Source organism: Hevea brasiliensis, chromosome 15 (genome assembly GCF_030052815.1).
Source record: "Hevea brasiliensis isolate MT/VB/25A 57/8 chromosome 15, ASM3005281v1, whole genome shotgun sequence".
Taxonomy (NCBI): domain Eukaryota; kingdom Viridiplantae; phylum Streptophyta; class Magnoliopsida; order Malpighiales; family Euphorbiaceae; genus Hevea; species Hevea brasiliensis.
The window spans coordinates 36,486,513-36,558,601 of NC_079507.1; the positions used below are offsets into that span (position 1 = coordinate 36,486,513).

The 72,089-nt window shown below is 34.6% G+C and overlaps 1 protein-coding gene across 3 annotated transcripts; it reads left to right on the forward strand.

Annotated features, from left to right (window-relative positions):
- The first annotated feature begins 16,822 nt into the window (after window positions 1–16,822).
- On the forward strand, window positions 16,823–48,764 carry LOC110639156 (WAT1-related protein At3g28050-like). 3 transcript variants are annotated; one of them, XM_058136429.1, is made up of 7 exons: window positions 16,823–17,131; window positions 17,240–17,305; window positions 17,396–17,509; window positions 23,159–23,393; window positions 23,482–23,640; window positions 23,746–23,897; window positions 48,527–48,764. In XM_058136429.1, the coding sequence occupies exons 1-7, from the start codon at window positions 16,941–16,943 to the stop codon at window positions 48,528–48,530; spliced, it is 921 nt and encodes a 306-aa protein (XP_057992412.1). In that variant the 5' UTR covers window positions 16,823–16,940; the 3' UTR covers window positions 48,531–48,764. The 3 variants fall into 3 exon arrangements, with proteins under 3 accessions (XP_057992412.1, XP_021645674.2, XP_021645675.2); XM_021789982.2 differs by lacking the exon at window positions 48,527–48,764 and adding an exon at window positions 26,826–27,230; XM_021789983.2 differs by lacking the exon at window positions 48,527–48,764 and adding an exon at window positions 27,013–27,230.
- The last annotated feature ends 23,325 nt before the right edge of the window (window positions 48,765–72,089 follow it).

A 72,089-nucleotide genomic window follows, 5' to 3' on the forward strand; every position in this document is an offset into this window, starting at 1 on the left:
TGTACAATACGGCATTGATCGTGAAATTTTGTGTCATGGTCTACACTGTGTGTTCTTGGCAACACCTTTTTCTTTGAGATTTGTGAAATATGATTGAAATGATGGTTCTTAATGATTTGATAATTTTGATATGTTTCATTATTATGAAAATTTTGATTGTTATGAATTGATTTATTTAATTTTATAATGATTTTTTTTATATTAGTTGTGTACCACTGGGTAAAATTACTCAGCGATGGCTTTTCTTGCTATCGTAGATAGGGAAAAGGATAAAGCAGCAGAGTGAGCTGCTTGAGGCTGAGATCGGAGTTATTTTGGACTTATTCTGGGTATCTAAGTTATACCCTTTATAAATATTATTTTGATGCAAATTTATCACTATGTACTCATATGTGAACAGTGAGCAGTTGTACAGAAAAAAAAAAATTTGTAATAATATTATTTTTTGTTTTCTTTTTCTTGAACTAAGACCTTGTATGTGAATGTTTTAAATTAAATGATATTGAGATTTGTTGAAATGGTGTTGGTTGTATTTGGATGAGCTTGGATTATGTTGTGAAAATTGGAGTTGTGGGTCTTATAAAAATTGGGAGTGTTTTTAACAGGTTTTGAAGAACTGTTTTTCCCCATTTCTAGCCGGCATTCTGCCGAAATTTCTGTAAAATTTTTGAAAATCCCAAATTAATCAAAATTTTAATTTATGATCTAAACTTCAATTAATGGTTTTTAATAAGTCTTCAATACTACCCACCACTTTAAAATGAATGGAAATTGATTTAAAATCCCTTGTAGTATATTTAATGAATTATCGGTAGGCGAAATTCAGTAATTCATTGGGTACACTACGGGATCATGTTATGCCTTATAGAGGGATAAGGTGTGATAGTCGGTGACCACCTCTTGAAGTTCATTTGGCTCCTAACCATGTCAGGGGTCTCGACTGTAGCTCGGTTCTGGTAGATGACATCGATGATGACACTGAGCTTCCCATGATCTTTACCATAGTTGACGAGAGCTACCCTCCCGATCTCCACATATCTTTTAAACGGCATCTTGGGATCGGGAGTGGTCCCAGTTATGGGAGTGGGATATGTAGAATGTAGTGTAGGGACATTTTTAATTGCTGATCTTGAAAGATCACCCAAATGATGTAATCTGATCTTTTAGAAATGAAATGAAGTCTTATTTATTCGAAATTGACTTAGTTTATTTTGCTTTTATTATTACATTGATTATTTTTTCGATCTCTGCTAACTATGTTCGATCTGATCCCTAATCGAATCCTCGTTCTACTGATCCTTTTGATTCAGAACCTTGGTCTGATCTATGGTTGATCACCAGTAGTCGATCTTACTTGTCCGATCTCTTTACCATGCTTCTGGAACTTTCTTTTTGACATGTCATTGGAAATCAGATTCCACTAACTGATGCACCACCTAGGGCCTTGTGAGCATTTAATGCTCAGATGAGTATAAATAGGAAGGTGGGTTAGCCATTTACACACTTATGCCATTTTCAGACTTTCGGAACAACTTCAACGCTTTCTCTCACTTCTCGAATTTTTCGATAATGATTTATGTAACACCCTCACTGTAGCAATTACGTACATTCTACTGTTCCGGTGACCGGTGTCGGTCCGGACAGCTAGAACGTTCGGAAAAATATTTAAACTAAAGTGAGGAACCATAAATAACTCAAATATTAATAAGAAAAATTTAGTAAAAATTTTTGAAATAAAATACAACCAAGTCAAATGAGCCGGTGCCCAAGCGATGGGTAACCAGGGGTAAGTTGCGGTTCTCGCAACGAGGAGCCCTAGACCCGGGGGAAAAATTATAAAATAATTTTTGGGACTCCAGAGAAGGGTTATTGAGGTTCCTATGGCATTAGAATGCCAAGAAAATATTTAGAAAAATTTTTCAATCGGTACAGACAATTTTGACCCGTTAAGCCAAACGGAGGGCATTTTGGTTATTTCGCCTTCAGAGACGATTTTTGGCCGACTTGTCCAGTTGAGTAAATAATTATTATGACATAAAATATGAATAAACATTACTAAAAATTAAATTGAAAATGAGTAGAGATGAAAAGAAAAGGAAATGAAAGAAAATACCTAATAATGACATCATATGATGTCATTAAAAACCTATCCACCAATCACAATTTGTTAAACTCATTAAAAGAGATAAAAGTGACCAAAAATTTGAAAAACCAATCTAAATCTTCAACCTTTGGGCAGCCTAAAAAACGTTGAGAGAGAGAGAGAGAAGAGGTTCCACCATTAAAGCTCCCTTAAGCTTCATTTCCTACTTCAAACCACCTCAAAACCTTGTCCCCCCTTCACTAAAAATTTCCCTTACCACTAGAGCAAGACTTGGGCAGCAATTAGAAGAAGAGAAAGTGGAAGAAAGTGAGGTGTGAACAAGCTTAGAAAATCATCAAAGAGGTTAGTGCCATAACCTTTGCTTTTACATCTTCCTAATCATGAATTTGAGCTAAGTTAAGTTAAAAATTTGACAAAAATTGAATTAATGCAGCATGGTTATATTCCATGAAGTTTTGGCAGCCTTGACATGAGTTAGGGTTAGGAGAAATCTTTGGTTTAAAGTGACATATTGTTGCCCCTCTTATAAATTATATGATTAGTATAGCAAATTAGGAGTGGGATGCATGAATTGGAGGCTTGGTCAATTAGGGTTAGGGTTTTGGAGAGAAACTTGGACCTTGCTTAGGTAATGGTGAATGAACATTTTAATGGTCAATTAGTGACCATTTGAGGCAAGTTAATCATAATTTGAAGTGAGCTAATGCATGGCAAAGTGAAATGTGCAGGCTGCCCAGAGACAGCAGTAATGAGGCTGTGATTCCAGCCCACTTAGACAGCCATATTTTTGGCTGTGTTGGTCCAATTGGTGTTTGGCCAATTAGACATGAAACTAGGCTTATAATGGCACATTTTTTCTGAAGAAACCATGCCCAAAAGACCAAAGCAAGTGGACCAAAAGTTGGCTCCAATCCGGATACCCTACAACCAGCACCTGCAGAAATGACCAAATGAACAGTAACTGTTCATTTGGCCATAACTCACTGTAGATATGGTCAATTGACCTGAAATTTTTACAGCAACAAGTTAAGACATAGAAAAACAACTTTCATGAAGAAACCTACCCCAAATTATGACCGGAACCTAACCCAAATGACAGTGGCAGTCACTGTTCATGTTACTGTAGATATGGTAATTTCTGCAGAATGGAAATCCGGCCAGCTGTGGTTTTTGGACCATATCTGGAGCTATAAAACTCCAAATGGAGTGATTCAAAAAAGGAAATTCAACTAGACAAAATAAAGAACAACTTTCATGTTTACCATTTCCTTAAATTCCCACTGCAACAGTGTCTAATGGAACAGTAAAGTTAGGCTTCACAAACTGAAAATTCTGCCCTTTTGGTTTTAAGCTTAGAAATGGTAATGGCAATCAATTCCAACAAGTTTTAAAATACAAAATGTGGTATGTTTGGGGTGTTAAAACCAATACACCTATTTTCTATCCAAAAATCAACATTTTTGTTGACCAATGAGGTAAATTGTAAACAAAATGACACATAATACATAAGTAATACAACTTGAAATATAAAATGTAATTAACACAAATGGATTGTTTAGAGTATAAATGAGATAAAGTTATCATTAGGATTTACGTCTTTATTTCAAATAGGATTATAATACCTTGTACAAAAATTGGTACATGAGGGGTAATAATGTGAACACTAATTCATATAAATATTGTAACGATTAGATGAATCACATGGATGTGTAAATGGGTTAATTGCTCTCATCATGAGAGAAATGAAAATATTTCGATGTACAAATGGTACATGAAAATCGATTGATGTAAATTGCAATTAACGTGAATGGTATGATGAATGCATAAATTATATAAAAATGAGATTTGGAGATTTATGCTTCTACTATAAATAAAATTAAAATATTATGAACGATAATTGGAACATATAATGAAATAATAAAACTTATGAACATTTAATGGTACTAAAGTGCCCTTGTATTGCCTAGACATGTGTGTCAGATTGGATAGTTTGGCATGCCAATAGGGTATTATTTTAGCAGTACTGCGAAAGGCTTTATGCCTATATTCATGGCTTTATGCCCGCATTCATGGCTTTTATGCCCGTATTCATGGCTTTTATGCCCGATTATGTGAGGTCATGGCTTTTTAGCCATACTGACTGCATACGTGGTTGACGTTCTGCGTCCCATTGTATGACGGCCCGAGGCACCGCGGTGTCCAGAGCCAACGACCCGTTATCCAGTTTAGTCAGCCTGTCGTAGGTTACTTGGGCAGTGTAATTTATTAAAATAAATTAAGACTATTAGTAATTAAAAATATTAGAAATCAAATAAATGAGTTAATAAGACTTCAAAAGAATTAGTTACAATTATGAAACGATCCAAACCACAAAAAAAATTGTTACGTAAAATGATAAAAGAGTTGCAAAAATAGGTATAACTTAACTAAATATTTTAAATGTACCTTTTATTGCCATATAAATATAAACTGAGTATTTTTATTAATTCTGTATGTTGTACATTATCCCTGTGAATTTCGGAATTAAGCGCTTTCAAAGCGAAACAAATGAGAACAAAAGATAATTAATATTAGACACATTGTATTAAATTAAATTGATTCTTAAATATTCAAATTATGCTTCGTTCTTTCTTTATTTGTATATTTTATTTTCTAGTTCTATTATTGCACCACTAAGCAGTAATGCTTAGAGTGATGGATTTGTTTCCTCGCGCAGGTACTTTGACTAAGATTTTTGGAGTCCAGATCTGCAGAAGTGGCTGGAGTATTCAAGGTTGTCACCTCCTCAGCAATGCATGTAGATAGGGCCCATATAGATCATATTTTGTATTTAGTATAAAATGCTAGATATTGTATTATAATATAGATTATGAGCAGATAATTAATAGAAATGTAATGTAATTTAATAAATTAGCTTTTTCATATGTAATTAATTTATATATCATGTAAATTATGAAATTATGTAAATTAAAGAAATTTGAAAATTTTACTTATGTGATTTGAGCATGAATGAGATTGTATGGATTCGAAGACAGATTTGAAATATATAGATAATGCATGGAAATGAATATGAAATTGAGATATATGAATGAGATGTGAATTATGAGATGGTTATGAAATAATTGATGAGATTTTATTTGTAAAATATTATTGAAACTTTCAAACAGGTAAATAGTAAAATACGTCAACTGGTAATAAAATAGGGGAAACTCCGCTGGTTTCTCCGTCGAAAAAAAAAATTAATATTAAAATATAACGAGATCAAATTATGAAAGGAATAAAGTAAGATAAGATAGGGTGCTCCGGCACCGAATGTAGCACACTTTGCTCACACTGCTGTAGTCCAGTGAGGGTGTTACATTTAGTGGTATCAGAGCGCGGTTTAGGCGTTCCTAGGCATAGATAGATAGAATAAGATTGTGTGCATAACATGCATTGCATTCATATGAGTTGAGGTGACACTAATGCAGATCTATTTTCTTGGTTATTTTAGGTTAAGGTATGGACTCAGAATCGCAGAGGGCAGTAGAAGAGGAAGTAGTAAGTCGTATCCCGACTGGGAGTGATATTGGAAATCGGGGAGATCCTGCTCCACCAGTGCAAGAGGTGCCTGTACAACCCCAATAGGCCTTGTTTGAGCAGATGACTGAATTCTTTCGATAGATGACTGGGGTTATTCCACCACTGCCTCAGCGAAAATCACCTCTAGGAAAAATTAGGAAGTATGGAGCTGTAGATTTGAATGGCAGAAAGGAAGATGATTCTTCAGCGGCTGAGGATTTGGTTAGAAAGGACTGAAAGAGTCCTGCAGCAGCTCCATTGCACACCAGAACAAAGTTTGGAGTGTGCTGCCTCATTGTTACAAGAAGCTGCATATCGGTGGTGGGATGTTGTAACCAAGGTAGTGCCACCAGCTGACGTAACTTGGGAATTCTTTCTGATAGAGTTCAGAAAGAAATATATTAGCTGTATTCATGAAGAGGAACAGAAGAGGAGTGGTGATCATCAAAAGAGGAAATTTGGACAATCTAGTAATAAGAGACCGAGAGAACAGTTGAGTCAGACATCTGATCAAAGTAGGAGATCTAGACCCAGGCCTATACACAGAAGAGATCAACCAGAAACACTAGTAGTGAGTGCGCCAGGACAAGCAAGAAAATATGCCCATTGTAACAAGTGGCATAAAGGTGAATGTAGGGGATTGACTGGAGCCTGTTATAGATGTGGAGCCATAGAACATCGTCTGAAAGATTATCCTAAGAGGAATTTACCACGGACCCAAACAGAGGTCGTGGAAGGACCAAGTACAACAGTAATGTCACCCAAGTCAGAGAGGAGCAAGAAGCCCCAAATGTAAATTTGAGGTAAAGTATCATTCCCTTATGATATGCCAAAGTGTATAATAATAGATTTAAAAAAAAAAAAAGTAAATAGTACCATATATACAAAAGAAGTAGACAGATGGAGTAATAGACAGGTAAAAGAATTATCTCAGAATCCAAAATACCCAGTAAATTTTGAGGACGAAATTTAAATTAGAGGGAAAGAATTGTAACACCCTCACTGTAGCAATTACGTACATTCTACTGTTCCGGTGACCGGTGTCGGTCCGGACAGCTAGAACGTTCGGAAAAATATTTAAACTAAAGTGAGGAACCATAAATAACTCAAATATTAATAAGAAAAATTTAGTAAAAATTTTTGAAATAAAATACAACCAAGTCAAATGAGCCAGTGCCCAAGCGATGGGTAACCAGGGGTAAGTTGCGGTTCTCGCAACGAGGAGCCCTAGATCCGGGGGAAAAATTATAAAATAATTTTTGGGACTCCAGAGAAGGGTTATTGAGGTTCCTATGGCATTAGAATGCCAAGAAAATATTTAGAAAAAATTTTCAATCGGTACAGACAATTTTGACCAGTTAAGCCAAACGGAGGGCATTTTGGTCATTTCGCCTTCAGAGATGATTTTTGGCCAACTTGTCCAGTTGAGTAAATAATTATTATGACATAAAATATGAATAAACATTACTAAAAATTAAATTGAAAATGAGTAGAGATGAAAAGAAAAGAAAATGAAAGAAAATACCTAATAATGACATCATATGATGTCATTAAAAACCTATCCACCAATCACAATTTGTTAAACTCATTAAAAGAGATAAAAGTGACCAAAAATTTGAAAAAACCAATCTGCATCTTCAACCTTTGGGCAGCCTAAAAAACGTTGAGAGAGAGAGAGAGAAGAGGTTCCACCATTAAAGCTCTCTTAAGCTTCATTTCCTACTTCAAACCACCTCAAAACCTTGTCCTCCCTTCACTAAAAATTTCCCTTACCACTAGAGCAAGACTTGGGCAGCAATTAGAAGAAGAGAAAGTGGAAGAAAGTGAGGTGTGAACAAGCTTAGAAAATCATCAAAGAGGTTAGTGCCATAACCTTTGCTTTTACATCTTCCTAATCATGAATTTGAGCTAAGTTAAGTTAAAAATTTGACAAAAATTGAATTAATGAAGCATGGTTATATTCCATGAAGTTTTGGCAGCCTTGACATGAGTTAGGGTTAGGAGAAATCTTTAGTTTAAAGTGACATATTGCTGCCCCTCTTATAAATTATATGATTAGTATAGCAAATTAGGAGTGGGATGCATGAATTGGAGGCTTGGTCAATTAGGGTTAGGGTTTTGGAGAGAAACTTGGACCTTGCTTAGGTAATGGTGAATGAAAATTTTAATGGTCAATTAGTGACCATTTGAGGCAAGTTAATCATAATTTGAAGTGAGCTAATGCATGGCAAAGTGAAATGTGCAGGCTGCCCAGAGACAGCAGTAATGAGGCTGTGATTCCAGCCCACTTAGACAGCCATATTTTTGGCTGTGTTGGTCCAATTGGTGTTTGGCCAATTAGATATGAAACTAGGCTTATAATGGCACATTTTTGCTGAAGAAACCATGCCCAAAAGACCAAAGCAAGTGGACCAAAAGTTGGCTCCAATCCGGATACCCTGCAACCAGCACCTGCAGAAATGACCAAATGAACAGTGTTCATTTGGCCATAACTCACTGTAGATATGGTCAATTGACCTGAAATTTTTACAGCAACAAGTTAAGACATAGAAAAACAACTTTCATGAAGAAACCTACCCCAAATTATGACCAGAACCTAACCCAAATGGCAGTGGCAGTCACTGTTCATGTTACTGTAGATATGGTAATTTCTGCAGAATGGAAATCCGGCCAGCTGTGGTTTTTTGACCATATCTAGAGCTACAAAACTCCAAATGGAGTGATTCAAAAACAAAAATTCAACTAGACAAAATAAGGAACAACTTTCATGTTTACCATTTCCTCAAATTCCCACTGAAACAGTGTCTAATGGAACAGTAAAGTTAGGCTTCACAAACTGAAAATTCTGCCCTTTTGGTTTTAAGCTTAGAAATGGTAATGGCAATCAATTCCAACAAGTTTTAAAATACAAAATGTGGTATGTTTGGGGTGTTAAAACCAATACACCTATTTTCTATCCAAAAATCAACATTTTTGTTGACCAATGAGGTGAATTGTAAACAAAATGACACATAATACATAAGTAATACAACTTGAAATATAAAATGTAATTAACACAAATGGATTGTTTAGAGTATAAATGAGATAAAGTTATCATTAGGATTTACGTCTTTATTTCAAATAGGATTATAATACCTTGTACAAAAATTGGTACATGAGGGGTAATAATGTGAACACTAATTCATATAAATATTGTAACGATTAGATGAATCACATGGATGTGTAAATGGGTTAATTGCTCTCATCATGAGAGAAATGAAAATATTTCGATGTACAAATGGTACATGAAAATCGATTGATGTAAATTGCAATTAACGTGAATGGTATGATGAATACATAAATTATATAAAAATGTGATTTGGAGATTTATGCTTCTACTATAAATAAAATTAAAATACTATGAACGATAATTGGAACATATAATGAAATAATAAAACTTATGAATATTTAATGGTACTAAAGTGCCCTTGTATTGCCTAGACATGTGTGTCAGATTGGATAGTTTGGCATGCCAATAGGGTATTGTTTTAGCAGTACTGCGAAAGGCTTTATGCCTGTATTCATGGCTTTATGCCCGCATTCATGGCTTTTATGCCCGTATTCATGGCTTTTATGCCCGATTATGTGAGGTCATGGCTTTTTAGCCATCTCGATGCATACGTGGTTGGCGTTCTGCGTCCCATGGTATGACGGCCCGAGGCACGGTGTCGAGCCAACGACGTTATCGGTTTAGTCAGCCTATCGTAGGTTACTTGGGCAGTGTAATTTATTAAAATAAATTAAGACTATTAGTAATTAAAAATATTAGAAATCAAATAAATGAGTTAATAAGACTTCAAAAGAATTAGTTACAATTATGAAACGATCCAAACCACAAAAAAAATTGTTAAGTAAAATGATAAAAGAGTTGCAAAAATAGGTATAACTTAAGTAAATATTTTAAATGTACCTTCTATTGCCATATAAATATAAACTGAGTATTTTTATTAATTCTGTATGTTGTACATTATCCCTGTGAATTTCGGAATTAAGCGCTTTCAAAGCGAAACAAATGAGAACAAAAGATAATTAATATTAGACACATTGTATTAAATTAAATTAATTCTTAAATATTCAAATTATGCTTCGTTCTTTCTTTATTTGTAAATTTTATATTCTAGTTCTATTATTGCACCACTAAGCAGCAATGCTTAGCGCGATGGATTTGTTTCCTCTCGCAGGTACTTTGACTAAGATTTTTGGAGTCCAGATCTGCAGAAGTGGCTGGAGTATTCAAGGTTGTCACCTCCTCAGCAATGCATGTAGATAGGGCCCATATAGATCATATTTTGTATTTAGTATAAAATGCTAGATATTGTATTATAATATAGATTATGAGCAGATAATTAATAGAAATGTAATGTAATTTAATAAATTAGCTTTTTCATATGTAATTAATTTATATATCATGTAAATTATGAAATTATGTAAATTAAAGAAATTTGAAAATTTTACTTATGTGATTTGAGCATGAATGAGATTGTATGGATTCGAAGACAGATTTGAAATATATAGATAATGCATGGAAATGAATATGAAAGTGAGATATATGAATGAGATGTGAATTATGAGATGGTTATGAAATAATTAATGAGATTTTATTTGTAAAATATTATTGAAACTTTCAAACAGGTAAATAGTAAAATACGTCAACTGGTAATAAAATAGGGGAAACTCCGCTGGTTTCTCCGTCGAAAAAAAAATTAATATTAAAATATAACGAGATCAAATTATGAAAGGAATAAAGTAAGATAAGATAGGGTGCTCCGGCACCGAATGTAGCACACTTTGCTCGGCTACACTGTAGTCTGGTGAGGGGTGTTACAATTTATACTTTGGTAAGGGCTTTGATCTTTTTCTGATCAGTTTTATCTTTATTTTTTTAAAAATGAGTAGCGCCAAAGGTTAGAGAGTTGCAAGCCCTCTTTTCGTCCACGTTTCATGGACGTCCAATGAAGACGATGCGGTCGGACCACGTGGGCGACCTGAACTCACCACAGCCATAGTCCTAGTGTCTGGTCAACCATCTAAATCAAGACAACCTCAGGCTTCTGCCACGAAGAAAGAACAATTACTTGTGGATGAACTGTCGTCAGTTTTAGAGGAAGCCGATCTCCAATTGATTAGTCAAGAATACAACCTCCGGATCGACTCTTTCAAGTTGATAAAATGCCATGCAGGTCTACAAGCCAATCACTTCTTCGATGAAATCGATTGGATCATGGTGTATGAAGAATAATTAAAAGCCAGGCTCCGGTTTCCCCTGGATGAATTTTACAAGTTCATTCTGAAGTTCCACCACGTCTGTATAGCCTAAGTGCATCCGAACTCTTAGCGGACTATGGTGGCCTTTAGAAGTCTTTGCCGAGCTAAGGGATTTGAGCCCACGGTGAAGGTTTTTGCTGAATTGCATAGGCTTACTCAGTGAAAAGATGACAAATATTTGGTTTTCCAAGCCAAGTCAAACTGCGGGCTCTTCACCGATCTCCCTTCCTAATTAAAGAACTGGAAAGATCGGTTCTTCATTCTTAAGAGTAAGGATCCAGATGGTTTCATGGGCGTTCCACGTAGCTAGAATTATCTAGTCCCCAAAGTGCCAAAGAAGCTCAATTTAAATAAAGACGAGGACACTATGGTGGATGAATTAAAGAACCTTTCACAAATACTCATGTTCGGATGTGATTATGGCCGAGCTGAAATGGTGGATGATGCGGTTGATCGCCCGCGAGGACTATGAATTACAACTCTCTGATCTCAGCCTTGGGCCTGGTAAAACCTGAACTTTAAGTCTTATAACCTTAGTGAACTCATTAACTTTCTATGTGCAGGTATGGCTGGAGGAGAATCCGCGAAGGAGAATCGCAAGCGGAAGAGGGAGCTCGCCCGAAAAGTGTTGGAGATGAAAGAATCTGCTATCCAAACTCCAAGTAGGGCATAGGCAGAGGTGTCGAGCTCTCCAGTCCGACCTCAAGAACAACCTTCCTCAGAGGTCATCATTTCCCCACCTCAGCAGGTTGAACCTCCACCTCCTCCTCCAGTTTCTTCGAGTGCAAAAGGGGGCTTTTCCAAGCCAAATGTTCGGCCACTCTCCCGAGGTGCTCAAGTCCTACTTCAATCTTTGGAGAGAAATTGTTCTGTCCAGGGAAATCCCGACCTGGCCAAGGTTTTAGGTGCTTCAATTTGTTTTCAAGAGGATTGGACCCGGCTGACCCAAGAGAGCATCGACGACCTTCTGGCTCAGGCAATGAGTTTAGGCTTGGAGGCGTTCGCCTACTAGCACATGATCAGAGAGAAGGCCAATTTCTTGAGGAGGGAGATCATCAAGGCAGTTTAGGATGCAGCAGTCGCAAGGACTTAACTCTTGACAGCTAATGATTGGATTGCCCAATTAGAAGATCGGGTGAATCCTATGAGGGAGGGATAGCTAAACTATAGCAGGAACGCCCACAATGATGAGATAAGAGCCAAGGAAGACAAAGCTTTGGTTAGGGAAGACGGTGCCTGCGTGAACGCCCACAATGATCTTCTAGCCGAGCTGACGAAGAGCTGCCCTAAAGAGGACTTTTCTTGGATGGAGAAGCTCGCTCCGACGGTTGAAGATGAAAGTGAAAAGGAGCATGAGAGAGAGGAGAGAGAGAGAGGGATGAAATTGAAAATGTAGCTCAAGAATAGGTTAGGGGAGACCCTCCTGCCGAATGACTTGTATATTTTCCTTTCTAATATGAATTCGTTTCTTGTTTGACTAATGCTTGATGAGGTTGGAAAAATACCAAACTGAGTAAGCATTAATTAGATAAGTCCAAACAAAAAGCTTAAGATCGGTTATCGAACACAATTGCTTAAAGAGATTAGCGAACATTGAGCACGAAAACCCTTAAACATAAAAAAATAAGAAATGAGTTGAGACTAGGTTTTAGCCCAAATTTTCCAGGTTCAGGATCACATACTCAGAGATTAGATAAGATATTAACTTGAACAAATGTGCACAAGTTCTAGTCCTGAAATCGGGTAAGATATTAACTTTGAACAAATGTAAGTGAGTTTTGATCCTGAAATTGCTTGAAACTACCCAGAGCTTGGAAGGAGATCGGAATACAAATTGATGGCTTGGTGATTAATCGGAACAAATTAAGTAAATAGAGAGATCGGTGAATACTTAACTCAGGATTTATGCAGGATTGAATTTATTTATCTTCAGATCATAACCCAATATCAGGCAGAACACTAAAACGGGAGATCGGCTTAGAAAATGCTTGAATTAATTTTAAAGGTTCGCCCAAAATATGGTGTCTACAAGGTCTAAAATTAAGTTTTTGTGTTGGGAGTTATAAGAAATATGGTGGGGAAGACAAGAAATTTGAGCTTGAGAATTCAACAATGGTGGAAGGGAGCCCAAGGAAGGTGGTTCGGCCTAGAGGGAATATGAGGAAGAAGATGACTTTTGTTACTTTTAATTAATTTTGTCTTATGCTCTTGTATTTATCTTCACTTATTTAAATTAAATTTTTAATTAGATCATCATGACATCATGCTTATGTCATAATTAAACTTAAATTTTTCTTTCCTTCTTTTCCTCTTTCCATTACACAATTTATGATTTTAATTCATTTTAAATGTTTTATTCTCACTCATTTTGATTGACATTTAGGTCAAAATTCAACTCTAAGGGTGAAATGACCAAAATGCCCATCATTGTGTACATCACATCATAATTGCCTTTACCAAATAGCATTAAAGTTTCTTACATTTCCTTGGTATTTTATTGTCATCTAAACCTCATAAACCTTTAATTAAGTCCCAATATTTGTCTCACAGGGTTTTCCCATGAGTCTGAGGTTGGCAACTGTATTCACAGTCGCTTCCCTATAAGGTTACCCATCGCCGAAACCTCGGCTCCTTTAATCGAGTTGCACTTCGCTTCTTTTATTTTCCTTAAAATTTACTTGATCTTTATTCAATCAATTTATGGCTCCTCACTCTAGTTTAAGTGTGGTTCTGGACATTCTGGCTATCCGATCTAACATTAGTCACCGGAACAGTAGAATATACGAACTATCTAAAGTGAGGATGTCACAATGCCCACCTATCCAATCCTATACTCACTGTCTAGGCTTACTTAGGCTCAACTTTCATAATTAACATTAATTCAACATTCTTTGTTCTCATAATTGTCAAGATATGTATGCCAACATCCTCATGCCATTTCCATATAAGCATAGCCTTTGCATTCAAACATACTAAATACATGTACAACTTACATTAATGAAGATCATGGAAAAATCTTGTAAATTCCTGAAGGTATATATTGTATTCTATCAGAAATCAGACCAAGTAAATGCAAGAATTAGCTTATGCTTTTTTCATAAGATTTTTAGATTTATGTCTTAACTTTAATATAGTTTTTGAATCACTTAATTTGGATTCAAGAATCAAAAGTTATGGTCAATTAATCAACAGTTGTCCTTAAGCAAAATTTCAACTTTATCAGTTACAGGGCAGATTTTGGACACATTTTGGAGTCCGGATTTGAACAAGTTGCAATCAAATTTTGCCAATTCATTCTTCATCAAGAGTTAATCCCTTGGATTTTAACTTTCCAAGAAAACAAGAATCACCTCATTTGAAGTTTTCTAGGGTAAGTTATACCCTTTTTATTCCGTACAATTCAGAATGCATCCCACCAAGTTCCAAATTCTGTGCCCTATCTTCTAGTTAATTTTAAGGTTACTTATCCACAATTTTTTGGACATCATTCCTTCTTGAAAGTTTTAGGCTTATGTCTTACCTTTCATTTAAATTAAGAATCACCTAATTTGGAGGCCTAAATCATGAGTTATAGCTAAATTACCACCTACTATTCACGAATACAAAGTCTTGAGAATTCTAGGGTTTTAGATTTCCAACTCAGATTTGCACTCAACATTCAAATAATTTACATCCAGAATTTGTACAGGGTCTCTGAAGCAAAGTTTCAGGCCTATGTTTTACGTTTCTAAATCATCTTGTATCACCTCAATTAGAGTTGTATATAGAAAAGTATGTCCTATTTACTACATAGAGGTCACAGGACTGATTGTTGGAATTCTAGTTTTGCAACTCCAATTTTTTCTAAAATTTCAACAACTTTTCCAAAAGAATTAGGTGCAAGTCAAAACATAGAATTTGTAAGTCTATGTTTTAAGAAAATTTTGGTATAAATTACATCTCAATTGGAGCTCTATAACTCAACGTACAACCAAATTAACAGAGACTGCTCATTAGATATATTATCCTGACAGCCATCAACCAAAGACTTATAAAGTAACAATTTCTAGAGCAAACCTAGATAAGCACTTACCTCAACTTAAATCTAGAAATTTGCTCCTAATTGTAGCAACTTTCCGCTAAAAATTCCAGCCTAATTCAATTCATGGTCTTAGTTCTCCACACTAACAAATTCTGTCTCACCAATACTTGATTCTTCCTTCACTTTTACCTTGCTTTTATGGCTTTATCATCAACTTCTTCAATTCCATCATCAAAACAACATCTTAATTACATGAAAAGGAGTTTATAAGTGAGTTTGGATGAAAGAAAATGGAGAAAGAGAGAGAGAATTGGGACGGCAGAATGCTAGGGAGAAGAAAACCACTTTTTCTTGATTTTTATCTCCTTTACTTTTTATCTCCAGTTGACATGTGTTCAAGCTGCTTGTCCCCTTTTCACTTGTTCTAATTAGTGGGTAATTAGCTTAATTAATCATACTTAGGGATCTTAATTAAACTCAATTAGATGCTAAGTTACAGAATTTTACTTTTGCCCCCAAACTTTAGTAACTTTGCAACTAAGTCCATAGGTGTTTTTACAAGCTTTTTAATTTAACCACTCATTTAATCAAATTTACATGCCATATTCAATAGTTGATATGCTTGTTAAAATATAATGAATATGATCTGTAAATTTGGAGCATTACAGTACATGTGCAACTTTCTACATGTCACAGTAGCTCCACCTTCAACCAAACTTACTAAGATCATCCCTATGCTCTGATACCAATTGTTATGCACCGTAAAAGCATGTAAACTTCAAAGATATAAAGCAAGCACATAACACTAATATTTACGTGATTCATCCTTTCTACATAGGATTACATCTACAAGTATGTCATCTTCTACTATTAATAAATAATAAATCATTTATTACAAGCTCAAGTTATACTATGCATCATCCTAATTACACACAAGAAAACTCTCATAGCCTAACTGCTCACAGTAAATATATTAGTTAGTCATTTCAATATCTTCTAAACATAACTAAATATATTTACTACTTTAACTACTACATCACAAAGGGTGTCTTCAACTATATGAGAAAGAACTCTCTCACCAATGGGCAAATCTAAATCCTCAGTAATTGACAAAGTCACTATTTGCAATGAGCAAAAATCCCTCTCTTCAATGAGCAAAAATCCTTCTCTTCAATGGGCAAAGCCACTCTCCATGGATAAATCTGCTCTCTATGGGCAAAACCAAATAACATTTCCACCATTCTTCTATTTATAGCGTTAGTCACCCTAATCCTAATTTAATTATAAATCCCACTTAATTTAGGAATAATAATAAAATAGAAATTCTACTCTATATAAAAAATATGCTTCCATCTTATTGAAAAATATTTGAAAAGATCTTCCAAATCAAACATACTTTCAGGTCATAAATCTAACAAAGTGAAATTGCCAATAGACATTTTAGTAAAAACTAGGGGAAATATGCATTCCGCCTATAAAAATTAACAATGTACATAATATATTGACAATATTTTCGTATTAAATGAAAATTTTATAGACTGGAATAATAATTGTTTGTTTCGTAGTGGAATATATCTCCCTTACTCACCATAAAATAATAAATCAATAGTTAAACAAAGATACTTAAATTTTACATCGGTGAAGAAAGGAAGACCTTCTGATAGGCATAATAAATAAATACATCCAATAAAAGAGCTTAAAATGCTGTGATTTTTCTTTCAAAAAAAAAATGTTGTAATTTTAAAACAATAAACACTATACCTTAAACTTGCAATCTTAAAGAAATGGCCCCATCTTCTCCATCATAAAACCACAAACAATATAAAATAATTGCCAAGTCATCTCTCACAAGCAACAGTGCCAAAATTTATTAACTTTCTCTCACATAGGGATCTCATACTCATCAGAAATCCTTGAACCTTAGAGGTTCTTCAGTTACAGAGAGCACTTATGGCAGGAAGGTACTGTTGCAGAGATGTGTTACCATTTACATCCCTAGTGGCAATGGAGTGCGTGAACGTGGGCTTGAATACTCTTTACAAAGCAGCCACTTTAAAGGGCATGAACTACCATGTCTTTATTGTCTACGCTTATGCTATTGCTGCTCTTGTTCTTCTTCCTGCTCCTTTCATCTCCTGCAGGTTTTTTTTTTTTTTAATTTCTTTCAATTTCTGATCATATATCAAAAATTTCCAAGTGGTTTTTCAAAGAAATTAATAAAAAACAAACATTTGTTTCTGTTTATGCAGATCAAGAGTGCTTCCTCCTCTAAGCTTCTCTATACTCTGTAAAATTGGTCTTCTTGGGCTTATTGGGTAAGAATGATCAAAGAAAAATAAGGGTTTTTTTTCTTTTTAATTTCCTATTTTCACTAATTATTATGAGTGTTAGGGTTATGGGAACAGATGTTCATCTCAGATCATGGGCTTCACAGGCATAAAGTATAGTTCTCCAACTCTTTCTTCAGCCATTAGCAACCTCACACCAGCTTTTACTTTCATCCTTGCCATCATTTTCAGGTATCTCCCTTTTCCTTTTTATTATGAATACCCTCATCATGTGCTAAAGATGCTTTGGTTTCAACTTCTTGATGTAATTTTTTCTTGACCAAATTGATGAACGTTTACTTCTTCTTTTTTTTTTGTTCACATTTCTAAGCTCTTTCTTTCTTCTATTTATGTTTTGAGCCCGCTTTTGGGTATAGGCTTAATTCTTTAGGGTCAGCCCAATTACAGGAAGTGATTCTGCATCTGCATGGGCATGGCTTCTTGTGTCCTGTTGTTATTTTCAGAACAAACACTTGATTAGGGAGCCATCTAGAGACCTGGAATTTTCCGATAGATTGTGTCTTTTGTGTTGTAGCCAATAGCCATGGCATATAGCATTACAAATAAGATCACTTGATATCCTTTTGGTTTTTCAGTGTTTTAGAGATGGAACCCAATCTGCTATTAAACCAAAAACGAATTCAATTAGTAGTTCTATCAGTTTGATTTTAGTGTACAAAATAAAGCCAAGACAGGAAAGTTCTCAAGTAAAGGAATCGGCAGCAACATGTTTAAATAACTAGATGTTTTTCTGTCTTGTTCTGCTGTGAGAATGATATGATAATGACTCCAATTAGATGATAATGACTCCAAATATAATTCCAATTGGAGGATAATGATTCCAATCATATCAACTCAATTGGCGCACTTTTGGCTTTGCCATTAAAAAAAAAAAATAGTGACAAATGACAATTCTTTCACTTTTTGTTTGATTAGAAAATTATACAATATATATATAATAATTTTATTATTATAACGATTATACTTATGCGTTGATTTCACCATATAAAAATTTGGATTGATGGCCCTCAAATTAAAATTATATATATAAAAATTTGGATTGATGGCCCTCAATTTAAAATTATATATATATATATATATATATATATATATAAATTGTTATGGTTGCTGGCTTGTGAGCTTCTTAGTTGTAGATTAATTATTTTTTATGATTAGTTGAAACTAATTCTCAATTAAAAATATGGATAATTTAATGATTAATCTTTTTGTAATTAAATAATTAAATAATCATTCAATAATTGATCTTTTTGCGTAGCATTTACAATCCTTATTATAGAAAATACTCTTTAACCCTTGCAATTGCAATAAATAATATTAATGTCACAAGAATACAGTAATTTTTTTTATATATACTATATGTCAATTATCAAAATAATTAATATAATAGTTATTAATTTAAATGTTAATTATTATATAATAAGTATAATAATTGTAAAAATAATAAGTTGAAATTTATTAAATATCATATATATAAAAAAAATTAGTGTATTCTTGTGAAATTGACATTAATATTATTTACTGCAATTGCAAGGGTTAAAGAGTATTTTCTATAATAAGGATTGTAAATGCTACGCAAAAAGATCAATTATTGAATGATTATTTAATTACATATATTAAGTAATATTTTCAAAAAATAAAAAATTCATCAAAAATAATTATAGATTTAAGATTACAACAAAAATTTGTTATTTTATGAAAGTATTTTTTTCATATTCAATTGTTGCTGCATATTTATATATACTAGTTTTTTATTTAATGTGCCTTACATGTTATACTTTATTTATACTCATCGTATATATTTATTTTTTAATTTTCATATATATAATTTTTATTAATTTTTTATATATTATATAATATTATATGCTTTTTGTGTTATCAAAAATTCGCAAAGACCATTGATACAATATAAGAAACAGTATAAAATAACATATGTCACATTCAACTTCATAAGGTTTTCAATTTTTTTTACGACATTGTTATAGCATGCTAATTGAGTTCAGAATATAGATTCACTACAATATTAAAATTTTTATATTAATTATCATTATTTTAATATAAGTGCCGAATGTTTTGAATATAAGTTTTGTAGACGGCATTTTTCATATATGTTCCTTTGTTTTGTTATCTTATTTGATTTAATAAGGACTTTTGTTGTTAACATCATACCCCTTGTGATAGTACTACTGTTACATACAATTATCAATGGAAGAAAATATTATACAACAACAATACATTGACATTTAATATTGTTTGTCCTTGAATTTTGTTTATTGTCAAGAATAAAAAAATTGAGAATTGCTTTTTTTTTTAAATAGAATGTGTATCTTCATTTTCTGTGTGGAATAGCAATATCCTAAATAAAAATACTTGCTCCTCAGCATATTGTCCTATCATTATTTTCGCATAAATTACATTTCTGTTAATTTTTTTTTTTTTGGAATGTTGAGCACTGAATACCTTCTATTATTAATTGTTCGTCAAATGATTTCGAGTCTTTTATATAGCTCAAGAGTAATCTCAGGTAGTACACATTACCCTCTATTGGATTCACTGTATTTACATAACATATTACTTGCCTTACTTTTTACTAGGACTATCATCAACCATACTTGTTCAATTCACAATCTTTTAGGAATTTTTTATACAATATTTGTCTTCTATCTTCATCAATCGAGCATATTCTAACACACTCTGTCAATATTATTCTCTATACATGATCTCATTGCATAACACATTCAATGCTAAAAGAGTTTGTTCCAGATTTATATAACTTATCATTATATGACAATAACAAATATTAAAAAAAAAACTATCAAAACAATATATCCCTTAATAAAAAAATTGAAGTTAAAATTTTATTTGACATTTTTTTAGGTGTAATTGACTTCAATTAGTATTTAAACTTGAAACTTCACAGTTCTAAAAATAATTTCAATACCATTAAATTAAAATTTATTGATTTATTTGACATTATTATTTAAATCTTTGTTAAAAAATATTACCTTAAATATATTAACTAAAAGTCATACCTTAAATATATTATTTAAATCTTTGTTAAAAAATATTGCCTTAAATATATTAACTAAGAGTCATTAAATTTATATATTTTAATAATAAAAAACTTTAAAATATTTAAACAATCATCAAATTACATTTTTAAATATCACTTATTTTATTTTCATAGTTCATAGTCTTGAAAAAAGTTAAAAGAACCAGCTTTATTTAATATTCATAGTTTTAATAATATTATTGTTATTTTAATTTAATTTATTATAAAAGTTTAGTTTAATTCTTAATATATTTTAGCACTCTGATATTATTAATAATAATTTTTTATTTAAAAAATATAAATGATTATAAATCTTAATTATAGTACACATAGATATTGATATAGTCTTTACATATAAAATTTATCTATCAATCTATAATATATATAAAAGTACGAATTAATGAGCAAACTTATAAACTTATTAAAATACTCTTATATATTAAATTTAATTACTATAAAAATATTAATTAATTATTATAAAAATCTTTGCTAAAAAAATTAATATAAAACCTAATTGAATAATAAAATTTATGATTAGTATTAGGAATAGGTTATATATATATATATATATATATATATATATATAAAAGAATTCCTACTCTTATAAGAATTCCTATTTAATTCAAAACTAACTTGTTTTAATCTTGTCCCACGTTTTTAATTACATTTGTTCATATTAATTATAATTATTATTAAGTTTTTTTTAATTAATATATGGATTCTCTCTTTTATTTAGTTTTATATTTTTCTTTTTTAGAATTCTATTTATCAAGAATAATCTTTCATGAGTTTGTATTAGGGTAGTAAATTCTTTTATATTTTAATTCTCTTTCAAAATTTTTATGTATTGTGATTTACAAAATTCAGTATTAAAATTTTCTTTTCAAGTTAAGAAAGTATTTATTTTCAAATTATTACATACAGAAAAAAATGCTTTTATTAATTTTTTTTTTCTGTTTCTTTCAATGAATACATTTGATATTATTTTAAAAATAGGATTGTATACAAATATAGTAATATTAATATCATATTAAGATTTGTTTTTTCAAGTTGAAAATTTAATATATATATATATATATATATATATATATATATATATATATATAATTTTATATGTAATTAAAGTTAAATATAAGTAAAATTAAAATTTTAAATTTATTCAAACTTTAAAATTAATTTAAATAATAAAAATATAATTTTAATTAATTTTAAGAGTAAAAAGTAATTTGAATAAAATCATTATTCCCCCTTTATATATATATATATATATATATATATATATATATATATATATATATATATATATATATATATATATATATATATATCATTATTCCCCCTTTATATATATATATATATTTTAGTATGTAGATAATTTATTATTATATATAATATTTTTTATTTTTTTTAAATAAAGAAAAATAAAATTTTTTAACCCACTTACTCAATTTGCCGACTCCACCCCTGCTCAAAGTAAACGTCCAGGCTCCGCCACAGCTTCTTGTTTCACACAAGTGGACTGACAGCGACCCTAAAACGACTGTTTGCTGTTATCAAATACTGTTTCTCAGTCCTCAATTTAACACAAAACGTAAAATTAAACTAATTAGACTTTAAATTAATAAATTTTATAAAAAAAAAATGCATAATAAAAGCGATAAACAGATTTTTATATTTTTTAAAAAATAATTTTTAAAGAAAATATTTTAAAAATATATTTTTGCAATTGAAATTATTGAGAATTTTGATTTGTTAATTTTGAAATCATAAGCACGAGTGCAGTTTAGTTATGGGTCAGAACTAAAACTGAACTAGCGACTCCGATCCTCATGGCTGGGGACTTTTGACCGAATTGACGGATTTTCTAATGATAATGACATGAAGAATATTTGTAAAAATTATTTTATTTAATTTTAAATTAAATTAATATTTTTAAAATTTAAATTATTTAAAATTTATTATTAATTATTTAAACTTGTTTTATATTTGATTATTATTATGTAAAAAAATATCTGAACATATTTAATTTATATATTTTAATTAATAATTTATATAAAAATTTATTTTTATTAATAATTTATATTTTAAAATTTAATAATTTCATAAAATATTTAATTTTTCTTCTATTTAAAATAAAAATATAAAACTTACAAATATTATTATAAAAAATATATTTATATTTGATTAAGTATTTATATAAACAGGTTCGGGTAATAGATATCCAATTTATGAAACACGAATTTGATCCGAATCCATGACGAGTATTATTTTTTAAATTTGAATTCGTTCTAAATTCGATTATTTACTATCCAAACTTGTCCTATTAGGATTCGATTAGGTCAGATAATTATAAAAATCTAACCTATTATCATCTCTAATTCCGCTCAATTCCAATACCAATTCTGATTTTGGTTTATTTTTTATTTGATTTAGTATGGTTTGATGATGGTCAAATGTTTATGAAATTTTTTATTTTTAAAAATTTCAAATATCCAGTTTTATATTGGAAATTGGGCTGAATCGATCAAAATTAGTCTAGTACAGTTTTGGTTCAATTCCATATGATTTAGAGCAAATCCGAGTTTAACTACTTTCAATCCAATTTTGACTAGTTTGGTTTCGATCCAAACTCGGGCCGCATCCATGCATGTCTAGTGCCAGTTAACTCAATTTACCAATTTCATACTCTAATTAACCCAATCTTTGCATTTTGTATTTAGTTGAACTCCAAATTCTTTCATCTTCTAATCCATCTATATTTCCTGGAAAAGGATGGAAAGGGTTGCTCTGAAAAAAAGAAGTAGCCAGGCCAAAGTCTTGGGCACCATTGTTTCAGTAGCAGGTGCATTTGTAGTTACTCTATACAAAGGTCCACCAATTATCATTGCTTCATCACCATCTATTTCACTTGGTCAATGTCTTCAATCAACACATCCAAATTGGGTACTTGGTGGCATTCTCCTCACAGCTGAGTATATACTAGTTCCATTGTGGTATATTGTTCAGGTACAGTAAATTTCGAAGCAAAAACTCCAGCTGCTGCTTCTTTTAACTGAAAAAATTCTGGTGACAATTACTTGTTGATACTTGACAGACACAGATAATGAAGGAGTACCCAGCAGAGCTCACAGTCGTTTTCTTCTACAATTTATCAGTGAGCATTATGGCAGCAATTGTGTCTCTGGTTACAGAAGGAGCTTCAAGTGCTTGGATTGTACGACCGGGTATAGCATTAGCCTCCATCGTTTGCTCGGTGAGAGATGCTCTCTAATAACAGGAAAATTGTGTTGTTTAATTAGTTTATTTCCTGCTATGATTTTATAGTTTCCATTCTAACACCTGACTTCATTATCTTTAGGGACTGTTTGGATCATGCATGAACAATACTGTTCATACATGGGCCTTGAACTTAAAGGGACCTGTCTTTGTAGCAATGTTCAAGCCCTTGTCAATTGCCATTGCAGTTGCTATGGGTGCCATGTTCCTTGGCGATGCTCTCCATCTTGGAAGGTATGAAACTATGAATATATATATATATATTTTGGTGCTTCAAATATTATAATGAAAAGAGACAGTCAAGTTTAGAAACACTTAAAATCTTGCAATATGGGACAGATACATTACCACTACCAGTAGTTCTCATCACTCTTCTAGTATTTGGTGCAAAATATTGGATTATTGGCCCCCAAACCCAGCGCCCCATCGCCACACGCCGACACCACCCCCCCCCCCCCCCCCCCCCTCCCCCCTCGAAAAACTATTATTTAACACCTCTATTTTATTCCCCCCCTCGAAAAACTATTATTTAACACCTCTATTTTAATAAAATTAATTATTTAATAATTATATTTTGAAAAATATATTAATCTTTATATTTTTATTCCTTTTACCCTTTAGTCCCTCTAGTCATTTTAGGTGTTATTTTGTGTTTTATTCAATCTCTCTAAATTAAAAAATACAACTATATAGTCTTTCTATTTTTTAAACCTTGAACTATTTAATTCTTACTATTTTTTTTTCTGTAAGGCGCATTGCATGCTATACTATAGTTTAATTTTTTACATGTAATTTTAGAAAAGTTTTTATGCTAATTAACTAATAAACTTTAAAATATTTTGAATTTTTTTTTATTTTCTTAAGAATTAATCTCTCCTCAAATTTAAGAATTTATTTCTCTATGTTCTTGAGAATTAGTTTCTCAGAGAATTTATATTTTATTGTCCTAAAGAATTCGTTTCTGTTGTATCTTAAATTTTCTAGTTTACGCTAAACGTATAATATAAGAAATCTACAAAGCTTCGTTTGGAAAGAATTAATAATTTGTCACACAATCATTTTATTTTTTGCATAATTTTTATTTCTTTTAAAATAAAATTTTCTAAGTTAAAAATAATTGATTTCTCTCATCTATAAATTCTTTAAATATGAGAATTGACAAAAGAAAAATTGATTGAATTGAATTCTGATAAAATTCTAGCTTTCAAATAGAATTAAGAGTAAAGTTGATTCTGAAGTGGTTTGTCTAGGATGCACTAAAGGCATTTACTTTCATATTCTGCCTAATCATAGCAAAAAATCACCTTTCAAGAAAGTAAGGAAGTAACTTAGATATAAATTATTCCATACTGAAGTATATGTGATTAATGTGCATGAATCAAAGAGAAGATGTTGTATAAAGCATAACAATAGTTTAAAGTGAGCTACAAACTTGCACAAGTTAAATAAAATATTACAAGACTTAGCATGATAAACAAAAAGAGAAATTATTAATAATTATTCTACCTTCCTACAGGTTGACATAGGATTTTCTAAAGAAAAAAGGTGGGTACCCCACAAGCATTTTCATACATAATAGCACCAAGTAATAGTTTGTGATTTCATAATAAATAATATTTAGTGGCATGAGTATAAATTTTTTTAAAAAATTAGGGTCTATAAGTATCTAATAAATATTGACAGCTAAATGAATACCTATATTGCCATTTGTATCCCTATTTGTTTCATCTCATATATATATATATACTTAAAAAATCAGAAATTCGCTTTTTATTTTTTTATGGCTTTTAATTTTTTAAAAAAATAATAAATATCTAATTGAAACTTTTTTTATATTTCCGACTAAAACTTAAAGAACTTTAAAAAAAAGTTAACTATAACTATAATTAAGAATTTTAAATTTAAGCATAATTTTTATTTTCTATAATTTATTATATATTTTTTTAAATATCATTTATCTACAGAATAGATAAAAGTATTCAAATTAATTTAAAAAAATATTAATAATTTTTACTTAAATCAAAATTTTAGTTATTTATAAACTAAATTATTATTTATTAATATATATATATATATATATATATATATATAATTTTCTTCTTATAAAAATTTAAGAATGTTTGGCATTCTTCTTAAATAAAATTATTTTTATTATTATTTTTTCTTTTAATTTTATAATTATTTTTATTTTATTTAAAAAACATATTATTTCTTTCAAAATAAATTATACTTATAAATTTAAAATAGAATTTTGGAACAACAAGAGTTCTTTTTTTTTTTTCAACCAATTTTTTTTAAAAGAACTTTTTGTTTTCTTTTCTCAACGATTTTTTAATTTACTTAAATTTTTTTAATTTTTTAATCTCATAAATAATTTATTTATTTATTATCATAATTAATTTTAAATTACATAACCAATTAAATTTAGTCCTTAATTTTAGTTTTCAATAGCTAATTAAATTTAGTTATTTATTATTATAATTAATTTTAAATTATATAACCAATTAAATTTAGTCTTTCATTGTTATAATACTAAATAACTATAGATATTTTGGAAATCCCAATATCCCCCCTCCTTCGTGTGTGTGTGTATTATAAATTATAGATATATGATAAATTATAGATAGATAGATATAGATTATAAACATCAATTATATATTAATTATGTTTTTTATTTCACACATTAAATTCTTATTTTAGTTGATTACTTTTCATAATATTTTATATTTAATTAAAATTAAGTATAAGTAGAATTAAGAATTTTAAATTTATATAAATTCAATTTTAAATTTATATGAACACTAAAATTAAGAATTTTAAATTTATATAAATATTAAAATTAATTTAAATAATAAAAATATAATTATAATTAATTTGAAAAATGAACGACAGTTTTGGCAAAGACAATGTTTCCCCTTCCTATATTTATATATATAGCATAGATAATAGTAATTTCTCTATGTTTTTAATACATTGATTAATAAAAAAATTTTATTTAAGATAAATAGAGGGGCTAAAAATTAAAATAAACAAAAATTTAGAGATTAATTAATATATTTTTTAAGATAGAATGACGCGCGCGCACACACACACACATATATATATATATATATATTAAGAACTTTTTTTTGCATGTTGCTGATCCTATCCTAAGTTTGGCAGTCTCATTGGAGCAATGATAATATCTATTGGGTTTTACACTGTAATGTGGGGAAAATCCAAAGAAGAGTTGAGTGAGAATTATGGTGCTACTAATCTGGAATCTTCATCAGCCCACAAGGTCCCTCTATTGCAAAACTACAAAGATGAACTTGTATAGCATATTGATTGTTGCCTATTTCCATTCTAGAAACATAAGGACGCATCTGTCGTCAACAACACCAAATGCATGAGTGGTCATGGCTTGAAAAAATGCAGGAAATGACTCCTAGTCATAGCAGCCTTAGGTCACCTGCAAGTGTATCAAATGGTAGGCTCAAGTAACAACCTGTAGAAAATGGATAGAAGCTGTATGTACCAAATATCAAATTACTAGTAGTCTGTTACTTATTCTCACTTCTTTCTGAATTGAATCCAGTCTATCATGGGCTAGAATTCTCATATTCGCTTGGTTGTTGGTTTTTTAAATAAAAGAGTATTTAACTTATATGAGAGAAAGATAGCAAACAAAATATTATAATGAGATTGAATTTTATTGATCAACTTGGTATTTATACAGCCAAAATATAATAAACTACATAAAAATTTGACTAATCAAAATAACTACCAATAAATTAAAACAAAACTAATCAGCCTCCTTATCTTCAACTTTTAACTTATTCTTTTGCAACAACTTAGTATATTTTTCTGCTATAGCAAGATGCATATTCACACTCCTTCTTGCATTTTTTGCCGTTAACTCCAAATTTATTTCTTAAAACTTCAAATCTGCCTTTAGGCAAGGCTTTGGTCATAATATTTGCAACTTGCATATTTTATAGTATTATGGCATTTTTTTTTAACAATGGCATATTTTATTGTCATTGGCATCCACATTTACAACTTATTTAGAACAACTCTTCCTCCTTCTATTGTTGATTCACAGCATCATTGGCTTTTCCTTGTGGTGAGTTTTGCATACCCTCTCCATGTAACCCATCTGGCCACATTTATTAAAATCAACATCTTGGTTTCCATTAACACTTATACTGTAGATGATTTGTTTTCTTACAATGAAGGCAAAGTGGATAATTTATGGATTTATTGTCTAAAATGTTGTTTTTCCTTTTGTTTAGTTACTTTGCTTGAAAAGCACATTCCACAGAGCCTTTAAAGTTCTCCAAAGTGGAGATTGTGATTTCATATCATTTAGACAATGCAATAAAAAAATTTTCCTACTGTCCTTTCATTAGTAAATTTCTTACAAAGTAGTCTCACCTTGTCTGCTATGCTAAGCAGCTTATCGACGTACTCCATAATTGTTTCTAATTCTTTCATTTTCTACATTTCAAATTCATGCTATAAATGTATTACTTGCATGCGTTTTATCCTCTTATTGCCTTAGCACTCATTTAGAGGATACTCTTAGATTTTTACGGCAAAGTTCAGTTGCATGTTCTTGGTAAGGATTGAGGGTGAGACAGCAGAAAATAAACATGCTTTGGCACTAACTTTCCTTGCCTTCTTCTTCTTATAAGTTTTGATTTGGGCTATTGTTGGATTTTCTCTTAGAGGAAGAATTTCGTAGTCTTTTTTAATTTTATAGCCCTCTAGAGATCCAATGCCTCAAGATGAACTATCATTTAGACTATCCAAGCTCGTTAGTTTCCTCCACCAAATTTTGGTGGAACCATTGGTGGAAAGTTTGATCGTCTCTCCATCTCTTCAAGTTTTTTTTTTTTTTTTTTTTTTTTTTTTTGCATGTGTATTTTATGGTTTTCTCTCTCACACAGATCCCACAAGAAGGATAGCTTTGATACCGTATTTTGTTTTTATAAAAAAAATAAAGTGTTTAAAAGAGATGAAAGAAAGACAGCGAACAAAATATTATAATGAGACTGAATAATAATGTCTACTGAATTTTATTGATTAACTTGGTATTTATACCGACCAAAAAATATAACAAATTGCATAAAAATTTGATCAAATCAAAATAACTACTAATAAATAAAAACAAAACTAATTAGCCTCCTTATCTTTTCAGCTTTTGACTTATTCTTTTGCAAGAACTTAGCATATTTTTTACTGTAGCAGTAGATGCATATTCAACATTGGTAACTTCAAAAGTTGCACAAATGACATGGTAAGTTTTGCTATAATCCTATCAATTGCTAAAGTGTAATTAGAAAATCCTTGCAATAAAAAGGCATCCGATGTAGAATCAGCAAGTATAAGGGAATTTGAAATGAGAAATAAATTCGTAGGTTGAAGAGAAATTAATTCTCAATTTATTGGTTCAAAATTAATAGTAAATAATCATAGTAAAATCTCTAAATATGTAAAGATCATAGACCCCTATTTATCGAGTTTTGTAACCCTAATTACATTAGAATTAGGTACTTTATTTCCATTTTTAATTAGGAATACTAAACCAAACAAACTTTCTAAATAATTAAAATACTATTTCCAAAATAATAATAAACCTAACAGAATTTTATAAATAATAAATTATAAACCTAATAAAATTCTTGAACTTCTTAATTGTACAATGAATGTAATTCTTAAGTTTAGTCCTCTTCCATGCCGATATTGTATCATTCTCTCCTAAGTAGAGAAAATTAGACCTCGATTCTTGAAGTGAATAAGAATTATGAACTGGATTTGAATAACAAAGAGTTTTTATCTTTTTCGATGGTAGCAATGAACTTTAAACGAAGAATTTCATGTTATCCTTTGCTTCCCTCAAAGATCTGAATATAGAAAGACAATCACAACTTTAACTGAAAGGGGTTGATTTTCTTCTATTTCTAGGTTAGTTTCCTCAAGCTTTGCTTGCTCGATTTCATCGACTTCTTTTTCTGTAACAAGTTCTTCAACATGCATTTCTAGAACTAATTCTTCAATGTATGTCAATAACCAAATCATTGGCATTAGTTCGTTCAACCCTAACAACCACCTGGCTTGTCCTATTGATGACCAGTTTTTGAACAAATCCCTTAAGCTACCTAGCTAGCGCTGAGCCACCACCCCTTTGCCCTCACTGTAGTCTTACCTCACTCAAGTTCAACCATGCAATCCTTAGCATTTTCCCATTCTTCAAATTATGTTCAGACCATACAACCAGCTACGCATAATCAACCCTTATCGGTTGTCAAACATTTCAGTCAAAGTTTCCAAGTTACTAAATTAAATGAGGAGATATAATTTGTTACCTGATTTATCAGACATTTCTCCCAATCTCAATGAAAGGGGTAAATGAAAGAAAGCAGCAAAAAGGAAAAGGCCTATGAAGCCTTATAGTGACATTGCTCTTCCGAACTCTTGACACCATAAATCTGCTTATAATGTCAATTTCGATCAGTTGGATGCTAGATAGAAAGCTTGGAAGATCATTGCTCTGGCAAAAAATCTAGGACATACCTTCTCTACTTCCGATGACATCGTGGCAAAATTTCTCTTCCACCAGATCAATGATGATACTGCCATGTTCCAAAACTCAATCACTAATTAATTGTTGTCATGTTTTCTCTGTGGTTGGCATGGGTTCTTCCCTCTCTTGAATTGTTAGTGATTTGTGTTATAAATAGCTCGTATGTTAGATAGTATAGAGAGACAGAATTCTTATATTATTAAAATATAAAAAAGTGAAGGAATGGCAAGAGTGAAATATGTATAGAATTATATATATATAATTCAGTATATATTATTCTGTTATGGCACTTGGCACATATATGTGTGAAATAAAATAATTATCTTATTGTAATTTTCGTAAATAAATTATGAACAGATATGTTTATTAACAAGTAGATATATCTATTAATAAACAAATATGTCAATTCTATACAAACAGTCACAACTCTTTGTATAGGTGTCTGTTAATAAATAGACATATCTATTCTATACAAACAGTCACAACTATTTGTATAGGTGTCTGTTAATAAATAGACATGTTTTTTACACAAATAATTATATCTATTGGAGATAGATATATGTATCTATCTAGAAAATGTGCCATAACTTTTCATTCTTTATAAATATGGATGAGTTTTTTAATCCAGATATATATACTACTTTTACTTCTTCTTCTTTTCTTCTAGTCTCTCCAAATTCGGTTCGTATAAAGAGTTCTTAAGGGAAATCTTCAGGAGTTGCTGTCTACAGATTTCAGGCTTTGTTGTATCCTGGAGATATATTGCCATAGCCTTGTAGCAATCTAGTGGGATAGTGATTCATCACACCTTAAAGCCAATTCTATACCCATTGCCTCAACAATTTGTATGATAGGAGAATTATTATAGAGTTGGTTGATAAAGAGTTACCAATATCTAATAATAGTTGCATATTGAAGTAGTCAAGTTAGGGGAACATGCTCTTATGGTTGATGCTTTGTTCGATTGCTAGTGGCATTCTATTTGCATGCTGTTATGATTTTTGTTGCATGGATTTGTTATTATTAACTGTTTCCTTCTTTGGAATCATGAAAATTGTGAATTAATGTTGGAATTAATTTTATAGGTTGGAGAGGGTCGTTCATGTGTGGACACGTTAGTAGGAGTTGTTTTGGTTGTTAACACGTCTGAAAGGAAGAGGTGGATTAGAATTAAATGATTAATTTTCACAGATTCCCACTTTTAGATGTTGGAGATTTAGTAGGGTAAAATGAGGTATGCGTGTGCAGCGAGGAGGTAATTTCATTGTTGCAGAATCTTCTTTCTTGATTTTGTTTCTCCTCCTATTGCTCTCTTATGTTTCGGCTTTAGAAGCTACTTCTGGTTGGCCTAGTTTTGTAAATGCCAACATATATGCTTCCATTTCTATGTTCTATTTTTTTACCAAATTTACGGAATCATGTATTCCAAACAGATTTATGAGGTTGTTGTAGTGTCATGAGGGGATTCCATCAGAGGCACTAGCTGACTGGTTTGTTTAGTTTTTTAAATCTGAATCATCGAGTGATCATAGCCTTCTTTGCTTTTTGGATTGTTATACAAGCATGCAAATCTAAGTCACACACATAAATCGCACAATCATACAGTATTGAAAAGAGAAGAAGAATAACACAGGATTTAACGTGGTTCAACCGTAAGGTCTACATCCACGGGCAAGACAAGAGAAAAAGTTCCACTATGATGAAAAGAGTAAGATAAAATCAATCAGAATTCTCAAACCCTAAACCCAGTGTGTTTTCCGAATATCTCACAACTCTACTACAAAGGATAGCCTGTGCCCTCTACTACCACCACTGATCTCACTTTCTTTCCCAATCGAGTAGCAGCGTGAAAAATTTCGAGTCGGGTCACAATTCGGGTCTATGAAAAAAATATACCAAAATTCAAAGCCACAAAAAAATAACATGGATGATATGCAAAGATGTACAGACAAGTTCAATATGCAATGTGTTCCCAGCAAATTCAAGGTAGCTGGCCATCTAAGCAAAAACAAAGAACTCTAATTTAAAAGATTATAGTTCCAATTTGCTCTTTCTTTAATGTGTTCATTCGGACAGTGTTGTGTCCTTGGTTTATTTTGGTTGTCTAGGTGTCTTTAGTTAGGTAGTTATCTTGGTTTATTTTTCTTGGTTTCTTTGTTCCTAGTTGCTATGTGTTTTGGGAGTGGAGTTTTGCTTTGTCCTATTTTCTTGACTTTTATTCTAATAAAATTATTATTGCTTATAAAAAAAAAATCTATGGATTTCTCAAGTTGCTCTTTTATGTTTTTCAATTCCATCTTCAAATTGCTTTTCCTGTTCTTCAACTTCAACATTAAGTTCTTATCTTGTTTCTTTAACAACTGTTGATGACTCATCTAGCTATGTTTTTAGTTTAAGAATGCTTGAAATCATGTATTCTTTCTTGCATTTTTTTCTCTCTTTAATTTCTATGCTAGTTTCCACAAACTTTTCTTGCTTAGCTTCATCAATTCTTTTTCTATAACAAGTTCTTCAACATGCATTTCTAGAGCTAGTTCTTAAACGTATAAACACTCAACAACCAAATCATTCGATTTTTCAAGCTGCTCTTTTTGTTCTTCTATTTCATCTTCAAATTGCATTTCTTGTTCTTTAACTTCAGCTTTAATTTCTAACCTCATTCTTTAATAACTGTTGATGACTCATCTAGCTCCGTTTTCAGTTTAACAATGCTTGAAATCGCGTAATATTTCTTGCATTTTTCTAACTCTCTTTCCCAAACTAAAGAAATTAAGTGATTCTTATGGTAATTGATTTCATAACATAGTTCTTCAATGTCAGCTTTGCAATGATCAATTTCATTTTATAGTATAGCGATATGGGTATACAATATGAAATTCCAATTAAAGAAGCATACCTCATTGAATACTCAAATTTCAACCCTTAGAAGTTGTTTCTTCCAAATGGACGTCAATTAGCAATGAGGTCATTTTTGCTGACGTGGTTGATGTGTCATTGTTACTAATATGTCACTTAAGTAGGCAGAATAGGTGTTGGATCATATAAACAATATCACAAGAGAACCAATGTGAGCTTAGTTTTAACAACTTTAAATCTGAGACTCGACTTGGTCGAATCTCGTCACTAGAGTTTCGAAATTGGATTTTGACTGCGACATTTCTAGATGCATTGCAACGTAAGAAAAGGTCAGAGATTTTTTGAGTCCAATATTCCAACCGTATCAAATGTTAGTTCCTACAATGGGAAAAAGGCTTAGCAGTGGCTAGTGAAGCTTTGAGGAGGAACAGATGTCGAAAATAGTGGAGATTGGACTGTGTCATGAATCGAGTCGAAGTCTGATCCGAATGGATCTCTAGCTCTAGGTGGTTATTGGCAGCTGAACAAGCACTTGAGAGATTGTTTGAAGCTGACCAGTCGATTTCTGGTGGTGTTTTATTTGTTTGCTGATAAGTGATAGTGGCTTAGGGAGAGACAGTAACTAACGGGTGGAAGCTTTGGTTCGCAAGGCTTTCTTAAAAGATTTTTTTCTTTTTTTCAATACAGTAAACACAGGGAAATTTTCATGGGATAAAATCAAGGTTTTCAAGGCTTAGCAGTGGCTAGTGAAGCTTTGAGGAGGAACAGATGTCGAAAATAGTGGAGATTGGACTGTGTCATGAATCGAGTCGAAGTCTGATCCGAATGGATCTCTAGCTCTAGGTAGTTATTGGCAGCTGAAAAAGCACTTGAGAGATTGTTTGAAGCTGACCTGTCGATTTCTGGTGGTGTTTTGTTTGTTTGCAGATAAGTGATAGTGGCTTAGGGAGAGACGGTAACTAACGGGTGGAAGCTTTGGTTCGCAAGGCTTCTTAAAAGATTTTTTTCTTTTTTTCAATACAGTAAACACAAGGAAATTTTCAAGGGATAAAATCAAGGCTTTCAAACCCATCTCAGTTATCCAACGATGAAAACGGAAGGTTAAGGGTTTAAAGTTCAATTAAAAAAACGGAAAGTTAAGGATTTAAAGTTCAATTAAAGTCAAATTAAAATTTAATCAGTATATTATTAAATGAATATTTTAAAATTAATAATAATAATAATAATAATAATAATATTTTATAAATAATTATTAAAATAAATTTAGTTCAATTTTAATGTGTCTTTTTTTTGAAAATAACTTCAATTTTTAATTAAAATTTTGAACAATAATATTTAATTATTTATAATAAAGAAATATTTAAAAATAAAATTTTAGTAATAATAAATTTATTCATTTCAATGAAAAATAAGCATTAATATATAAAAATTATATAACATAGAAAAAAAATTATATACTTTTATTGTATAAAAAATAATAAAATAAAAATAATTTAATAATTCAATTTAATATTTTAATAAAATAAATTATTGATATTATTAATTATTTAAAATGCAAATGGGCGCAGTTAAGAATATTTTTATTTTTCTCTACCATAGTTATAGGTGTAAAAGAATGTTAAATTTGTCTTGATTAAAATGTTAAAACGTCTAGAGGGTTCACAGTGGTTCCAAGCTAGAGTCCTAGCACCTAGGGGTGGTCATGGTCTGGTTTTAAACTTGAATCAAACCAAAATTGATTCTATCAAAACCAGTCCAAAACCAATCAAAATCAGAATCGGTTTCGAACCGGACCGAAACTATCCTTCTGTAGCTTGGTTCAAGTTTATATTTTTCAAGAACCGTGAACCGGTGGTTCCAAACCGGATTGAACCGACAGTTCCGAACCGTAATAAATCGGTGATTTAAATACAAAAAAATTCAATAAATATTTTATCTCATTCCTAATTCATTTATATATATAATTAATTCTCTACACAATTATTTTCTACACTCTCTTCAATTCTTAATACTTTTTTAATTTCTCTCAAATTCTCTGAATAATTATTTTCTACACTCCTTTTAATTTTCAGTACTCTCTCATTTTTCCTACTTTATTATTTTATATACCCACTGAAATTTTCAATAATATCTCAATTACTTTGTTATTAGTTTATATCCTCAATAAAAATTTCAATACTCTATTTTATTTTTTTTTCTCTTTTATACTTTTTTAATTATCAATTATCATATAATTTAAAAAAAAAAGACAAGTAATAGAACTAGAAATTTTGATTTCTCTAAATTCTAAAGGGATACATAGACAAAATTAAGTTCATATACTTTTTGCTAATTTCTTTAAAATAATTAATTTAATCTCTAACTTTTTAATCAGGTTCAAGTCTTTACTTATTAAATTTTTCTTAAAGGCAAATTATTATTTTTTCTTTCTTTTCTTATTTTATTTTGATTGAAATATTTCTAAGAAAAATTAAATTATTTTTACAAATATAACTTAAATTCTGAATCAATAAAATTTTTCTCTAATTTTTTTTGTTTAAGCTACCCTTAAATTGCTCCTAAACCGCTCTCAAACCGTCCTTCAAACTATCTTGAATTGTCCTTTTTTGAGCCGCCCTTCAACCCGTTTTAAGCCGGGGCTTGAACCAGAACCGCGATTCATGAACCATCTTTCAAATCGTCCTCTAACGGTTTGGTTCAGGTTCTTGATTTCATTGAATCTAAACTGGCGGTTCAGAAACAATAACCAGTGGTTCCTGAACTGTGGCCACCCCTATTGGCACCACCCTTACAATGCTCTTTTTTTTTATTGAGTGAATTTGAAACCTGGTATGAGTTGGAAGCGTAGTTCAAACTTTATCGAGTTTTCGATTATCCAGTCAATTATACTAATTTGTTGAAAATGCAAGTTTGATTGCTAAATCAATCAGACCAAAGTTTGATTCCAGATCAAACTGATCCTACTAACCAACTAGTCTAGTTTGGATTTAACAACATTGGATAAAACAAATGAGTAGGATGTTTGGGATCTAATACCAAATTGGTGTAGAACCAATAGGTATTAGAAGATTTAGGGTGAGAAGCAAATTCTCATATTGTAGAGAAATTAATTCTCAATTTAATCAATATTCAATAACCATAATAAAATCTCTAATGCTCCATTTGTTTTATAGAAAATAACTTATATATAAAAAATGTTTCCATGAAAAATGTTTTCTAAAAAAATATTTTCCATGAAAATATTTTTCACTATTTAGTTAGAATGTTGAACTAGTTGTTTGTGTTTATGTTATGTATATATAAATATTTTCACGTTTTAATAAGATTATCAAAGTTTATACAATGGAAAATGACTTTTTTTTTTTAAATAGGAAGTTATTTTTCCTAAAAGTAACCTAGTTTTCCCTTTGATCAGGAGAATATTTCAAGTTGACCCATTTTCCTAAATTTTCTAAATGTTAAAAAATACAAAAAAATATGAAAATATTTTCTGTGAAACAAATAGAACCTAAATGAGTAAAAATTTTAGGCCTTATTCATAGAGTTTTATAACATTTACATTATGATTAGAATCCTATTTCCAAATCTTATTAGAATACTAAATAAAGCAAATTTTCTAAATAATTAAAGTACAATTTCCTAATAAATCTAATAGAATTCAACAAACAATAAATTCTAAACCTAATAAAATTCTTAAACTTTCTAACTATATAATTAATATAATTCCTAAGTATTGAGCGTGGGTCCCTTCTCATGAAGGGCACCCCAAATTGTGCAGTTAATTTTTTTTTATGAAAAAAAATAAAAAAAATTAAAATTCAACAAAAGCGGCTACTACGAAGTTCGGTAGCACGCAGACTGATAACATGTAATTCGAGTTTGCACATATTTTTAAAAGTTTAGGAAATCGGTGGTACGCAGTTTAGGATACGGAATTCAATTTTGAATTTTTATTCCTTTGCCTATAAATAAGCAGTGGCTTAACCATCTTTAGTAGCTCAAATTCCTTAAGGGTAGTCCAAAGCTTGTAGCTTTGAGAAAATTTTGAGAGAGTTTATTTGAGCTTTAGGAAAGTTTCATAAAATGGGCGCGATAAAAATAATAAGAAAATTATTGTGGGTGTTTTGAGAAACACTTTAAATGCCACTATTTTTGGGTTAATCTCTATTTGTAATAATAAAAGATTTAGTTAGAGTTTGGCCCATAAACTAGCCCAAAATTTAGGGTGAACCATGTTAAATTGTTGTTTATCATTTTATTAATTATTGCTGTAGTATTTAATTTCCGCTGTAAGTGGTATCAGAGTTTTTATCCTAACTTGGTATCAAAGCCTCTAGTTCATGTTTGAAGTACTGCAAAGATGGAGGCAAGGACAACTAAGTTGATTAATTTAAATGGCACAAATTACCACATTTTGGAGAAACTAAATGAAGGATCTCCTGTTTGTGATAAAATTGCATTTGTCAGTGTTTAATACAACTAAACTCAAAGACAAAACAAACGAGGAATGGGCATTTAAGCATGAACAAGTGTGTGGTTTCATCTGACAGTTTGACGAAGATAATGTGTACAACCACATTTGCAATGAGACTCATGCCCAAATGTTATGGAATAAACTTGAGAAGTTATACACTTCAAAGATCGGCAACAATAAATTAATTTACTTGACAATGTTGATGCAAGTAAAATACAGGAAGGTTCTTGTGTAGTAGATTGCTCTTATGGTGCTTGCTTCTTCTTTACTAGAGTCTTGGGAGACTTTGAAAGTGTCACTTACAAATTATGCACTAAATGTTGTAGTAAATATGGAATCCATCAAGAGTAGTGTTCTAAAGGAAGAGATGAGATGGAGAACATAGAATTTAGCCTCTTTAGTATAGTCAGACATCTTGACTACATATTCCAAAGGAAGGAGCCTAACGAGGGGTTAGAATCCCAAAAGCAAGAAAAAAGGAAAGTTAAACAAAGATGCAAATATTGAGTGCCATCACTATAAGAAAAAAGGACATATTAAAATGTTCTATGAAAAGTTCATAAATGACTAAGAAATGAAAAGGGCAAGGATGACATCAATGGTGATGAATGATCAAATGCCATTGATGATGAGTTCAGTGTTGTTTATGATGATGACATAGTCAATCTGATGACCCAAAGCCTAATTGGTTATTAACAGTGGTGCAACCATTCATGCTACATCTCAGAAAGAGTTCTCATCTTACACATTAGGAGATTATGGAGTCATTAAAATGGAAATTGACAATCTGTCAAAAGTTATTGACAAAGGAGATGTATGTTTGATGATGGAGAATGGCACGAGATTAGTCCTCAGAGATGTTAGGCATATTCCAAATATGTGATTGAATTTGATCTCTATAGGTAGGCTTGATGATAAAGGTTTCTGCAATACCTTCATGAATGGCAAATGGAAGCTGACCAAAGGATCCTTGGTGGTGGCCAGAGGCATAAAGCACTCAAAAGCTTTATGTGATGCAGGCAAATTTCTCTAGTGATATTGTGAGTACATTGGAGAATAATAACACAGCTAAATTATGGCATAAATGACTCAGTCATATAAGCATGAAAGGGATTACACATTTAGTGCAAAAGAATGTGTTATTCGAAGTAAAATAAGTGCACCTAAAGAAGTGTGTTGATTGCCTAGCAAAAAAGCATAATATAGTTGCCTTTAGGAGTTTTCCTCCTTCTAGAATGAAAAACTTATTGGATATGGTATAATTAGACTTGTATGGGCCAATGCCAAAGTCACTTTGTGGTGCTCAATACTTTATGAATTTGATTGATGATTATTCTAGGAAGATGTGAGCATACACTCTGAAGTCAAAGGATTGAGTGCTAAATATCTTCAAACAATTTCTAGCCTTAATTAAGAGATAGTCTGGGAAAAAGCTTAAGTGCATCCTGACAAACAATGGTGGTGAATACATAAGACCGTTTGATGACTATTGCAGAAGTCATGGTATTCGACATTAGACAATACCTCCAAAGACGACTCAATTAAATGGCTTGGCTAAGAAGATGAATAAGATTTTGATAGAGAGAGTGAGGTGCTTACTCTCACATGCAAAGTTGCCTAAGACTTTCTAGGGTGAAGCATTGTTTACAGTTGTACATGTGTTAAACCTTTCACCATGTATTCCTTTATAAAGCTTCATAAAATGTAAGATCGAGAAAGAATGTTTCATATGATCATTTGCGAGTCTTTAGATGCAAGGGATTCGTGCATATTCCCAAGGATGAAAAATCCAAACTTGATGTCAAAACATGATAGTGTGTATTTACAGGCTATGGCCAAGATCAACTTGGGTACAGGTTTTATGATCTAGTCTAAAAAAGTTTATAAGGAGTCCTGATGCTCTGTTTGTTAAAGATCATAACATTAAGGCTATTGACAAGGTTCAGAAGGCCATTTCAGAATTTGATGATGACTCTATAAACTTAGATTCAATCCCCCCAACAACGGTGCTAACAGAGGTGGGAGATGACATTCAAGATGATCCAATTGATATTGATGATGCTCCTATTGATGATGAACCAAATGATAAAGGTGTTTACATTCAACCACCAACACCTATGGTTTCTCCAGTTCCATTGAGGAGATCTGATAGAACTAGACAACGTTCTACCAGATACCATAGCGATGAGTATGTGTTGCTAACCGATGGGGGAGAACCTGAAAGCTTTAAAGAAATTATAAATGAAGAACACAAGCAAAAATGGCTTAAGGCCATGCAGGATGAGATGAAATCCTTACATGAGAATAGAACATTTAAGCTAGTAAAGTTGCTAAAAGGCAAGAGAGCTTTGAAAAATCAATGGGTGTTTAGGATCAAACATGAAGATCCATCCCTAATTCAAAGCTAGGCTACTTGTTAATGGATTCAACCAAAGAAAGGGTATTGATTTTGATGAGATTTTTTCACTGGAGGTGAAAATGACATCCATTCATACAGTGTAGGGGTTAATAGCTAATCTCAACCTGGAGGTTGAGCAAATGGATGTAAAAACTGCCTTCTTTCAGGATGAGTTGGAAGGATAAATATACATAGAGCAGCTAGAGGTTTTAACGAGAAAGGGAAAGAGGACTATGTTTACAAGTTGGAAAAAAGTTTATATGGCTAGAAATAAGCACCAAGATAGTGGTACAGGAAGTTTGAGTCTATTATGGGGGAGCAAGGTTATAGAAAGACTATTTTAGATCATTGTACTTTTTATCAGAATTTCTCTGATGAGATTTTATTAGTCTTTTGCTCTATGGGGATGATATTCGAGAATCAGCAGTTTGAAGAAGAAGCTAAGTAAGTCCTTTGCATTGAAAGACTAGAGGCTAGCAAAGGGATTACTTGGCATGAAAATGATCAAAGACAGAAATGCCAAAAAGATATGGCTGTCAAAAGAGAAGTACATTGAGAAAGTACTTTAGAAGTTTAATATGGATAAAGCTAAAGTGGTTAGTTGTCCTCTTGCTAATCACTTTATTCTGAGTTTGAAGCAAAGCCTTTCTACAAATATGGGGAAGGAAGAGCTGGATAAGGTCTCATATGGTTCAACAGTTGGAAATTTGATATATGCCATGGTGTGTGTGGGGCCAAATATTGCTCACTTAGATGGAGTAATGAGTTAGTTCCTTTCAAATACTGGAAAGGAACATTGGGCTATAGTGAAATGGATTTTAAGATATCTTCGTGGAACTTCAAAAATATATTTATATTTTGGAGATTCTAATCCTGTGCTAGTTGGTTACACAGATGGAGATATGGCTAGCGATGTTAACTTGAGAAAGTCTACATCAAGATATCTAATTTTAGTTGTAGGGTGAGCCGTGTAATATAAGTTAAGATTACAAGAATGTGTTGATCTATCCACTACTAAAGCAGAGTTTATTGCTGTAACAAAAATATGTAAAGAGTTGCTATAAATGAAAAAGTTCTTAAAAGAACTTGTTGTCCATCAGGAAAAGTATTATTTGTTCTGTGATAGTCAGAATGCTATTCACCTTGGAAAGAATTTCTCCTTCCATTCAAAATCCAAGCATATTGATGTGAGATATCATTGGATCAGAAATGCGTTGGAGAAGAAGTAGTTGCTACTTGAGAATATGCATACATATGAGAATGGTGGAGCCCTCTATGTTGTCGAGAGAGGGAGAACTGTTGAGCGTGGGTCGCTCCTCATGAGAATTGTGGAGCCCTCCACAAATTGTACAACTAGTTTTTTCTAAACAAAATAAAAAAAATTCAAAAGTCAAAAAAGCAACTACCACAAATTCGGTAGTATGTAGACACACAATTCGAGATTGCACATATTTTAAAAGTTAAGAAAATCAGTGTTATGTTAGCCAGGATAGGGAATTCAATTTGAATTTGCATTCCTTTGCCTATAAATAGGCAATAGCTCAACCATCTTTAGTAGCTGAAATTCCTAAAGGGTAATTCAAAGCTTGTAACTTTGAGTAAATTTTGAGAGAGTTTATGTGCGCTTTAGGAAAGTTTTCTAAATTATTGTGGATGTTTTGAGAAACACTTTGAGTTTCACTATTTTTTAGTTAATCTCATTTGTAAAACTCTCTTGTACTTACGTGAAAGATTTATTAAGAATTTGGCCCGTAAATGTAACTTCAAATTCAAGGTGAAACATGTTAAATTATTGTATGTCATTTTATTAATTATTATTGTAGTATTTAATTTATGCTGCAAATGATATTAGAGTTTTGAACCAAAAAGTTGTATTTGAGCTTTCATCCCAACACTGAATTTATTTCTCTATCAATACTACATCACTGTCACACCTTACCCCTCTGTAAGGCATAACATGATCCCGTAGAATACCTAATGAACTACTGAACTTTACCTACCGATAACTCATTAAGTACCCTACAAGGGATTTTAAAATAATTTTCTTACTTCTTGGAAGTGGTGAACATTTTCTAATAGGTATTAAAAACATTTAATTGGAGTTTGAAAACTAGTTAGAATTTTTATCCATTTTTATTTGTCCGCAAATTTTAAAAAAATTTCGACGAAGTACCGTCTGTATTTTAAGAAAATAGTTTTTAAAAAACCTGTAAAAATACTTCCAATGATTCTTTTTCATCAAACTCACTACTACCTCAACACAATTCAATATCATTTCAATTGTCATAAAAAACAATACTCAATAATTCCATTCATATTTCATTATAATAAATTCACTTTACATTAATCAACCAAAATACTATTATTACAAACTCTATACAACTGCTCATGACCAGTTATTACATGTACATACATTTATAAATATCAAAATAAATATTATAAACAGGGTATAAAATATGCCCGATAGAACTTCAGGGGGTATAGCTCCAAGATCTTCAGCAGCTCACTCTATTGCTCCTCTAGTCTCTATATCTGTGACAGCAATATTAGCCATCGCTGAGTACTATGACTCAGTGGTGCACAACATACTAAAAATAACAGTTTATGCATAATTTAAATCACATTTATTTAAATATTAGACTGAACATGAAAAACATATACAAAACATGATTTATAAATTTTTAGTCCAAACAATCTCATTTAGGAAATCTCAAAACGAATTTCATAAAAATACACAGTTAAATTATGCCATTAGAAACAATATTCATCTCAATAGCCAAAGGCTTATGAGAAATCACAAGGCTAGCTAGCTTAAATATATGGATATCTATTCAATTTCTTCCTCTACTGGCACACACCTCAATACTTCAGCCAGAGAATGAATCAAAATTCAAAACTATTTCTTCCCACTAGTCATGCTAGTGAGGTATTCAAATATATGGTCATGACACTGTGGTTTCAAAACTATCTTAACAATTTACTAAACATTTATTGCCATTTCAAACATATATAAGTAAACTTTCAACAATTTAAGTCAAAAGCATAATAAACATTTCAATACAATTAATTCATAATTTAATATCACAATTCATTCAAAACAATTTGTAGAAGAACATTTACAGAAATTTCTATGTTGTGCACAAACCTTATGCGAGTCGCCTCTTGGCCTTGACTCAATGCCTCAGGTTCTTTCCCAGTATTCTTTTCAACTGAAACACACAGTTTCACAGTGTTTCAGTATCACTATTTATCATAAGTCCAAAAATGAATTCAAATCTACTTATACCTAGCTTTAATATGCTAAACTTAACGTTCTTTAAAATTTGTATTTCGGGGTTACTATTCACGACACTATTCAAGCAAATTTGTTGACTTTCTAATGCTTAATAGGTATGGAAATTCTTATTTCATCCACATACCACATTTTGGTTACCTAATTTGTAGGTTTTGGTTGTTTTCTCAAATCTTAAGTCTTTTAGGCACAAATTTCAAATTTTCAGTTTTGGTATTCAGTCTTGCACTATTCCATTGGTCATATTTCTGTGATAATTTGGCTAAGTTTTCCTTATAGAAGTTGTTCCTTATTGTCTTAAATTTATTTCTCTTTTTGAATCACTCCATTTGGAGTTTTGTAGCCCAAGTTATAGCCATTTCAACATGGTTGGCCGGATTTGGTTTTACCCAGAATTCTGGGCAAATTCTGGATTTTGGCAATTTTTGTGGTTGACTGCAGGTAGATTTTCAAATAGGTTATGGTCAAAATTTGGGTTTATTTTCTTCATAAAAGTTGTAGAGCTATGTCTCAGCTTTCTACTGGTAAAATTTCAGGTCATTTAGACCTTTCTAGACCAAGTTATGGTCATTTGCGTAACTACTATTCATTTGGTCACTTTTGTACAGGTCAGTTTGCCTTATCCAGCTTTGGCTAATTTGTTCACTAAGTTATGGTCACTTTCTGGGCATGATTCCGAAATGAAAAATGTGCCATTTTGTGTTTAGTTTCATTCCCAATTAGCCTCACACCAATTGGGTTGGTAAATTTTCAATTTTGGTCCCTAAAAGGGACCTTGGTCATGCTGCCTGCAGAATGGCCATAACCAATCCGAATTCAAACTTAATTCTAACACTTCCTACACATCACAATTGGTCATACATGACCATTTCTCAACTCCAGCAAGGTCAAACACATCATTTGGCTAATTCTTACATTTTTCCTCCCAAAACCCTAGGTACTAAAACCCTAATTTCCATGCTTAGCTCAATTGATGAAATCTAAATGCATATTTAGTACTTGTATACTCATTTACACTTAACTACTTAATTATTTGCATCAAAATCACTCAACCCTAGTTCACTACCTCTAGGTCGAAATTCATATATAGTCCCTTAACCATGTTTTCGTTTGGTTAGTTTAAATTTTCTCATAATTTACATACCTACACATGAAGTATATCTAGGAAAGGAAGAGTTAAACACTAATCTTTCTTTGATTTCCACCTCTACAATTTCCTCTCTTTTCTTCCTTTCTTTTCTTCCTCAACCTCCTTGCCTAGTGTAGTTTAGAAGTTTTCTTTAGGGTTTAGGGTTAAAACTTATGGGACAAAACTAAGTTTTTCAAGCTTTAAAAGCTTGTTAATGGTGGAACAATGGGGAAGAGGGAAGTCGACATTTGTGAGGGGAGAAGAAAATGATGGCTTTTTTTTTTTTTTACTTTTCCTTTATTTGTTTTTAAATCTTAATTAATACACATTTATCCTACAAATTTTCAATATTTAATTATTAGGTTTATTGCATCATGCATGATGTCATGCATGATGTAAGTAGCTTTTTTTTTTCTTTTATTTATTTATTTATTTATTTTTCCTTAGTTCTTCAATTTAATTCTTAATCCTGAAATTTTTTTTTCTCCAATTTTATTAGATAGTTAGATCAGGAGCCAGCTCTAGGGGTGAATTGACCAAATTGCCCATCGCCGGTTCGATCCTATTTATAAATAATTCAATATTTCTTTCGAATCTCTGACCTAATTATTTGACCGGCTTAACAATTTTTTTTTGTGATTTTCTCTTTTCCACTGTGTTCGCAATAGTCCTAAGGACCGCGGCGTCACATTTTACTATTCAAAATTTGAGTTTAAATCGACCTCGCAGTCCTTCCCGAGAAGGTCACCCATCGTTGTGACTCTCGCCTCATTTAACTTCTTGTGTTCTATTTTTCTTATTTATACTTAACCATTTGACAATTACTAATTATTTATTTTCAGGGCTTATCTAGTTGTCTTAGATGTGGTTCTAATCCCCTTAATTATCCAGACTGACACCGATCACCGGAATAGTGAAATATACCAGGCTATACAAATCGAGGTGTTACAATCACATGCAATCATTTGTATATAGTTTATCCTATTTTCAACTACTCCAAGTGAGAACTCTGAAGGCATGGAAGCATGGATTTAAGGGCATTAAAGTATTGAATTTTAAAATTTTATCTAAGGTTACATGCAACATGTAAGTGAGTTATGGTCTTAAAAGACTTCAAATGCCCTATTGCATACCAAAACACCCTTTTGGCACACACTAAGAGCTCATTTGTCATTTAAGATTGTGAATTAATAAATTAATTCATTAAACCCTAACTAATGGGAGAGTTGAATTCAACTAACCTCCAAGGCACTGAATCAAACTATCTTACTCCCTTTGGGTGTAACACCCCGAACCTCCGAGTTATGAGTAGTACCATTTTTGGTCAGTGACTAGTACTATTCAAAGACACCTTGAGGACCAAAAATAAATAGAAAATTAATTGAGATAGACACAAAAAAAATTCAAGTGACCCAAAAATATAAAGACTCACTGGGTATATTGAAAAAGAGGGATTATGACCCGATGAGGGGCATTTCGGTCAATTCACCTCAAGAGTTGACTTTTGACTAAAATGTTAATTAATTTAAGTGAAATTAATGAATTGAATTATGGAATAATTTTTTTTAGGAAAAGAATTCAAGTATAAAGTGAAAGGAAAATAAAAGAAACAGAAATCTAGAATTTTAAGTCCTTTTTGACCCAATTAAAATTTTAGGACCAATGGGCTTTGGACAACTCAATTAAAATTAATTAAATAAATCAAAAATTGGGATAAGTATAAAAGGAAGCCATCATCTTCCTCCCTGCCTCATTTAGTTGCCCCCCACACACACCTCCTCTCCCTCTCTTTTATTTCTTCTTTCTTCACTCTTCCACTTACAATCTCTCTCAACCCATGATCTCCCCACTTGTCCTCCATGGGTTTTCCATCTAATTGGTAGAGAACATCAAATTAATCTTTGATTTAGAGATTAAAAGTAAGGGGAAACAAGAAATTAGAAGAAAATTGAAGATTTGGGGAGTTGGAAGGAAGTCATCAAAAGGTAAGTTCTTTAATGCTCATTTAGTTATACAAACCTTAAATTAAGTTAGATTATGATGAAATTTCATAAGAAAATGTGTATGGAATCTGAACTAGGGTTTTGGCCAAATTGGAGAAAAGTTAGGGTTTGATGTCTTTGAATGAAATTGATGATGAGATTAAGCTTAGTTGAAGTAATATACATGATTGGGGCAAAGAAATTGCATGAAATATGTATAAATTTAATTATGGGAGATTAGGGTTCATGGAAAAATTAGAGCTTTGGTGCTAGAGTGAAATTGGCGTGTGTAGTGTTAAATTATTATCATTTGAGGTTTATTTAGTTTGAATTGACATTAGGTTGATGAATGGAAGTAATGAAATGGTAGGATTAGGGAAAATTGCAAACTTTGGTGTTTAAAAATTGTAGATTTTATGCTAGGAAGTGCCATTATTGTGTTAATGCTAAATTTTAGTCATTTTGGGTGAATTAAATGTGATTTGAGGTTGGTTAGTGGGAATAATTGAAGAAATGAAAATTTGAACCTATGGTAGAATTTGCACACTGAGTTCAGTGTGTTTGACAGCCCATAAATTAAGCTACACAACTCCAATTGGTGTGAAACCAATTGAAAATGAAACTTAAGACATAGGGCTAGAATTTTCATGAAGAGACCCAACCTAGAAACTGCCCAGAAATTGCCTAAAACTTGGCTTGAACTTGGAGACAAAATTCTAGAACCTGCAGAATTAGGCACGTGAATAGTAAATTTTACATGGCCATAACTCATTCTAGAAAACTCTAATTTAGGTGATTCTTGAACTGATAGAAACTTAAAACACAGTAGAACATTTCATATGAAGAACTTAAGGCTAAATTATGAACTTAACTCAATCAAATTGTTAAGCAAAGTTGAATCACCAAATCTGCAGAAAATTTGGAAATCTGTAGATTGACCATATGAACAGTAAACTTTGTATGGCCATAACTCTCTCTAGAAAACTTCAATTTAGGCGATTCTTGAACTAATGGAAACCTAAGACATAGTAGAACATTTCGTGTGAAGAAAATTAGACCAAATTATGGACTTAACTTTATCAAATTGCTGAACGAAGTTGGATCGTTAAATATGCCAGAACTGAAACTGCAGGGTGAATAGTAACGTAAACAGTAACCGTATTTTAGTGATAACTTGAGCTACACAGCTTTGAATTAGGCGATTCAAAAAGGAAAATAAAGTTAAGACCCAGATGAACAATTTTCATGAAGAACACCTCACCAAATTTTGATCGAAATTAGGTAAAAATTGGGGCACCAAGCTGTCCAAAACTAAAATTTTCTAAAATTTGCAAAGCTAACTTGGGATGCATTAGACATGCATGTAATGAGTTTTAAGCAACAATTGAGATTGGTATTGAGGTATTCTATTTGTTTATTTTCAGTAGAAAAAGAAGTTGAAACGGACAAGGAATAGTGAGTAAAGAGAAAGGAGAGCATTGAAGGTTTGTGCACAACGAACCTTTTTCTTTGTTTTAACTTTGTAAATTGATTTGAATGAGTTTGATTTGATATAAGTTTATTTTGAATAAAGTATAGTTTTTCTCTTTCATTTGAGAAATTTGTGTGTTGCTACCCCTTTTATGGGTTTTATGATGATTTGAATATGTTATTATTTTGCAAACGTGATTATTGATTTTGAAACTCATGAAAGTTGTTTTGAAATGACAGTTAGCATAACAGTCCCTTCGGAACTCCCCAGTAGTAATGACTATTTGATATGATTATGTCTCCCATTAATAATGTTAGTGGGGTAAGACTACGTGAGTACTCATTAGCTAGCTAGCCCTTCCCTCATTAATAATGGTTAGTGAGGTTGAGATTGCTTTGTCATGGTGTACAACACGACACTGATCGTGAAATTTTGTGTCATGGCCTGAACTGTGTGTTGATGTTGGCAACACTAATGCTTTGTGAATTGTGATTTTTGAAGTGTGATTTCTCATTTGAAATGTTATTCCAATAAATGGCTCTTATGGACTTAGAACTATTGTGAAGTTTTCATGCTTAGGAAAAATATGATTTATTAGGCTTTGACAAATTGTATTTTACCTTAAGTTTTAAAGTTATTAGTTGTGCACCAGTGAGTGATATACTCAACGATAGCTTCTTTATGCTGTCGTAGGTAAGGGAAAGGAGAAAGCTGCCAAGTGAGAGACTTGGAAGCAGCATTTTGGTATTGATTGTGGGTATTTACGTTAGGTATACCCTTGTGATTCCTTTGGATGTATTTTGTACTTATATGTATGGATGTACGGATATTGAGCAGTTTGTATTAAAAAGCACTACATTACTAAAGTATTTTGAGTTTGTAACTATTTGTATTTTATTTTAAGACTTATGAAAATGTAACTTTTGCAATATTTAGTCTATCATTATTTTCAATGAATGTTTACATAGAATTTTAATTATTCTCATGCAGTTTTCCTCAAAAGAATTGATAAGATAAAAAGCTATGGTTGTTTTAAAATCCTTTGTAGCATAACTAATAGGTTATCGGTAGGTGGAGTTTGGTAATTCATTAGGTATGCTACGAGAACATGTCATGCCTTACTAGGGATAAAGTGTGACATTGGGTGCTCCTAGGACTCCAATTGTTGTCCCTCTACCTTGTCTACCACAAGCTGACCAATGGTAGTCGCAAAAGTGTCTTCAAAGCCTTGCCAACCACTTGAATTTGAGGTTTTATGCTTTAGTGATGGTGTAAAGATGTATAGGGGATTAGAAAAACTTTCTACCAATTTTCATTCAAAAGAAATCATGGTTTTCCCTTTTGACTTAATTAAGAAATGAAGAAGGGAGAGAGGATGCCTTGTTGCCGTCCAAAATGGGAAGAGGATGAAGAAGTTGAAGTTCTTCTTCTTTCTTCATTTATATACATAAGACAAAATTACTTACTTGTTTGCCACATATCATGCTAGGATTAAATCTTACTTTTGGAAGACTTAATCTCATTAAGCCACTTGTCAAAGCTATATTTAATCTTCATTTTATCATATTTCATGAATAAAAGACAAATGGCAAGCTTGTATGGTGCCATGTGGCACACCATGTGTCACCATCTTATGGTACCACATGTTATCATGTGAAAAGACCAATTTGCTCTTATGTATATCCTTGAGTTCTCAACCCAAAATTATTATTTCTCTTCTTCAAATTAATTTATATCATATATTAATTAATTAATTAATTAATTAATCTCCATTAATTAATCTTATAATTAAATTCATATTTAAACCTTTTAAATATAAATTTAATTTATATTATACATCCAATAACTTAGATTTGGTTTCAAGTCATGCTAGGGACTTTGCAATCTTATTGCAAACAAAACCTAATTAATTAATTAATTAAACTCTTTAATTAATCAATTAAATCATAATACACTTGGTGAATTGCTTGTGTAAATGTGTAACTTACTAGGCTCATTATTAATTGATAATGAGAAATGATATTAACTCTTAATATCATTAGAATTATTTCTTACCGTCAATGATTTCTCTAAATTATTTCAAATATCTCATAGACCATGGTTGACACCTAGTATAGCATGCTATGGCCACTCAATCAGTAATAAGGAATACCTTAAATGAACCTTGTAATCATATGTTACCATGCACTAAAATCTCTCTGTTACAAAATCTCAATTATAACTAAAGTCATGGTTAATGTTAAACTCCATATACTATGAATATTATGTTCTCTTTTAATTCTAATTCTTGATTAATTAGACTTTCTTTTCAGAAACACTTTTTCGACTAAGTCCATCTGTCCTGGCCAGGAACTTGAATCATCAAGAACAATTAAATAAACATAGGATTTTATCCCTATTTACTTAGGGTAACAGATCCCATCTTGATCAACACTTATCTCCATATATAACTAGTAGAAGCCAACACATGCCCATATATCTACACATAGTATGAGTATGAAAGCAATATCAAACTCAAACCACTTATATACAAGATAATTGTGTTATCTTAGGTCTAAAGATTATATGCATTGATATGATATATGACAATGCATTGACAAGAGTAAACTCCACGTGATTGTCATAAGTGTCACTGGTTTGGCCTACTTATCATATATAAGTGCCTATCATTGTCACACCTTACCCCTTTTTAAGGCATAAGATGATCCCATAGTATACCTAATGAATTATCGAACTTTGCCTATCAATAACCCATTAAATATACTATAAGGGATTTTGAACTAACTTCTATTCATTTTAAAGTTTAAGGTAATGTTGAATATTTGTTAAAAAGCCTTTAGTTGAAGTTTAGGTCATGAATTCAAATTTTGATTTATCTGGAATTTTGAAAATTTTACTAAAATTTCGGCAAAGTGTAGGCTAAAATATGAGAAAACAGTTCTTCAAAACCTATTAAAACACTTATAATATGAATATTTTCCACAACTCCATTTAATATCAAAACCATTCAATCTCAACCAATACAATTTCAATAAGTTTTAGTATCATTGAAGTCAATGCAATTTATATATAAAATTCTCAATTCAAGAAAAGAAAACAAAATAATATTATTACAATTTTGATTGTACAACTGCTCATTCGATTCTATAAATACATATGTACAAATAATTTACATCAAAAGAAATATATAAGGGTATAAAATATTATACCCATAAAAGATCCCAAAATATGTTTCTCTGCAGCTATAGTAGCTTACTCTGCTGCTTTATCCTTCTCCCTATTTGCGACAACAAGAAAAAGCCGTCGCTGACTAATTTACTCAGTGGTGCATAACAATAAATTTTTAAAAGTTACAAGAAATATAATCATTTATTTGGAAACAAAATTTAAAAATTTCCACAATCACAGTTCTCAAGTTGAAGTCAAGATTTTTAATAACAATTTATCAAAATAAATTGTAAACAATAGTGTTGCCAATAAATACACAACTTAGGTCATGACACAAAATTTCACGATCAATGTCGTGTTGTACACTACGACAAAGTAATCTACGACCTCACTAATCGAAATTAATGAGGGAGGTGGCTAGCTAGCTATATGAGTACTCATTCGATCTCAACCTCAACTGGCAAGCCAGAGAGGGAAGAATGTCACACCTTACCCCTCTGTAAGGAATAACATGATCCCATAGAATACCTAATGAACTACCAAACTTCACCTACCAATAACTCATTAAGTACCCTACAAGGGATTTTAAAACCATTTTCTTACATTTTAGAAGTGGTGAGCATTTTAGTAGGAATTAAAAATATTTAATTGAAATTTCAAAACTAGTAAAAATTTTTGTCCATTTTTATTTATTCTCAAATTTTGGAAAAGTTTTGGCAGAGTACCGTCTATATTTTGAGAAAACAGTTCTTCAAATACCTGAAAAAAAAAACACTTCCAATAATTGTTTCACAATTCTCAACCCAAATCAACTCAACCAAAAATTTTTCATCTCAAAATACTTCACAAACTCATTTACATTGCATATAGTACTTAATTTATAACTACATATCTTAATTTACAAAAGGAAAATTTAAAATATCATTATTATAATTTATTACACAACAGCTCAACTTTACATTGATACATAAGATATTACAATATTTACATCAAATAACTACAAGGTATAATTAAATACCCGTACAAAAAGATCAATGAAGTCCCAATAATCAGTAGCTCACTCTACTGCTTTTTCCTTGTCTCTATCTGCGACAGCAAAGAAAGCTATCGCTGAGTATAAAAATATTCAGTGGTGCACAATAAAATACAAAATGCGTAATATAAAACATTTATGAACAATTCATAATTCAAAAATCTCACAATCACATTTCACAATTTTTCAAATCACATTTACAGCAAATCATAATTTTGAAAGCTTAATATAACACAAAATTGATCAAACAATTTAATAATCATTGTCGCAATGGGATTTTGCGGTCGCCCGGACGATCACTCACCGAAGTGGGAAAAAGTGAGGAGTCGCCACCTTAGTTTTGAGGGTAACTAAAGAAAACCATTTGAGAAGATAAATAAAGAATGAAACCACTTCAAGACAGAGATTCTAGGTTCGGGGTCCGTAAACGGGTGGGGAAGGTGTTAGGCACCCCACCTCGTCCCTTAATAAGGGTAAGTAGGTTTAATTTTGCGTCCTTTATAAATTAGTTAGAAGGGCTTGAACGGGAATGTTAATCCTTTTGGTAAGAGGAATATTTGGTTTTTCACTAATTAGGATTACCCAGATACACAAGTAAATGAGACAACCTTAGTGAACGAGTGTGAGAATCGGATAAGAACTCTCCTCCGACCTCTTTTAAGTTATTTATTAAAGTTTTGAGGGGAGACCGGATAAGAACTCTCCTCCGATCCCCTTTAAGTTATTTATTTTTAGGATGAGACCGGATAAGAACTCTCCTCCGATCCCTTTTAGACGTTTATTAAAATTTTGAGGGGAGACCGGATAAGAACCCTCCTCCGATCTCCTTTAGAGTTATTTATTGATGTTTTGAGTTGAGACCGGATAAGAACTCTCCTCCGATCTCTATTTAATGTTTATTAAAATTTTTTATGGAGACCGGATAAGAACTCTCCTCCGATCTCTTTTAGACGTTTATTAAAACTTTGGGGGGAGACCGGATAAGAACCCTCCTCCGATCTCTTTCGGATTAGCAGGAGCCTGGAAGGGGCTTTGCCGATCTCCCGAATTTCAATTTCAGCTACACGTCACAAGAACCTAAAACTAAGGTTTCTGGCATTCAAAAATGCTGGAGATAAGGTTTCTTGATACCCTATGACTAAATGGGTAATACTAAACTTGATTTACCGACCTTCCATGTAGTCATTTTACGCATACCTATTAATGTCCGATCTGTTCTGTCTAGTTTATTTTGGTTTTATTCCTCTTCATGGTATCTTGCCGAATTCCCGTTCACGTCAGCCTAATAGTTTGGCTATTTTCCTGACGTGTTATTCAAGCTTTCTCTTTTAAAAGAGACCCTTAAGTTGCAGATACCTATATTTTGCCTGACCACTTACACGCTACTAGGAGCTAAAAGCTCGTATTCAGAAATGATGAAAATTGATGAAATGATGGACCGATCACTAAAGAGATAATTCGAGAGTAACGTTCTTTGAGATTTTTTTGCTTAGAATAAACTTAGAGAAAACCGCTGCAGACGTAAAGAGAACAAAGAAAGTGCGAAAAGTAAACGCAAATACTTAATAAAACAATAATATGAACTCTTACCTGTGAGGAGCCAAATATATTGAAATAACTGAGGTGGTAAATAGTGATGAAGATGGCGGATTGATCAGCCTGAGAGTTGATGTCTGTGAGGAGCCAAATGTATTGAAATAACTATGAGGTGGTAAATAGTGATGAAGATGGCGGATTGATCAGCCTGAGAGTTGAGGTCTGTCGTGAAACCGAGAGATGCTTTAGCTAAAAGGTAACCAGGTAAGAACCAGGTGGAAGGAAGTTGAGCTTGAACAGAGGAAAAGAAAGCAGAGATGACAAGAGTATGACCAGATAATGAACAAACTGGAAATGTAGAGTTCCAGTATTCAAAATCTTTTCCAAGAAAACACTCCTGAAAACTAGTTTCAAAAGTCTTTTTAATCACTACAAAACAGCAGAGTAACAAACTGAATGAAGTTTCAGAGTTCCTCCACGATAATAGCAGCCTCTTGTCTATATTTTTGTCCGTCCTTGAACAGTTTTTCATGCCGGTATTTATAGGAATCGGGTGCTCTTCGTGAAGGGTCAGGATTTATTTGAGGGAGATGGAGGGTCGAGATCTCGAAGGACATGATCGGAGGTTCAGGAATTAAAGAGAATCAAAATGAATGGTTGAGATCACTCTTCATAATATTTGTCCTTTTCTTCTTTTCATCTAACGGTCCCAAATTTCCTTGTCCGGAACGACGAGGGCTAAGAGTGAAAGACGCCGTATTGTCGTCTTCTCTCTTGATCTAAGGGTTCCGGTTTGTCCTTACAAGTGGGATCAACGGTGGAGATTGGGATGTACAGGATGTCATGACATACCACGGCACTCGCCAAGATTGCGGCGATTCTTAGGCGTGCGGTGGAGATCTCGTCGCCACGCTTTAACTACCTCGCTCCGATTCGACGACGGTTATTGGGATTTGTCTTATTCTTTTTGTCTTCCGATCCTCCCTAGCTCCTATTCCGATCTCTCATGCCGATCTCCTATCTCCGATCTCTATTATCCCTTAATCACCGATTCGGTCCAAGCATTAATTACATCTCGATTCTCAAGGCGTCCGCTTGCCTTCCGCCAAAGCATTAGATGCCCATTTCCCCTATATATACCCATGTCTAAGGAGTCATTTTATTCATCTGACTTTCCTCTATTCTTTTATTACTTTCTCGTTTCTAGCCGCTCGGTGGAAGTTCGCTATAATCGTGGCTTTGATCTTTTCCGATGAACTTCTTTACTTACCGATGAAAATTCACGATCCGGTGATCGAATGACCTTTACCGATGATGGTGAGAGGACCGGATTTGACCGATCTGTATGCGGACTTTGGTTGTACCGATCTCGAGTCGCTCAACCGAGTTCATTCGGCTTCATCGCATTGGGTGTTCCGGCGTCTTACCTCAACATTGGGAGTTCCGACAGAGGGTCGGTTTCGACTGGTAACATTGGTGACGATGTCTCTCCTCTTCATGGGAGTCATAGTCACCCCATCCGAGCCGCACATCTATCCGATGTCAACAATGGCCTCTCTGGTCAAACACATCTTTTGATTCACCACAAGACTAGGCTTTGACATAGGCCTTTAGATAGGATGTTCCACGGTCTCTAGAGATCGCCCAAATGATGTAATCCTGAAATGTAATCAGATCTCTAGAGATTGCCCAAATGATGTAGTTAGACCTTTATTGTAGTCCGATCCCTAGAGATCGCCCAAATGATGTATTTTATTTTCAATGCAATCCGATCTCTAGAGATCACAGAAATGATGTGATCCAATGTTAGTGTAATCCGATCCCTAGAGATCGCCCAAATGATGTAATCCGATCTTTTGAAAATAAAGACTTTATCTTGTCGGTTATCATCTTATTATTTTTGCATTGATTATTTTTCCGATCTCTAATGTGGTTATCCGATCTGGTTCTTTACCTGAATGACACTTAACTGATCCTTTATTCAAAATACTTAACTTATTATGCCGATCTCCAATTAACCGATCTCTGAACATTCGGATATTTGAGAGAAGTGTCAGAACAAATTGCCGAGTCCCACCAATCGATGCGCTGCCTAGAACCTCGCGAGCATTAAATGCTCGGACTAGTATAAATAGGGGTGGGAGGGTTAGCCAGTTGTTCTCTCATTCCATTTTCAATCCCCTGCTCACAACTTCGAAGTTCTCTCATTTTCTCCAGTCTCTCCGACGCCGATCAGACTCCGGTAAGGACTTTGATCTTCTTTCTTGTTTAAGTTCTTTGTTTCTTTTAAAAATGAGCGGTGCCGAAGGTCAGAGAGCGGCGAGCCCTCCTTCCATTCAGTTCTCATGGTCATCGTCTGACGAAGAAGAAGCGCCGGCCCAGCGGCAACCTAAACCCCTAGGGTCTCTCGCTCCGTGTCGGGCCTGGTCATACCATCAAGGCTTGCACCACCTTCAAGGAGAGAGACCTTCCTATAGACGAGCTTCCGTCGGTTCTTCGAACTGACCGCAATCGCTTGTTCAAGAATACAACATTTGTCCCGATTCATATGAGTGATCAAGTGCCATGGCGATCTTCGTGTCGATCACTCTATTGAAGAGAATGACATGGTCATGGTGTTCGAGGAACGATTAAAGGCCTGTCTGAGGTTCCCTCTAGCCGATTTCTATAAGGAGGTCCTAAAACTTCACCGAGCATCCATTGTTCAAATCCACCCCAACTCGTGGCGGATCTTGGTAGCTTTCCGAGGTCTATGCCGAGCTAAGGGAATCAGACCTACGGCTAAGGTGTTCGCCGAGCTGCACAGACTAACTCGCCGAAAGGATGACGAACATCGGTTCTTTCAGCGAAGCCTCGTTGCGGACTCTTTTCCGACCGCCTCATCCCTTAAGAATTGGAAGAACCGGTTCTTCATTCCGAGGAGTAAAGATCCGAGCCGCTTTGAGGACTTTCCTCGAGCTGGTGGTACCAGGGCCCTCGCTCAAACACATTACCACGAGTCAAGAGGAAAGCTTGATAGTGATGGAGTGAAAAGTCGTGCCACCACTCTAAAATATTCTGTCCAAATGCGTGATCGCGAATCGCACCATTGGACCATGCAATCGACACGGCCGAGATCGCGAACTTCCGCTCTCGACTCGGCATTGGTATTTTCTATATCTCGATTCGGGACCTTAGCGATCTCACTAACCTCTTTTCTGTGCAGGTATGGCGGGTGGTGAGGGTTCTAGGAAGCGAAAGAAGGACAAAGAGATCTTCCGGAAAGTAAAGGAGATGAAGCGTTCGGAACGACTTCAAACACCCGGTCACGAACCTGGGGAGATACAAAGAGACCCACCTCAACCTTCGGGTCCGCCGACCACTGAAGCTATCAGATCTCCTCCTAGATCGAAAGAGCAGCCCCCGCCTCTCTCAGTTGTCCCAAGCACGGAAGGGGGGCCTCCTCAAGCTTCTGGGAGGACCTCTTCTCGTGGCGCTCAAATGTTGATCGACTGCTTGAAGAATAACCGGACTGTTAGGGAGAACTCCGATTTTGCCAAAGTCCCGGGATCTACCATCTTCTTTCAGGAGGATCGAGACAGGCTATCCCGGAGTGGTCTCGATGATATCTTGACTCGAACCATGAGCCTAAACGTGGAGTGTCTGGTGAACCAGACCATGGTTCGGGAAAAGATTCAGCGTCTGGGTAAGGAGGTCGGGAAGAAAAATCAGGAATTGGCTTCCCTCCGATCTCAACTTTCATCCGCTCGGGATTATATATGTCAAGTTGAGGGACGGGCGAAGTACCATGAAGACCAGCTGGCCGAAAAGTCTCGTGACCTGGATGAAAGTGAACGGGCTCTCAGAGAAGTCCAGGCACTTCAAGCCAACGAAGCCGCTCAGGTCGCTCAACTTGTAGAGGAGCTTAACACGAAGGATAAGGAGCTTTCAGAGAAAGACAAAGAGCTTAAGGAAAAAGATGAAGAGATGGTGTCAGGAATAGCTGAGCCTATGTGAATGCTCATAAGGATCTCTTGGCCGAACTCCAAAGCGCTATCCTCAAGAGGACTTCTCTTGGATGGACGACTGCTCCGGGGCGATGGTGAAGATAGTGAGGAGGAGGCGAGGAAGAGAGAGAGAGTGAGCAGACAAATCAGTGGGGTGATCCCCACCGAATAACTTGTACAAATTATGAAATGAAATGGAATATCTCTTTTGTTCAATGAATGGATGTGATTGGAAAATCTTTGAATTGCCTAAGTATTTGATTGTATGAGCATAGCGAAACATGAACTAGATGCCATTATTAATCTAAGTATAAAAGATCGGAAAGCACAATAAGCATGAGATCGGTGGGGGAGAAATGCTGAACGGGACTTGATTAAAATTGAAAATTTAACTTGAACACTTAAGATCGGAACCCTCGTTAAACCGAACCAAAACTTTAGCTCTTAATCTTCCGAAAAGGAGGTCGGCAATAAAACTGGTAGGAAAAGATCTAGTGCCAGTTCATTTTATTTATCAACAGAGATAAGGAATATACTTGACAGGTCCGGAAATTCGACAACGGGTTTGAGAGGTCGGTAAATGATTTGAGAGATCGGCGAGGCCTTAATGAATATGAGGGCTCAGCATTAATTCAATTCTTTGTGAGGAGAGATCGGAAATGTGACCGCCTATCAAAGAGGGATCGGAAACGTGAATAGCTGTTCAAAGAAGAATTTTTATTGATTCTAGGGATCGGCCAAAATATGGTGTCGACAGCTGCCCCTCTTTACATAATTTCTATTAAAGGAAAAATTTCCGTATAGGAATTATGTAAAGAGTCAGACTCATATTTTGGACGATTAGGTGTTCGAAATTAGGGAACTAAAGTACACCTAAGTTAATGACCTAGAAAATTAAAATCAACTTGGATCTAGAAACCAAAGGTTGATAACAGGAATGTAAATTGCATGAAATTAAAATCAACTTAGATCAAGGAACCAGAGGTTGATAGCAGGAAATGTAAATTGCATGAAATTAAAATCAACTTAGATCAAGGAACCAGCGGTTGATAACAGAAAATGTAAATTGCAGAAAATTAAAATCAACTTAGATCAAGGAACCAGAGGTTGATAGCAGGAAATGTAAATTGCATGAAATTAAAATCAACTTAGATCAAGGAACCAGAGGTTGATAACAGAAATGTAAATTGCAGGAAATTAAAATCAACTTAGATCAAGGAACCAGAGGTTGATAACAGAAATGTAAATTGCAGAAAATTAAAATCAACTTAGATCAAGGAACCAGAGGTTGATAACAGAAATGTAAATTGCAGGAAATTAAAATCAACTTAGATCAAGGAACCAGAGGTTGATGGTGGAATTGCAAGAAATTAAAATCAACGTAGATCAAGGAACCAGAGGTTGATAACAGGAATGTAAATTGCAGAAATTAAAATCAACTTAGATCAAGGAACTAGAGGTTGATAACAGAAATGTAGATTGCATGAAATTAAAATCAACTTAGATCAAGGAACCAGAGGTTGATAACAGAAATGTAAATTGCATGAAATTAAAATCAACTTAGATCAAGGAACCAGAGGTTGATGGTGGAATTGCAGGAAATTAAAATCAACTTAGATCAAGGAACCAGAGGTTGATAACAGAAATGTAAATTGTATGAAATTAAAATCAACTTAGATCAAGGAACCAGAGGTTGATAACAGAAATGTAAATTGTATGAAATTAAAATCAACTTAGATCAAGGAACCAGAGGTTGATAACAGAAATGTAAATTGCATGAAATTAAAATCAACTTAGATCAAGGAACCAGAGGTTGATGGTGGAATGTAAATTGCAGAAAATTAAAATCAACTTACAAAACAAGTCTGACTTTGGCACATGAAGTTATTCCTTGACAAAGTGTACTTAACAAGATAATGAAGGCGGACGATTAATGGAGGAGGAGTTGTAAGGCCTGACCTATGACCTCGTTCTTTCGGATGTCCCTTTTCCGTTCCCGACTTTCTCCTTATTCTTCGGAAAGCGCCCTTGTGGGTTTTCACCTCTATTTTTTTTTTTTTTTTTTTTTTTTTTTTTTTTTTTCCTTGGCGGCTATTCCCTGCAAATCTCATAGTAAAGTACGCGAGGTTATCAATTTTTAAATTCAAATCTTATGGCAGAAATTTAACTAATCAATAGCGCATTAGTCAAAGAGAAAGGATAGTATTAAAAAGTGAGTAAGCAGGAAAACAAAAGCAGAAGGAATGGAGTATAACTTTATCATGGCTTTAGGAAAAATAGACTTTCAAAGGAAAAGGAAAGGTACAAGGATAGATCTCATATATTCCTTTTAGTTGGTTTTGAAGTCTTTTAACTGCCATATTCCAAGTTCTCTGAAGTCCCATGCCGTGACGGTTGCCTCTCTATCCGCGGTTTCATGCCCCCTTCCTTATTCCTCCAGTTTGGTTCTTGGGACGCCTTTTTTTGGTTTTCACCCCAAGAAGGTTTTTTTTTTTTTTTTAGGACGCCCTTTCGGGTTTTCATCCCTTCTCCTTTTTATGCATAGTATCTCTTGACAGTGTCGGCATTCACAGGTCTCGGGAATTCTTCACCGTCCATGTGGGTCAAGATCAAGGCTCCTCCAGTAAACGCCTTTTTAACCACATAGGGTCCCTCGTAGGTTGGTGACCATTTGCCCCGAGGATCGTTTTGGTTTGGTAGTACTTTCTTTAGAACTAAGTCCCCGGGTAGGAATTCCTGGGCGACGTTTTATCAAATGCTCTGGCCATTCTCCTCTGATATAATTGCCCGTGACATGCTGCTGTTAACCTTTTCTCATCCAGCAAGTTTAACTGATCCAACCTTGACTGGATCCATTCTGACTCACCAATCCCTGATTCCTTCAGAATCCTTAGGGAAGGAATTTCAACCTCAACAGGTAATACTGCTTCCATCCCGTAGACCAGTGAGTATGGAGTTGCCCCAGTTGAGGTTCTTATGGAAGTCCGGTATGCATGAAGAGCGTAGGGGAGCATGTCATGCCAATCCCTATATGTGACCGTCATTTTCCGGATTATCATCTTTAGATTTTTGTTAGCGGCTTCCACCGCTCCATTCATCTGGGGACTGTATGGGGAGGAATTGATATTTCTGATTCTGTATTGATCACACAACTTCGAATCTTGGACTGCTCGTGTTCTTGGCGTTATCGCGATGACAATTTCATTCGGGAGACCATGCCGGCATATGATATTGTTTCTGAAGAATTTGAGAAACGTGTTCTGCGTGATGTGAGCATAGGATGTCGCCTCGACCCACTTGGAGAAATAGTCGATGGCTACAAGGATGAATCTGTGCCCATTGGATGCCTTGGGATTGATGGGACCAATCACATCTATGCCCCACATTGCAAAAGGCCACGGTGAGACGAGATTGAACAGCTTGTGAGGTGGCACATTTATCGGATCTGCGTAAATCTGACACTTGTGGCACTTCCGGAAATACTCGATGCAATCCTTTTCCATTGTGGTCCAAAAATACCCACGTCGCATGATTTGCTTGGCCATCATGTTTCCATTGGCGTGAGTTGCACAATTTCCCTCATGAGTTTCAAAAAGGATTCTCTTTGCCTCTTTTGCATCCACACATCTCAATAATTCACCGTTGGAGCTTCTTTTGTATAGGGTTTCCCACCGGAAAGTACCCCAATGCTAACCTCTGAATCATCTTCTTTTCATTTTTGCTTGCCCCTGAAGGGAATTCTCCGGTTCTACAGTAGATCAGGATGTCGTGATACCAAGGCTTTCCATCGAGCTCTTCTTCAATCATGAAGCAATAGGCTGGCTCATCCCTTACTTTAATCTTCAACGTCAAACGCGTCGCCTCTTCTTCGATTTGAGCCATAACAGCTAGAGTAGCTAAGGCGTCGAAATTGATTCTTGTCTCTACTCGGATGAGTGAAAGAGATTTCTTGAATTCCCGATCATCTCCGAAGTATTTACGGTAGGGGATTAGCTTGGAATCCTTGGTTTGCCATTCTCCTTGACTGATAAATTATCGAGCCGAGTCTCCATACACCTCCAACTTTACGATTTTCATCTCTATAGCAAAGATGTAGACCCATTACACAAGCTTCATATTCTGCGACATTGTTGGTACAGTCAAATCCCAACTTAGCGCCTATTGGGAAGTGCTTTCCTTCCGGGATACTAGTACAGCTCCAATTCCATTCCGGATAAATTGATTGCTCCACAAAATACATTTCCCACACATCGATCGACCTCTTCTTCGCAGTTTACTTCATTAATATGTTCATCAGGGAACTCAAAATCCAGAGCTTCATAATCCGGGATAGGGTTTTCCGCTAGGAGGTCAGCAATTACGCTACCTTTCACCGCTTTCCGGGTCATGTAGACTATATCATACTGGGAGAGTATAACTCGCCACTTGGCTATCCTTCCGCACGAATGGGCTTTCGAATACTTAACTGATAGGATCCATCCGGGATATAAGCCATGTCTTGTTATTCAACATGTAGTGATTGAGGCGATTTTCTGTACAGGCTAACGCGCAGAAATTCTATTCTAAGAAAGAGTACCTTGACTCACAATCATTGAACTTCTTGCTCAGGTAGTAAATGGCCCTCTCTTTTCGGCCGGTATCATCATGTTGTCCCAAAACACATCCCATAGAGCTCTGTTGGACTGCCATGTACAGGATCAGAGGCCTGCCTGCCACAGGCGGGACCAATACTGGTGGGTTTGACAAATACTGTTTGATTGTCTCGAAAGCCTTTTGACAATCCGAATCCCATTGGGTAGGATTGTTCTTCCGGAGTAGTCTGAAAATAGGCTCAGCTTTGGCAGTGAGATTAGAAATAAATCTTGAAATGTAGTTCAACTTTCCTAGAAAACTGCGCACCTCCCTTTCTGTTTTTGGGGACGGCATTTCTTGAATAGCTCGAACTTTGTCTGGATCCACTTCTATCCCTTTCTTGCTTACTATGAATCCCAACAGTTTTCCCGATCTAGCTCCGAAGATGCATTTAGCAGGGTTCAGCTTCAACTTGTATTTCCTGAGCCTTTCGAGCACCCTCCTCATCACCTGAACGTGGCTCTCTTCTCCCCTGGATTTAATGATCATATCATCCACATATACCTCCACTTCTTTATGCATCATATCGTGGAATAATGTGACCATTGCGCGCTGGTAAGTAGCCTCGGCATTCTTCAACCTGAAGGGCATGACCCGATAGCAAAATACCCCCCATTGGGTGATGAAAGCGCTTTTATCCTTGTCCTCCTTGTCCATTGGAATCGATTGTACCACGATGCCCCATCAATACACGAACACCTACCCAATCCCGCAAAGATTGTCAACTAACACATCAATGTGAGGGAGAGGGAAATCATCTTTCAAACTTGCTTTATTAAGGTCCCTGTAGTCAACACACACCCTGACTCTCCCGTCTTTCTTCATTACTGGGACGACATTAGCCACCCATTGGGGATATTTGACTACTTCCAAGAATCCGGTGTCATACTGTTTCTTGACTTCATCCCGAACCTTGAGCAGTGTGTCGGGATTCATTCTCCTCAGTTTCTGCTTCACCGTGATCGTTCCAGGAATTAAGGGAATCTTGTGCGTACAAAAATTGGTGTCCAAACCAACCATAACATCATAACTCCATGAAAATACGTCGAGAAATTCCTTAAGCAGACCGATCATATCTCCCAATTCCTCACTCTCCACTACCTTAAGTTCCCTTTTTACTTCTTCCGAGCCTAAGTTTATTGTGTGCGTTTCATCTTCACAAGGCACGAGGGAGGGTTCATCTTTTTCATTGCTTTCTTCTGTAAGGTCTTCCTCAGAATTACTTGAAGTAATGGCAGTTATGGGGATTTCAAAATTAACCAGAGGAATTTCTGAGTCTATTGGATTATTAGGTGTTAATTGATGAATGGTCCTGAATGAATAAAGAATAGAACATGTTATAAGGATGGAATTAAAAAGGAAAGAGAGTATTGGATTTAAAATGCGCTATCAATTCATTAATATTAATGCCATAAGAAAAGGTCCATTTACAGTATTACACTTGTCACCATGGACAAAATGATCAAGTGTAGATAACCAGAGGTACTTTACTCGAAATTGAGTACAGGGATATCCTCCGTTGTCCAGTTGCCCAGTTCTTGCTCCTCAGCCATGGTAAAAATTTCCTCAAGGTGAGGAATTAGCTCGTCTACCCTTGGTGCCAACCTCTCTTCATCTGGCTCTATCACATTTACTCCATTACCCGCATTATGGTTGGGCAATGGGTTTGAGGTAACATTGGGGAGGGAACCATTTCCCTCGATCTTCAACCACCCGTTCCGGATTAGAGCGTGCACTCTCCCTCTGAGTGCCCCGCAGTTGTCAGTTGAATGCCCTTGTGCTCCTCCATGATACTCACAACGGGCAGTGGCATCATACCACCTGGGATATGGCGGCTGGATTGGGTCTAAAGGGACTGGTACGATTTGGTTTATACCGACAAGGTATCGGTATATTTCACTGAGAGGGAGGGGAAGGGGTGGATCAGGATTCCTTGGAGGTCTTGGGTTATTTTGTGGTGGTCGTGGTTGAGCTGGAGGAGGAGGTGGTCTTGGTTGGAAATTTGCAGGTGGGGCGTATTGTGGGCGTGGTTGTGAATAATTAGGGAAAGGGGGTGGGATGTTTGCGATAGTTGGGCCATGAGAGGGAGGATATGGCCGGTAGTTATTTTGGGGGAATTGGGGAAAATTATTCTGTCGAGTGATGGAATGCACATCACTCTCCTTCTTCTTGCCAAAATTGGCAGTCTTTTTCACAGGGTTCTCACCAACTCCAGTATTCTTCCTATTCTCGATTAGCTTCAATTCTCTCACCGGCTTGGATGATATCTGAGAAGCTGTTGGAGGTATTTTCGATCATCAGGTTGAAGTAGGGAGCCTTCAATGTTTCGATGAATAGGGAGCAGAGTTCATTATCGGTCACTGGAGGATATACTTCTGCGGCCTTCTCCCTCCATCGTTGGGCATACTGCTTGAAACCTTCCCGGTCTTTCTGTACCAGGTTCTGGAGGTCCCTCCTCGTGGGTGCCGCATCACAATTGAATTTGTACTGCTTTAGAAAGGTATCGGCTAAGTCCTTCCAGGAGTGCAGCTTGCTCCTGTCCAATTGTATGCACCATCTCGTAGCCGCTCCGAGAGGCTCTCGTGAAAGAAGTGAATGAGAAGTCTATCGCCTTCATTAAGCGGACATTTTGGCAATGTAGGTTGCCGTGGATGCGAGGATCGAAGTTTCATTGTATTTGTCGAAATCCGGAACCTTGAATTTGGGTGGTACCACCACATCTGGCACCAATCTCAGTGACGACACATCGACTGAGCCATACATGTTCAACCCTTCTATTGCTCTCAATCTTTCTTCTAGGGCAGATAGTTTCTCATTTTCTCTCACCCTATGTTCTCCTTCCACCGTATGATACGCTCCTCCAACCGGGAGCTGAGGGGTGGAGTAAACTGGAGGGATCGGGATTGAATGGTGAGGCTCGGCATTTGAGACGGCCGGGTAATAGGAAAAAGGTGGGTCATTATTTATGGTCACCGGATTGACAGTGATTGTCGGGTCCGGAATGGGAGACTGAAAGGTAAAAGAGGTTGAAGCTTGCTGAGGATCATTTGTTGTAGGAGGCGGAGGAGGTAATGGTGGGCTAGGTTCTGAAGCAGGTTTGCTCTGAGACATTTCCTTCATTAGTCTCATAATTTCAGAAAGCTGATCTTTCAACTCGGAGACCTGTCCCTGTAGGTTCTGTACTTGCTCCTGATTTTCCATTATCTTCCTCGTTCGAGATCTTGTTAAGTACACTCGCTTGGGTTGGATCGTGTGCTTGGTCAGACTTGCCTTGTTTGAATCAATATTGATTTCCTGTGAAAAAAAAATTTAAATGAATTTGAGTTTTGCAAAGAAACTAAAAGTCCTGGTCTGGACGAAGGATACAGTGGCATTTGAGAGCCAGGTTGGAATCTGCAAAAGGATAACCGCATCAACTTTATCATGGCATCGTTTGATAGTCTGACTGTGAATGACGGGATTGAATGTGCATTTATGATACCTGTTCATATAGCGCACTCAATTTTTCACATAACCCTAGCGAGGGAGTTCCTAAGGGAGTCATATTATTCATTCAAAAATCAGCTTAAACAATGGTCCAAAAATCATTTCATTAACTGAATAATTCGTACAGCATATTCTTTACATCGGCCTAGGTTCTGGGAGGTTCTTTATAATGAGATGACATTTTCTGAGATACTCATATAACCTTTCCTCTTGTTTGGCAGGATCGAACACTTTCAGAGCATACTCGGATTCAGGTAATAGTTCCTTTTTTCACTGTGCTATCATTTTCTCCAACTGGTCCACATTTTCTTTCAGTCCTTGATAGAGGGCAGCTTGTTTCTCTTTCTCTTTCCTTTCTTTAGCACACTCTTTCAAGATGTCGTTGATGAGGAGTGCCTGTTCTTTTAATTCAAGCTTCTTCTTCTTGTTTTCCTGTTTATACTCTTCAACGAGTACCTCTTGGTACTTCATCCTTTCCTGAAGCTTACTATTCTGCCCTTTCATCTCTTTGAACTCAGCTTGGAGAGAGTTTCTTTCTTTTTCCCACTGTACCTCTTGCTCTTCGAACCCTATCCTTTCGGCCCTTGCCTCTTCCTTGAGCTTTCTTACCCTTCTCTTAAGTTTCTGCTGTTGGTCCTCCAATTGTTTCATTCGTTCTTGCAGCTGTGAGTTCTCGGTATTTGCCTTTTGTAGCGAGTCAACCAGGCAATTATCAGCTTCCTCTAATAGGGCGTCTTGGCGAGGGTTGTCGTCCTTGAATTCTACGGTAGAGCGTTCTTGGTCCCTATCAGCTCTCCATTTAAGGTAATCGCCCGAGGCACTTGGGCCTTTGGGTGATCTCTCCATTAGAGTGATGTTTTCCCAGGACTTGCGAGCCATTTTCAACCCTTCTTCTTCCTTGAGCTCATGGTAGAAGTGACCTTGGTGGTATTCTTTAATGTTGATCATGGACTGTGTTGAGCCAAACTGCCTCATTACCAGTGCTGGAGTGTAACTTGTATACCCGGTTATTCCAATCAGGGACACCGACTGAATACCTCCTGTACCAATCAAGACGGGTTGGCTTGACGTCCACAGCTTCCTCCAACAGTAATCATGGCTATTGAAACTCAAAATCCGTTCCCGCCACTGTTTTTCATTCTTCGAGCTGATCACTAACCGGATCATCTTCTCAATGGGAGGCTGGTCAAGGTACCAAGTCAATCCTTTTGTCTCCACAGGACACATGTGACTGATAGTCCAGAGGTATAATAACTGAGGGCAACACTTAATGGACCCTTTCCCCTGTTGTCTGCAGTAAGTTAGGGTTAACAAGGTTTCGGCAAGAATTGCCGGTATCGGATTGATCCCCTGCCTTTCTACTGTCCAAAATACCTCCACTGCACTGCAAGTGATGATCCCCAATGGCCCCGGGAACAGGATCAGACCATAGATTCCCAAGGCGAGTGCCACGGAAGCTTGATCCCACTGTTTCTCTTGGAGGTGATGATCTAACCGCTTCTCAAGGTACGTCCAATGCCATCCATGCGTTCCTTTGGTATTTCTGGACTTTACTTCTTCTGGGGGAGAACCCAACATATGTGCCAACCGTTTCCAGGTCTGCCTATGCTCGAGGTGTAAGTAGATCCGGTTCTGCAATGAGTATGGGATCCCCAGCAATGCCTGATATTCTTCCATAGTGGGGGCCGTGTCAATGTCATTGAAAGAGAACACTCCGTACTTAGGATTCCAAACCGTCAACATGGCTTTTAATGCAGGGATTTGGACCTTGACTTGCATTAAGGTTGCAATCCTTCCGTACTTCTCTTCAAACTGTACCTTGACCTGATCGGGAAGCAACCTCCATCTATTAGACAGACCCTCGAGGTTGTTCATTTTGACCTCTATTTTGTCCAGATCCAGTGAAGATATTGAGCTAATGTGTGCCTCGGAAACATCATTTTGCGAGGGTACCGACCAATGAGCTGATTTGGACCAAAGTTTAGCATGCTGAGCCTCTCCTGCCGACTGACTCAAGGATGCCATGATAAAAATGATGCCTATCCTTATACAGACTCTTGGTTTGGTAACGCTGGGAAAATTTGTTAGTAAGACAAATTAGGTAATTTTGAATCATCTTGTTGTGAGGTGACACGTACACATTTATCAAAGTAGGAAAATGTGTAGGCGTTTTAGTAGGATTCAAGATTACCCTCTAAAGAAATGAACAAAAGGAAATTAAAGCAGAATAGGGTAAGAGTAAGTATGCCCCTTTTGTCCTATAGTAGGGAGACTCCTAACACCGGGTAAGCGCTACCTATCTGGATAGTTCTATCTTATGAGGCAGTTTACTACGGCTTTCAGCTATCGTGACGGTTTAGCTCAGGATCTAATTTTCTAATAGCCACAGGTTCCCAAATTGCCCCTACTGTAAACAGTAGAGCCCGGACGATCACTCACCGAAGTGGGAAAAAGTGAGGAGTCGCCACCTTAGTTTTGAGGGTAACTAAAGAAAACCATTTGAGAAGATAAATAAAGAATGAAACCACTTCAAGACAGAGATTCTAGGTTCGGGGTCCGTAAACGGGTGGGGAAGGTGTTAGGCACCCCACCTCGTCCCTTAATAAGGGTAAGTAGGTTTAATTTTGCGTCCTTTATAAATTAGTTAGAAGGGCTTGAACGAGAATGTTAATCCTTTTGGTAAGAGGAATATTTGGTTTTTCACTAATTAGGATTACCCAGATACACAAGTAAATGAGACAACCTTAGTGAACGAGTGTGAGAATCGGATAAGAACTCTCCTCCGACCTCTTTTAAGTTATTTATTAAAGTTTTGAGGGGAGACCGGATAAGAACTCTCCTCCGATCCCCTTTAAGTTATTTATTTTTAGGATGAGACCGGATAAGAACTCTCCTCCGATCCCTTTTAGACGTTTATTAAAATTTTGAGGGGAGACCGGATAAGAACCCTCCTCCGATCTCCTTTAGAGTTATTTATTGATGTTTTGAGTTGAGACCGGATAAGAACTCTCCTCCGATCTCTATTTAATGTTTATTAAAATTTTGAAGGGAGACCGGATAAGAACTCTCCTCCGATCTCTTTTAGACGTTTATTAAAACTTTGGGGGGAGACCGGATAAGAACCCTCCTCCGATCTCTTTCGGATTAGCGAGGAGCTGGAAGGGCTTTGCCGATCTCGAATTTCAATTTCAGCTACATGTCACAATAAACTAAAACTATGTTTTCTGGCATTCAAAAATGCTGGAGATAAGGTTTCTTGATACCCTATGACTAAATGGGTAATACTAAACTTGATTTACCGACCTTCCATGTAGTCATTTTACGCATACCTATTAATGTCCGATCTGTTTTGTCTAGTTTATTTTGGTTTTATTCCTCTTCATGGTATCTTGCCGAATTCCCGTTCACGTCAGCCTAATAGTTTGGCTATTTTCCTGACGTGTTATTCAAGCTTTCTCTTTTAAAAGAGACCCTTAAGTTGCAGATACCTATATTTTGCCTGACCACTTACACGCTACTAGGAGCTAAAAGCTCGTATTCAGAAATGATGAAAATTGATGAAATGATGGACCGATCACTAAAGAGATAATTCGAGAGTAACGTTCTTTGAGATTTTTGCTTAGAATAAACTTAGAAAACGCGTGCGTAAAGAGAACAAAGAAAGTGCGAAAAGTAAACGCAAATACTTAATAAAACGATAATATGAACTCTTACCGTGAGGAGCCAAATATATTGAAATAAGCGTGAGGTGGTAAATAGTGATGAAGATGGCGGATTGATCGGCTGAGAGTTGATGTCTGTGAGGAGCCAAATGTATTGAAATAACTATGAGGTGGTAAATAGTGATGAAGATGGCGGATTGATCGGCTGAGAGTTGAGTGCATCGTGAAACCGAGAGATGCTTTAGCTAAAAGGTAACGGTAAGAACCAGTGGAAGGAAGTTGAGCTTGAGCAGGAGGAAAAGAAAGCAGAGATGATGAGAGTATGACCAGATAATGAACAAACTGGAAATGTAGAGTTCCAGTATTCAAAATCTTTTTCAAGAAAACACTCCTGAAAACTAGTTTCAAAAGTCTTTTAATCACTACAAAACAGCAGAGTAACAAACTGAATGAAGTTTCAGAGTTCCTCCACGATAATAGCAGCCTCTTGTCTATATTTTTGTCCGTCCTTGAACAGTTTTTCATGCCGGTATTTATAGGAATCGGGTGCTCTTCGTGAAGGGTCAGGATTTATTTGAGGGAGATGGAGGGTCGAGATCTCGAAGGACATGATCGGAGGTTCAGGAATTAAAGAGAATCAAAATGAATGGTTGAGATCACTCTTCATAATATTTGTCCTTTTCTTCTTTTCATCTGACGGTCCCAAATTTCCTTGTCCGGAACGATCCGAGGGCTAAGAGTGAAAGACGCTGGTATTGTCGTCTTCTCTCTTGATCTAAGGGTTCCGGGTTTGTCCTTACAAGTGGGATCAACGGTGGAGATTGGGATGTACAGGACTGTCATGACATACCCTGGCACCTGTCAGCATTGCGGGCGATTCTTAGGCGTGCGGTGGAGATCTCGTCTGCCACGCTTTAACTACCTCGGCTCTGATTCTGACGACGGTTATTGGGATTTGTCTTATTCTTTTTGTCTTCCGATCCCTCCCCTAGCTCCTATTCCGATCTCTCATGCTGATCTCCTATCTCCCGATCTCTATTATCCCTTAATCAGTCTGGATTCGGTCCAAGCATTAATTACATCTCGATTCTCGAAGCGTCCGCCGTCTTCGCTCGACATTAAATGCCCATTTCCCCTATATATACGTCGGCGGAGACATTTTCTTCATCGACTTTCCTCTCTTCTTTTCTTACTTTCCTGTTCTATTTGCTCGGTGGAAGTTCGGCTATAATCGTGGCTTTGATCTTTTCCGATGAACTTCTTTACTTACCGATGAAAATTCACGATCCGGTGATCGAATGACCTTCTTGATGATGGTGAGAGACTTGGATTTGACCGATCTGTATTGCGGACTTTGGTTGTACCGATCTCGAGTCGCTCAACCGAGTTCATTCGGCTTCTCATCGCATTGGGTGTTCCGGCGTCTCCTCCACATTGGGTGTTCCGGCAATGGTCGGTTTGAGTGGTAACATCGGTGACGATGTCTCTCATCTTCATGGGAGTCATAGTCACCCCATCCGAGCCGCACATCTATCCGATGTCAACAGTAGGTCTCTGGTCAAACACATCTTTTGATTCACCACAAGACTAGGCTTTGACATAGGCCTTTTAGATAGGATGTTCCACCGGTCTCTAGAGATCGCCCAAATGATGTAATCCTGAAATGTAATCAGATCTCTAGAGATTGCCCAAATGATGTAGTTAGACCTTTATTGTAGTCCGATCCCTAGAGATCGCCCAAATGATGTATTTTATTTTCAATGCAATCCGATCTCTAGAGATCACAGAAATGATGTGATCCAATGTTAGTGTAATCCGATCCCTAGAGATCGCCCAAATGATGTAATCCGATCTTTTGAAAATAAAGACTTTATCTTGTCGGTTATCATCTTATTATTTTTGCATTGATTATTTTTCCGATCTCTAATGTGGTTATCCGATCTGGTTCTTTACCTGAATGACACTTAACTGATCCTTTATTCAAAATACTTAACTTATTATGCCGATCTCTAATTAACCGATCCCTGAACATTCGGATATTTGAGAGAAGTGTCAGAACAGCTGTCGAGTCCCACCAATCGATGTGCTGCCTAGAACCTCGCGAGCATTAAATGCTCGGACTAGTATAAATAGGGGTGGGAGGGTTAGCCAGTTGTTCTCTCATTCCATTTTCAATCCCCTGCTCACAACTTCGAAGTTCTCTCATTTTCTCCAGTCTCTCCGACACCGATCAGACTCCGGTAAGGACTTTGATCTTCTTTCTTGTTTAAGTTCTTTGTTTCTTTTAAAAATGAGCGGTGCCGAAGGTCAGAGAGCGGCGAGCCCTCCTTCCATTCAGTTCTCATGGTCATCGTCTGACGAAGAAGAGGCAGTCGGGCCCAGCGTGCAACCTAAACCCCCTAGGGTCTCTGCTCCAGTGGGTCGGGTCATACCATCAAGGCTTGCACCACCTTCAAGGAGAGAGACCCTTCCTATAGACGAGCTTAGTCGGTTCTTGGGAATCCGATCTGCAATCGTTTGTTCAAGAATACAACATTTGTCCCGATTCATATGAGTGATCAAGTGCCATGGCGATCTTCGTGTCGATCACTCTTTTGAAGAGAATGACATGGTCATGGTGTACGAGCGATTAAAGGCGGTCCGAGGTTCCCTCTAGCCGATTTCTATAAGGAGGTCCTAAAACTTCACCGAGCATCCATTGTTCAAATCCACCCCAACTCGTGGCGGATCTTGGTAGCTTTCAGAGGTCTATG

What these genes read in the sequence shown, in the direction of transcription:
- LOC110639156 (XM_021789982.2), top strand. Translation starts at nt 16,941, where the DNA reads ATGGCAGGAAGGTACTGTTGCAGAGATGTGTTACCATTTACATCCCTA. An exon ending in GGTCTTCTTGGGCTTATTGG is followed by an intron (nt 17,306 to 17,395) that starts GTAAGAATGATC and finishes TTATGGGAACAG; the next exon opens with ATGTTCATCTCAGATCATGG. An exon ending in ATCCTTGCCATCATTTTCAG is followed by an intron (nt 17,510 to 23,158) that starts GTATCTCCCTTT and finishes TTCCTGGAAAAG; the next exon opens with GATGGAAAGGGTTGCTCTGA.